The sequence below is a fragment of the Photinus pyralis genome, unplaced genomic scaffold (genome assembly GCF_008802855.1).
Source record: "Photinus pyralis isolate 1611_PpyrPB1 unplaced genomic scaffold, Ppyr1.3 Ppyr1.4_LG5, whole genome shotgun sequence".
Taxonomy (NCBI): Eukaryota; Metazoa; Arthropoda; class Insecta; order Coleoptera; family Lampyridae; genus Photinus; species Photinus pyralis.
In genome coordinates, this window is record NW_022170596.1 from 31,903,392 (window position 1) to 31,975,480 (window position 72,089).

General features: G+C 35.4%; 2 protein-coding genes across 2 annotated transcripts; one reads left to right on the top strand and one right to left on the bottom strand.

Annotated features, from left to right (window-relative positions):
- Positions 1-27,378: 27,378 nt before the first annotated feature.
- Positions 27,379-28,006, top strand: LOC116170685 (cuticle protein 19-like). The gene is made up of 3 exons (XM_031487189.1): positions 27,379-27,442; positions 27,493-27,696; positions 27,743-28,006. The coding sequence occupies exons 1-3, from the start codon at positions 27,434-27,436 to the stop codon at positions 28,004-28,006; spliced, it is 477 nt and encodes a 158-aa protein (XP_031343049.1). The 5' UTR covers positions 27,379-27,433.
- A 12,935-nt stretch (positions 28,007-40,941) lies between these two features.
- On the bottom strand, positions 40,942-41,493 carry LOC116172069 (cuticle protein 19-like). Its single transcript, XM_031489182.1, has 3 exons — positions 41,480-41,493; positions 41,309-41,431; positions 40,942-41,262 (listed from the first exon to the last, which is right to left on the bottom strand). Exons 1-3 carry the CDS (start codon positions 41,486-41,488, stop codon positions 41,008-41,010), a joined length of 387 nt encoding a protein of 128 aa, XP_031345042.1. The 5' UTR covers positions 41,489-41,493; the 3' UTR covers positions 40,942-41,007.
- Between the last annotated feature and the right edge of the window lie 30,596 nt (positions 41,494-72,089).

The following is a 72,089-nucleotide window of genomic DNA, read 5'->3' on the forward strand; positions in this document are numbered from 1 at the left end:
GACGCGAAATTTTGATTTTGAAAGTTGAAAGACATTTTTAGTTATTCTGGATGAAGCTTTGAACTGAAAGTTTAAAAAAATATTAATTTTTTGCACTTTACCCCACAAATGTCAAACAAAATTTCTAATATTAATCGAGATATTAACATTGAAAAACTGAATTTGGAGGTGTCATTTTGAAAATTTTAAATTGAAGAATACAGAAACTTAACAAGTTTGGAAGTTAAGGGTGCACAGAAATATCTTTGATACTTTTAAACATAAACAATTGTAATTTTTTTCTAGTGTCTTTTAATGCATCATATTGACGTAAAGTTAAGGTATATTATTAAAGAATAAATGAATTCCCTAATAAGTTACATTTTTCCAACACGTAAACATTGCACTTTAAAGCTCGAAACTGTGACAGAATTCGAGGAAATGTTAATAAGGTAGGAACGAATCTCCATAAAGCTTTGTGCCAGTAAAACGGATTAACATTTGTACTATAGGAAAGAAAGAAAAGAAAAGGAAGCAAAAACACAAAAGGAATTCCTGATTGCGCTAATAATTAATAAAGTTAAATTTTAAACTAAAACGTTCGCATTTTATAAGCGCACAAGTAGAAATTGTTTCGGGGTCACAATAACAAATCCCCCGAGGAGAGCAAATAAAGAACGAAGAAATTAACTTTTTACATAACAATAGGAGTTTCCGTTTTTATGTCGGATGGAGATAAACAGGAGTATACCGGAATTCTGAAACAAAATTGTATGTGTACGCTTTTTCCTCGTTTATATAAAGTGCAAAGGACATGACGAGAATTTTAATATCATTTAGTTACTTACCGTCGTCAATCGGATCAGAAAAACGGGGGTTTCTAATTTTGCAATTAAAGACTGACTGGACAAACGCGTTTATTTGTAGGAAAATTGGCGGCTATCGGGAATCGAATGCAAACGGTTAGGGGAAAAAATTTCATTTGGTCCCTATCTATTGGGTCACGTTTGTGCTTAATAGGCAGCATCTTGGGATAATTAATTAGGTGTATAATTGGTAAGATGTCAAATCCTATTGGGTGAAATTCAAAATGGAAGCCCTTGCTTCAACACCATTACTCAACACTCCACGAGACAAGACAGAAAATCGTCTACTCAGAAAGTGTTGTGAGCGATGGAGGTTTGTTGAATTCGCTACGACATTTTCAATGCATCTCACGTTTCCAGTATTTTTGTGACGTAGGACGAAAATAAGTATATCTAAATTTCTCATCTGAGTAAGTGAATTGGAAGAGGAAAAATAAAGCAGAATGATGATTGATTATTTATATAAAAAGACGAATGCCTTTTTGGTTAATTAAAATTAATTCGTCACGCTTCGTTGAAAGAGCCAATTGTTAATCGGCTTGATGTACAGTCATTGTTCATCTCGTAATTTAGTCCTCTGTAATTAGTTCAATATAACATTTCACTTTCAGGTACCCTTTTCTCATTTCATATAAATAACTTCCTTCTCGTTACTCCCCATCTAACAGAATGTGGCACGTTTCCTTTCAGATAAACGCCATTAGGTTTGCTCATGATGAATCTTGGTAATTAGGAGATCATGTACTAAGAATGAAATACGAAAAGCGTAAATTGTTCACCTGGGTAACCTAAATCAGAGATACTGTGTTGAAGCCGATCGACACAGGCTTCAACGCGTCTCTTATTTCCCCGGAAACTTGAGAAGGGTCTCCGTTCTATATTTGAAATCGTAAATTTAAATGTAACTGAGGACTTTCATTTTCAAGATCTTTCCATTCAAGCAGAAAACGAGACCTACCTTTCCAAAAAAATTTTGTTCGGTTTCATACACGCACTTTGGGTATCGCAATGACCAAAATCTATAATAAATCCCCCTATATGATGGGTTCACAATTGTTTAACTTGTTGCCGTTACAGTTCACCACCTGCAACAAACAATCATTTAAAAATAAAATTAAAAATTTCCTACAGGATAACACGTTTTATTCTGTCAAGGAATTCACAGAGTTCATGACGTCTAGATTCACTTAAGCAATCCACTTGCTAATTGATTTATTATGTGTTCACTCAATGTTGTTCGTACCTGCACGTAAAGTTTGTTATTTTTTCACTCTGTATGACGTTTCAATGGCTGTGATGTACAGTTTCAAGAATAAAGATCTATTATTATTATTATTATTATTGAAGCTAAAACAAGTTTTAGCCAGATTGAAGTACAACAAATAGTATATTAAATGGTGCCCAATGAGTGGTATTCTTGGCCGCGATTTTACAAACCCTATTCATGACCTCGTGTTAAATTTCTCCTCTTTAAAAGAAGATGATGATTTCTTTAAGATCTAAAAATGGAAGGGATTGATATTCAAAAGAAAAAAGTTGCACACAGAACAATTTTAGACTCCGGCAATTATATTGGGATCTAAAGTTGCCCAACTTCTCCAATCCTAAACCCTGAAACGAGCAATTCCAGATTTCTGCTTAAAATTTTTGTCTTCATTCCGTAAGGTCCAAATTTATTTTGTAATCGAGACCTGAACTATTTTTTGCGTCCGTCGAAACCCCGACTTAAAGTGTGAATGCTTCCCAAACTTTAAACTTGAAATTTTGTGTTTTAAATTAATTTTTGTGCTATCTTCATCTCTCAAAACATAGAATCCTGATTTACTAAATTTGAGGCTACGAATGTCTTCAAACTTTAAAGCCACTTTACTGCATTTTTTTAATGTTAAGGTTTGGAATATGCGACTTTTCATCTATGATGGTAACTCTTTATTTCACTAAAACATGATCCATCAAGGCAAATTCTAATAAAGTAAACCTTACCAAGATGTAATATGCTCTGCGAGTTGAAATTAAATGATCATCCACTCTGCAGTAATTTTTACAAGAAACGTAATCGTAAGTAGTAAAGGAACCAAAATTAATCCATCGGAGGCACTGCGAAAGAAAGGGAATTTCCATATTCAAACGTTATCTCAAGTAAGTCAACAGGAATAAATGCTATGCGATGTCAAGATTACGGTTTTGTTTTATTCTTCAAACGGGAAGGCATCTTAAATAGTCGTGTCAAATGCAAATGTAGGTTACTTTGTAAAGAGTCGGGTAAAAGAGAATTGCAGTCGGTTTTATCGTAAAGATTTGTCAAAGGTACCTCACACACATCAATGGATATCTTGGAAAAGATGCCGTTAACGTGACTTTGTTAGAAATCCCTCTGTTAAGAAAAGGAATATTGTGTTCGTTAATGTATTGTAAAGTAGGCATTATTGTTGTTATTGTTACATTATTCGACGTTACCGAGAACGTGTGTGGATAAAATGTTGTAAAAATATTCATATGGGGTCTTTATATCACGTTGGATAATGAAAAGATAATATTAATAAGCGTGTGGGATGCCGACGATGTAATCTCCTGTTTATTTTTGTAAAATTTTCTCGTTGTCAACGCCACCCTCGACGAATATGAGAATTTCGACACCATTCTGAGGACGTACATTTTCTATGGCACATATACCGGCTAGACAGTAGGCATTTCAATATTTCGCTTGCCTAAATTTACGGGAAGCTGTATTAAAATGGACGGTTTTGTACTGCTATTATAGCTACAGCGGTGTCAAAAAAACGCTTGTTGCAAGTATGTGAAGCGAATACATTGAACAATAAAAGAGACCTCCAAAGAGGTCCACAAAGGTACCAAGCTTGGGTCTCCTCCTTAACTGTTTTCCGTCCATAAGTTTACAAATTATTCAGATCCTGCACTTTATTCCTTCGTTTCTTTCGATGGATCAAACTGTTCCGTTTCTTCAAATCATTTTATTTCTTGGATTTTTTCAATTTGGTCGGTTCGTCGGATTGTTAGAGGTCATCTAATTGTAAATACCTCGAAACAAAACTTGTTTAAATTTTTCTGGACTGTTCAGGTCCCTATTTTAAAAACTTCCATTTTATCAGGCAACTTTATCCCAGGCAACTTCAAAAACTTTTATTTAATTTTTTCAACTCCTCCATTTGTTGCACTTTTGTACCCGACTAGAGGGTTGCGTGTAGACCATTTAAACATAAAGCAAAAAACATTTCAAGTACTTAACAGTGCTGATGCCATCCTTCCAAATGGATATGAATATTATAAGCAAGACCGTATTTTCTTAAAAAGTTATAATTTTATGGTGCGAAGGGGTGACACGTTCGTGTGTGACTGAAGGGTTCCTTGTAGACCATCTAAAAATTTCGTTGCCAAGTTAGAACTTTTGGAGTTTTAAGGTTTAGATTTTTATTTATTTATTTATTTGTTTAATTGTCCCTCTCTTGTTCTGGGCATTCCATATCATAGAAATTATATAGGGATTAAAATATTAGATTCATCTTTTCCCATAAATCAATTGACTAGTGAAATTGAACTTTTAAAACCGGGGTGCAAATGAAGTTTCTCTTCGGTTGCGTCGTTTAATTTCAATAGCGCCCTGTAGTTCACACTCCTCGGATACTAGACGGGATTCATATTCGCTATTTAGGCACTTTAATTAGGGCTATTTAGTTACAAATCCGAACTCGGTGTTATGTTATACAACAGCGTGGAAACTGCAAATTTGGCATATTTTACAAATACATGAGATTTAATAGGGCGCTCCCTAGCTCTTATTTGATTGATATGAGGGAATTTAAGCAACGAAATTACGATTAAATATGCCCGTCTTCGTTAACAATTTGCCATTTTGTATGTAGTCATTAATTAAGTAAGAAATGAGGGGGGTCATTCTGGGAAAGAAGAAGTTGTATAACTTTAAGAAGTCGAATTTTTTAAAAAGGGGGTTCAACCCCTTCTTATTGCAAAAGCCTGCTGCATTTGTCGAAATCCTTCTATTTATATTATTTATTAGATTCACACGATTTTTTCCATTTGTTGTGCTTATTTAAATTCTTCAGATCCATTGAGCTTTTTGATGAGCTATTTTCATCGTTTGTAAGTACACTTGTTTTATTCTTTCACTACTCTCCAGATCCAGATATATATATTGATGGATCGTCACTTGCAAATTCACCGAAGGCTTCGGTTTTTCACTTCCTAATGTCGCGGTAACATTTTCTTGTATCGTTTTTGATACGAGAAATAATTACTTACGTTAGTGTAGGTATTTTTGCATTTCTTTCATCAGTATCGCTTGCAATTACTGGTAGCAGACTTTTATTCTTGACCTGCCAATTACGGCGATAGTGGAATTACTTTTTCTTAAATGAAAGGTTAGCAACTAAGTCGCAAGTGCACAATTTACCGTGACAATTGCGGTAATTCCCACAGAACTTCGCCAATTTTCCGAGAGAACTTAATTCCACAAAGCAAAAGCATTGAGTTAAAGTTAAAAGTTCAAAAAGTCTCTACGTTTAACAAAGTCGGCGAACGTGCATCGCTTATAATGCAAGACGAGCACCTGACCTTTATGTTCGGTATTACAGTCCCATAAATTTGAACCATATTTCAAGCGACGCGCGAAACAATTGAACTCGGTTTATTTGCAATTTTCTAAACTGAACGAGTGATTTTTGTATTCCAGCGGCAAAGATCTAGACGAGAAGTAATTTATTCTAACAATCATTCTCGTTTCCTAATCTACTGTTAAGGAAATTACATTACATTCTTATACATAAATTGCTGTCGAGTTTTCCTTTTCTTCGTTTCCATGCCCGCTTCTGGGCTTAATTGCAGGCACACTTCGAGTGCATTTTTATTGTTTTGTACGGCGAAAAAAACCATCCCTACGCGTATTTAGAAATAATCCACTTAACTTAGCAGCGCGCAAAGTAAGCGTATCACGTGATTAGATTTTCTAGACGGCGTATACATACATCCAGTGATGTCTGTGCTTACACATTTTGGCGTCGTTCCAAGCTAAAAAGCCACGCACGAATATCGGGAGAGGTTTTAAAGCAAAGTAGTCGCGAGCGAGTGTGGAGGAAAAAAAAGCTAGGGGGAGAGGATCTCGCAAAACAGCCACGATTTTGTGAAGGGGGAGCGCGTATATAATGCACCCGAAAACTGTGGAAATTGCTGTTTTCCCACACAGAAACTGAGATTTAATTACGTTCTTAATCTAAAAATCCCTTTAATATACGTTCACATGTGAATAATCCTTTGGAACTCCACCGGCAGATCGTAAATGGTTGAAAACGCCGGATTAAGGTTTATATTCATACTTACGCAGTTGTTTTGTGCCGTATTTACATTTTCAGGCAAGCCGTATATTATCCTGTTTTTTAAAACTAAATAGCGTTTGCGTCAATACACGCACTCGGAAGTCGGCTCTCTCACAAAAAACCTTTTTATAAATCGAATTTTAAAGTGTGTGTTGCAAAAAGTGCTCTGTCTATTCATATTTAAACTACTGATTTTTATTTTCACGCGCTACTTTGAATTATAATGAGGGGAAGAAGTGTGTCAAGTTGAGCTTGTGTACAATTTGTTCATATTTAACACTGATAGGGGAATTTAGTGTTTGATCAGGAGAGAAATTGAACAGCCTGGAGCAAATTTTAAGAGAATAAGTGATTATCAAGCTAACACTCCATCAGAATATCAGCAGATGACTGATGCAGTGATTAAAATAGCCATCAACTGCTATATACTCTGATTTCTGGTAATATCCAGATCAGTAATAATAAATAACACAAAAAAATATACCACAGAAAAAAGACTGCTGGAAACTAGACTCAAACAGTGACTGATTGTCTATAAGGCACCAGCTTAGAGAATCACAGAATTGGCGACACAGTTACCTTGCTTCAGAAGAGGAAAATGATGTTATTTATTCATTGTACCTCTTGTTCTGGGCACTCTACAGGCTTGCACCCAATCACAGAGTGACCCGCATAATTAGGGGTGCCCCTGCAGAAAGTTGTTCTACACTACTACGGTATTTACCATACGAATTAAGAAAACTGCACGAAAACCTAATTAGGAGTAGCCCAACGCTCTACCACTGACCTACATAGTCTCTATCACTTGATCTTTCTTCCCTCTAATTATCGTCTGCTTCAAACAACCCGTAGTAAAAATCTCCGCTCCTCCAGTACTTCTGGTTTTCTTATTAATTTCTTCCAGCTCTGGCTCGGTAATTTTTTTACTTCTTCAATTTCCCGTTCCTGCTTTAATCAGAAGCTATTGTGCTAATTCCACTTCTTTCTAAATATTCATTTCCTTTTCTTCTCTTAACTTCAATTTATCTTCTTTAATGTTTACTTCCTTCGAAGCTAGTTCTCTTCACCAGAAAAAGATAGATAGAGGGTCTCCGAACTCCCCACCTGTTTCAAGAACACCTCCAATTTTCCAATTTAATTCTTGGGTTCGCATGAGACTGAGCGTTGATAAGCTATTCTTAGAAATGTTAACCTCTTCAGCTTGCTCACCTATCCCTCCAACTTCTTAGAAAGGACTGGTTGGCATTTCATTAATTTTTTCTTCATTTTTTGAAATTTATTCTTTAACCTGTTTAGATTTTCAATTAAATTATTTAAATTTTCTTCTTTTTGAAATATAATTTGTTTAATTTCTTGAGTTTTAACTTGTTTTACCATAATTTCTCTATTATCTTCTTCAAATACTTCTGTTGCTGTTTTTCTACTAATTTCTTAATAATAATTTTGAATGAAGTAAATTAAATTATTTTGCTCCTAGCTTTTTTGAATCTTTCGGGGGACTAGTGGAGCTCCTGCTCCTTTCTTCGTAGTTTTCCGAATGCCTATTGTTTGCCTCCTGGTTCCTTTTCGCTTTATATCTTCCTCTCTCTCCTCAATTATTCAGTATTCTCCTTCAATGTAGGTTACCTGTCTTCTATTTTACTGTCTGTCATTGTAGTCTCTTCTTGCTTCATGATTTCTTGAATTTTAATTATTCTCGATCTTTCTCCATCATTCGCAACTTTGAATAAGTTCTCGAATATTCGTTAACTCCTTCATGGGTGGCGGAAGATGGGTTAATTTTGGTGCGTCTATTTTCTGTTTTCTGATACTCCATATCTGTTCTTCCTTTAAAAGCTTCTCTTGGTCTGCTTTGCCTTTTCTTTCTCATTGTATTTGGTTGGATCTGGTACACGTCTCCAAACAAACAAAACACTAAAAGACCGAATTGTCTTAAATACGTCGTTATTCCCAAATGCGAAGGGGTGACTGTTTTGTACGTGACTACAAGGTTACTTGTCCATCCTTTATATAATTGGTCATGGAGATATTCTATGTTCTACTAAGGTGATTTACAAGTATAATCGCTCACTGAAATAAAGACATTCTATGTACTAATTTAGTGTCACCCCTTCAAAATGATGAGCACATTGTAAGACCGAATTTCCAAATGCGGGGGGTAACTATTCTTTACCTAGAGGTTCGTTTTGTAGACCTTTTAAACATAAGAGGGTTGCTTATAGATCCTGTAAACATGATCGACAAAAAAATAACTGAAAGTTCTATTTCGCTATAATGGATCCATGTGGAGAGCCAATTTTTCGTTTAAATAATAGTTAAATGAGGTGAGTGTACTTCGTAAATATCTTGGAAGACTTTACGTGACGATTCCTTAGCATTTTCAGAACGAATAATTTCTATTTACAAGTGTAACAGTAGCAGAAGCAACTGGAAGTCATTTTCCAGAACATAAATTTTGTAGCGTTCTAACTTCGCCGTCGATAATCTAAGATAACCAAATATTTTCAGTAAAAGAAGTGTTTTTTTCGGCGCTCCATTAATTTTTATCTAGTCACCATGTACCCATTCAATTTTTTGTCCCTTACTCCACGTCTCCTTCTCGAAGTTTATTTAACGTCGCCGCTATATTGCTATTTTCTTATAAAATTGTTAAAAGGAACGCGTATCGGGGCATTGTCTCGCTAAAAATGTGAATCAAGCCTCGGCCATTTTGACTATTTTCTTGTTTGTTCTCGCGGGCCCCATTATTTTCCTTTCTTTAAGTGAGGCCAATCCATTTATTTATTTAGGACTCTAATCAATAACCGAATGCTTTTAAGATGGAACGTACCGTCCACCCCTTCGCTGCGCGTTACGTATTCAAATTTAAAACGTAAATAGGGCGATTGTAAACAACATTGATTGCTTGTTTCGTGCGGCCACAAATCAAGTTGTTAATGGGCGATCCCTTGAAAAAAAAAGGTATGCATTGTAGCGCATCAAGTGGTCAATATACGTCCGAAGTGAGAATAAACGGGTCTAATTTTTGCAATAGCCTCGTTTAACATTAACATATATTCTCTTCCGTTCTGTTGAAAGTGAAATTCTTGGAACCCTTTTTAAATTACCATTTTAACGTGTTTTATAAAAAAAAACATCCCCTAATAAGAGTACGCTTTCTGAGGAAATCCACCTAATTTGCAGGTAACGTGCTTCACTTGGCTTTGACGAGTCTCTTGAGGCGACTAATCCTTATTTTCCATTAACCACTTGATAGGTTACTGTCAAAACAATAACTTTAAGTCGCGAATAAAGCCGTCCCCATCTCAAGGAAACATTTTACCTAAAATGCCCGCTTCTGGGAGAACGATTTGAGAACGATTGACGCGACCCATCAGGTGTTTTATAACGATCCGCCTGGCGGAAGGCGACCTGCCAATGACCGACATGAATTGCTGTCCACTCTGGCTGCAGGAACGCGCACAGGCTGCTTCCAACGAGGGTGTTGAGTCCGCTAGACAGAAGCGCACTTCTTCAGGATTCTTGAACGTGCACCTTAATCAATTGCTGCGGTTCACTACCATCACATCCATAGCAGGAAATGATGGTGGAGTGATTGATTGCAGGGTGTCGTCCTTTTTCTTTTTGCGGCACGTCATCCTGCGCGTGGCCTGGGAAGCGTGAATATGAACACCGGGGCCTCTTCTTTGGGCTACTAGTTCAAAAGTTACAGCCCTTTGAATTTTCTTTCGAAATTGGTTTCTAGTCTATAGCTTTTGATTGAGAAGTCTGATCGAAAAAGTACAATTCTTTTGGATTCTACGCACCAAAATTAATAAGAAAAAGTGTTTTCCCGAGAAATTTTGGTGCAGTCGATTTTTGGTAAAAAAGAACGGTATACACTGCCTTTATTTGAGCCCCGAAAAAATAAAATTGTCTCAGATCGACCCGGAAAAAAATTTTTCTTATAAAATGTGGCCTGTAGAATTCATAATTTCAAACAGTTCCAAGATTGGGCTACTAGTTCAAAAGTTACAGCCGTTTGAATTTTCTTTCGAAATTGGTTTCTAGTAGGGAATGCAATCCCGCAGCAAAATCTCAATCCCGGTATTTGCGGGATTGTTAGAAGTTAATCCCGCGGGATCTCGCAAAACTTTTTAAATAAATTGGCAAATAAGCAATTCTGTGCGGTTAACTTGTGTATTAAAATAAATCGCTAATTATCACAATATTTAACAAAAAAGTACCTTCAGCCTAACTTAGAACTCAAAAAAACCTTACCTGTAAAGCATAAAAAGTCTTCTAAAGTGCCTCAAAAATCATAGTACATTTTTAAGGAAAAAAGTTTAACAATTATTTAAAAAATAATTCGCCGTTATCAGTTTCATTAACAAAGTAAACAAGAGTCGTCTCCTTGGTCGACAAATTCCTCAGTCCCGCAAATCCCGCGGGATCCCGCTCCATTTATGTGCGGGATTAATCTCGCAAAATTCGGGATCCCGCAATCCCGGTATTGCATTCTCTTATAGTGCGGACAGTAAAATCGTGACGGAGACCTCTTTTGGCTGCTCTATTGAATATTATACTATTTTTTGAGACATTACAATGCTGAAAGGAAAGTTAACAATATCTACGGCACTAAAATTATTGAGCCCTATCTTGAGAACACTCGCCTCCGCAGGCGGGGGTGGCGGCATAGCAGAAATTGAACCTTAGGGTGTCTAGAACATCTTCTGAAAGTTTCATAAAATTATCACAAAATGCAAAGTTGAAACCTATAACCCCCGCACTACTAATGCGCATTAAAACCTCAAAATATTGACTACACTGCTTCTGATAATTGAGAAAAACATACGAATACCATCAGGATCTATTAAAGGCGTAAATCTGACCACAGCAATCACTTACCTAAGCTCAGAAATGTAAGTAAAGCCACCCTTTCTCACCTGAAACAAAAAGATTTATTTGTGATTCCAATTATAAAGTGTCTCATGCAACATTTATGTACACCATCAAAGTAGTACACTCTATTGAATCATATTAGAGAGATTTTCACATAATTATCAAGCATTTTTTGTGGAAACTGGATCAGACTTTTGTATTGCATTACCTTTACGAAATAATCTGAAATTATTGACTCTCGACTTCCCAGGCAACAAGAAATGTGCGTAAAAATACACATTTAAAATGTCATCAACACACCCTTTTTCATCGCGAGAAGAGGGTGTTATTAAACATAATTCCAAATAACTTCGCATGCCTGTCATTCGTGGGCTTATTTAGATGTCGGAGAGAAATGTATTTAAATCGAAGAAGGCAATTAATAAGTTGGTTTTGAAAGGCAAGATCAAACATGATTATAAACAAGTTATATGCGAGATAAGGTTTACAAAAACTAGTGGAGATTTACGCAAAACCCGCTGTTTTACATTCATTTTAATTCCAAAGTTCGCAAAACGGGGAAAGAGAAACAAACATTTTACAAAAAGAGGATAAAAGACTGAACAGAATTGATGAAATGTAATCCTGCGACTCGCGAATGTATTGGAAATTTTTTTTAAATAAAACTTATTATGGGCTTTATAATTGAAGCTCAGAGCTGTGTTTGAGATTTAATGTAAATGACATAAACATATTATGGCCATATTTGTTGGTTTTGCACTCTTTTAATTTGTAGCTAAAGGCTAGACAATTATATAGTGTGTAACAAGCAATGTATTTCTAGTAAATAGTTTCCTGTACCGACTAGCTAATTGTTATAAATTCATTGATCTCTGGGTACTACATTACCAACTCAAATTTGGATGGAATCATTGAATATAGTGTTTTTATTCAATGATGGAATGTAAGACTCCAAAGTAGGATAAGTGTGGTTAGCTTTCTATATACAAATTTGACGTGCCAAAGTATGTTTCTTTTTTTTGTGCCATACGGTAGTTGCATTCGCAATTTAAAAAAAATGCTACTCAATACAGTATGTACTTTTTTTACGAGCCATATAAAAAGATGAAATTGATGCCGATCTCCCGAAATGAAACGTTGAATCTACTAAAAAACTCCTCAATGCTGTCTTGTAGAGCTCAAATAGTACCAATGAGAAAGTGTATATCCTGCTTAAGAATTAGTGAACTTGTAATACCCCGCTTGAATTATGTTAGGTAGGTTAATTTATTAGACTGAATTTAGCAATAGATTTTTTTTAATGGCCTTTGAGAGGCGCCACAGAAAAAGAATAAATTTTTGATGGCTCTAGAAACGAAACATATTGGATTCTCAGTATACTGGAAACTGTTTTGGTTTTCCTTTCCCTCCTGCAAACTTTATACTCCTTGACCATTAGATGGTTGCGCACTGTACAATTCTTCATGAGAAATCCTGCTCAAAAAATGTATGCCTCCCAAAGGTTACATTATTTTGATACACCTGAAAAAAATTTAGGTTTAGTAGGTTTGAAAAAATTAATACAACAAACCAAAAACTTTGTTTCTGAGCCTTTCAATATATTGTTTCAAGAGAGTTTGTTATTAAACTCCTAGAATGTTGAGTAGATTGTATATTTAAATATTTTATTAAAAGGATTGAACTTAATTTAAAGCTCCTGGTCGCAGTTCGGCCGATTTTAATAGATTTTGGGATGTAGAATCCAAAAAATATATAACTAAGATTTTAAGATTCAATTTTGAAACATTGAAACGCACATTTGACATCTTTATATTATTGTTTGTCGTACAGTGTCCGTGTTCCAAATTTTAAAAACTAAAATCTACGAATTCCTTTAAAACCCCTGCACCTTAGGCGTTCAAATTTAACACTCGAACGTGTACCAGTTTTCGCAAGTATTAATTATTTTTGGTTCACGGTCACTGTATTAATTGTTTGAGATTCGCTGGCATTTCATTGAGCTTACTTGTCACCTGCTGACGGATTTTCCGAGCATTCTTTGCGTTTCAAGTTTCTTTTTCGGCATTCGAGTACAAGAACACCTTAGTTCGGCACGTTAAGCAGAAACCATTGAGGCCCTAATGGTACTTTCCAATTATAATTTTATGTTGGCGATTGAACTTATATTTTTATGGATCCCCGATTTAGTTTTGACGGGTTCCTGCATTTCTCTCCTATAGGGACGCTACATTTTGGGTTTCACTGACGAAGAAAAAATTTAAACTTACAAACTGCGTCCAAATCTTAAATACTTGTTATAATTTTATGTGTAAATGAATCATTTTGTTTTTGTTTTAAGACTTCAGTATGAAAAACAAGCTGAGAAACTTAATCTTAGATCTAGGAATGTCTCGAGCTTGAAATTTTGGTTCAAACAGCTTTCACTACAAATTTTAGACTGCTCCAGAATTCGGAATTTTGGTTATCAACCCCCCAATTTTAGTGTAATCAATGGATACATGAGAACAGTAACCTTTTTCTTTTGCGCTATGAAGTACACCGGTCCAAAAAAGTAGCATTGTTAACAAAACAAAGCGAAAAGGTTCGATAAATGCTCCCAGGAAAATTCGTTACCTTTCTCCACGTTCGAACAATAAAAGGGAATTTAAAAACGAGACGATACAATAAGCTCCATCATTTATAAACGCAATATAATCCGTTGTTACGCAAAATAGGTACAATAAAAAGAGGAAGTTATTTACGAAGCATATTTACAACTTTGTGTACTTGAAAGTTTCCTCGCGAAATATTCCATAAAAAATTCAATTTTCCCCATTCGCGTTTTAAAGCATTAACATTTTATATACAAGGTCATAAGTATTTTTATAGGAACTAAAAGAGATTTATGTACGTCAAATAAGAACCACAACCGTAAATATCAATTTACATAGGAAAGCGACTTTTCTCCTTTAGTATTTTCGATTTAATTTCGGTTAAGTGGATGCTGTAAAAATTTTAAGAAGGATCTTAATTTCACGCAAATATGGGCAAATCTGCGAAGATGGTGGAGGATATAAAAGAACATCTGGAATCTTATAATACGTTTGAGAGTTATTCTCACACACGGAGTCGAACACGATTTTGTTAACGAGATGGAGGTTAAAACGACCCGATTAGGTCGACAATGGGATCATAACCACCCACTATTAAGGAGCTGATATGCGATCTAAGTGTCACATTGATTTTTCCTAATGCATTGTTTCTGGTCGCCCTTCTCCACGTAATGAAAAAATCTTACATTTTGGCAGCGATTGAGTGATGATCGTGTAAAACCAGCTATAAGCTCGTCACCTATGATCGATAGCTGGAGCGTTAAAAATTAAGTCAAAGGTTTTATAAACATGATGGTGGTAACACATCCAAGCCAAAGAGCAACGCTTAATCAATCTTTTCCTAACACCTTATCGCTTTTCCCTTCAAAAGAAAAATTCTTCACAAACGCCATGCTCTTTACGCCCGCATTTTGTTGCTAAACGCTTTTTGATTAATTTTCGAAATTCTATTGCATCGTAAGGGGTAATTAGTCGCCCATTCTTCCTTTGTTGTAGTCAATAGGTTACAAATAAGGGTTCAACGCCGTGTCACAATCTTATCTCTTATCTAGTCGCTCATCGTTTTCAGACTTTATTCAAGGTGAAATTTGACGTTTTGCCCTCGTTTCTCTTATTACGAATGTGGTTGCAAGGCTTCCATACACGGAATTCAGAATTGCAACAATAACTTATTAAAGGGTCAATTGGAGGGATATGGTTTATAATCACTAACTAAGGCATCAGGTGATAATGAACCTTTGCGGTATCGAGATAGTTAATTAATTCTACTATGTTGTGACGGCCTCCTTTTATAAGTCCATAATATTATGTATTTCCTCTCTATTAATTTTCGACACATAATAATTCAGCAGAAAAATGAAGTACGTAGGAAGCCCGTCCACGTCAAGGGGTTAAGGGGTTCCTATTTGCTCCTAAGAAAAAATTTGGAACCTAATCACTAATCGCCCTCTTGAAAAAGGCGTTAATTAATAAATAAAAATGATAGGTAGAGGGTAGTCTGGAGTAGAGGCATTTGTTAGTGGGTCACGGAATCACCAATCATGTAGGTCGCAATCTAGATCAAAGGAAATTGATTCGGGTCTGGGTTGCGAGAGTAAGCAGTGTGTAGTCCGAAAGTAAAAAATTTCTTTTTAAAAAATTTGGGTTTTGGCCATGGAATCAAAATTTCGTTCCGAGAGCGAAGGCTCCTCCTGGAAGATACTGCATAATGATATTATAAAATATTATACTGCTGTGTTAAATTGTAGATCTTGATAAAGACTTGATCTCAGTAGCCTTGATCACTTTAAACACAGCTACTTGATTGAGAAAGAAGCGCCATTACGTTATGATTTCGTAATTAAAGGATCTTCTCTCTACCACCTCAAAAATCTCGTAAACGAACGTAAACGGACAGCCAATCAGAACCAAATTTGAGTAACACACCTGTTGTTTTCTTATCGGCGATTCCACGTGTTTATCTTGAAGCTAATTAAATTTCACCTTGCGCGTAATGGCCACATAAAACCTTTTAATACAACGCCCAAATACAACCAGATGTTCCTACCTTTTAAAACATAATTTCCATTTTACAATTATAAGCCAATCACAATAAACATAACTTAAAAATTCAACGATTATTATACAAAACAGCCTTCAATTTCAAATTCAAATAAAAACAACGAAATCCGTGTCTAATTAAAACGAAATTTTTTCAGGCCTCAAATCCATATTTTGTAATTGAATTAAATTAATATAATTCCAAACACAAAATTTTCGTTTTTGATTGCTCCCTTACCGTTTCACCCTCAACATTAATTGCTGAAAGTGGCTCCAATGGCTCCACATTCAAACCAAGGAGACCCTTCTAACGACGTGTACTTGCTATTATTAAAGGTTTGGATATTACGGCTACAGCACTAAGGGATGATGAAGTTGAGCGTGTTTCGTTTTCAATAACCCACCATGTGTACATTTTACCTTTGTTAAATTTATATCGTCTAGACCCGAACCAATTACACCCTTCCGTATGTAATTTCACTTGCCTTTTTTTGTATAGAAGCTACATCTTCATCAGCTGTTGCAAGACATTAACCCCGGATCACCACCTTTGCATAATCTCGCTATCGCCCCTGTTGCGGAGGTGTCTTCACTAATCTCGTTTAAGTTAAGGGTTAAAGTATTTAATTATTTACCTCCGTTTCGTTACCTACTAAAGTGATTAGTTCGTCCTGGAACGTACGGCTATAAGGGTTCTTTATTTTATAATATATAAAAAGGAATCCAATTTATAAATTCGCCATCAAACTTCTTTAATTGTGATTCTGCCGATTCTGGAAAATGATTTCTGCTAATCAGATGTTGAACAGTTGTTGGATTTTTCAATTTCATTATAATGAGGATCCGTCTGCTCATCAAATTCTTCAGCTGCCTTTGTTCCAGTTAATTCCATTTTCCTCAACAATTTTCGTAGTAATCTCGCGGTACTCGTCAAAAACCTGAAACGTTTGTTTGTTTAAAGCAACTTCATTCGCAATTTTCGCGATTCTGGCTCTGGTTTTCTATTGAGCTGTTCTATCATTATCAAAACTCACGAAAAACTCAATTCCGAATTATCCAACCAATATTAGCACAAATTGCAACTCGTTTCCCATCGAACTCCTCACAAATCGCCCCAAACAGTCAATTAACGATTTTGACTCGTCGTCTTCCTAGGAAAACTTACGATTTTATGATTACCAATATTTAATGGTTGTCCTAAAACTTTCCGGCCAATCCGGCTCGAAGGACCAAATATTTGTAGATGGAATGTACTCAAATTAAATGAAATGACTAATTTCTAATAAATAGAAATTTATTTATTTACGTATGACTATATGATCAAATTTTTATATTATTTAGATTGCCTTTTCAAATATGTAGTTTTCATTGATTGATTGATTTTGTGGCGTCACTTTCACCACAGTAACTTTGCTATTTATGGTCCGATTGACGTGAAAATCAATACATGTCATGTGAAGGTTGGTTCTTTCGAGTTGATATTACTAATGCCATCTCTGAGTTAGTCCCAGGACTTTCTGTCCTTGGCAATGAACATTAGCTGTAATGATTCTTGAGTAAAAATGGTGAACACAAATAAAAACGATAGCACGCGCTTGCCATAATTTGGAATAATTGATTAATAGCCGAAAGCGACTTAATTTTTCAGTAATTATCTATTACGGTGCACATTAGTGTCAAGATTTAATCTACTGATTGTTTCAGCTGATTAAATACCAGTATTGGATGTTAACACACTCGCTGGCACAAAGTTTCCCTGCTGCAGAGAATTACACCGTAATTTCAATTTTGGAAAATTAAGTGGCAAGGTAATTGGAAAGATAATTTCGATTTTACTTTGAACCGTAATGAAACATTTTTGGGAAATCGAATTAAAGAATAAGTAAACGCTTCGTCTTTCCCGCAGTAGGTATACTGTAAGTTAGCTCGTCTTGAGAAACTAAAAATTGGCCATCTCACTATTCCGTTTTCGTGCCATCTACTGTAAGATAAAAGACCGGAATTAGCAACGAGTACAAATCTAAAAAGATTTAATCTTAATCAATCTCTTGAACCGAAATCGTTTACACAACTTCGAGTAGGTAGTTTTCAGTAAATTAGATTTTCTTCAAGGGTCGTTTTTAACGCCTAAAAATGTGTCCGTTTGTACTAATTTACGTGCAAAGCTAAACCGAAATGCGGAACTCCTTTTTTCTCTAATGAAATTTGGCAACGAGAAGATGATTTGATTCTTTTTCAGTAGGTGGTCATAATAGAATTTAATTATATACAATGGGTAGAATGGCAAGATCAAATCGCAGAGCCGAAGTTCGGTTTTAACACATAACTAAAGCCATTATGCAAACAAACGGAATTTTGTAGTAGTGGTTATTGTGCTATCCCACACAACACGCTTTTCTATAGTAATGAACTGCAAATTTCTGCATTCGAACAGAGTTCACTGAGAGCACGGAATTGGATACTTGCACTTCGTGTTAATATTGTATGAAAGCTTGTACCAAAAGCATTCTAAACACAGCATTCGCCCAACATTTTACTGCTCTGCACTGCTTCAACTCCCAAAATTGCTAAGCTAATAAAAAGAAACATTATTAACTACAAGGCAACGTTTCCACAAATACAAGAGGAGTACGACATCAGACGGCGCAGGATCTAGGATTTTCTGGAAAATTTTGTCAAGGAAGGGGAATTGAGCAGGAAGCTGAAACGCCGAGAACCCTATATCACCCCAAAACCTGCTTATTTTCCTACTGGCAGGTCAAGATTTAAAGATACCGCCAAAATTAGGGGAGGTGTGAGCAAACAGAAGCCCTGGAAATCTGTGATATCCTGCAAAACCTTGGCCATTCACAGGGGAAACACAGGCAGTCTGTAGGGGGCTTTTAAAGAATTTACCTACTTATTTTGTGATTGTTATTAGTTTGGTGTTTTTTTAATGTAAAATTTTTGTTTTAGCGTGCTTGATTTTTTTTTATTATTTTGTTTCTAATTCTTATTCTGAATGAATTCATTCGAATCCTGAATTTTAATTTGAATTTGAATTTATTGTATGCATTACGCCTTAGGAGGCATTTACACTTGTCAACAATATAACATAATAACAACGATATAAAACATAACACAATTAATATTAATAACCAACTACATAAATCACAATAATACAATCATATCAGTTCCATCTTATAGCTAGATTCCAGAAACTCCTCATGGGAGTAAAAAGCACTAGACATCAGAAAGTTTTTTACTGTTGTTCTAAATTTTTTTAAACTTGCAGATCTAACATACATCGGAATGCTATTAAACAAACTTTGAGATTGGTAAATTAAACCATTTTGAGTGATGGTGAGTCGACAAAATTTTTTCCTAATATCATTCCGATGTCGAGTGTTGTGATAATGCACGTCAGATTGGTAACGATAATTACAGAGATTTGACCTAGCATAACATACTGCCTCTAATTTGTATACACATGGTAGTGTTAAAATGTTTAGCTCAACAAATGTTTTACGGCAGTCGGCGCGGTAACCTAAGCCTGCTATAATTCTAATACACCTGCCCTGTAGCTTGAACACATGTTTCCAAGATGAGCAATGACCCCATGCGAGAACCGCATAGCTGAGTGTACTATGAACCAGGCCGAAGTAGGCATTTTTTTAAACTCTGATAGATGCAGTGAGTTTTAATTTCCTCAACAAAAATGTGAGTTTGCTAATATGTCTGCAGATGTTTTCACAATGTAGATGAAAATTAAGGCGGTGATCCAGTATACACCCCAAAAAGTAAGTAGAGCGGACACTAGTGGATGCACCATCGTCTGGTTGGCGTAATGAAAAATTGATAATTGTTGTTTTATTAGAATTAAGGTTTAAATTATGCAGAAAACACCACCTTTCGATTTTTTAAGGTTTTCCGTAATGCTGGCGTAAGCTGTGTGAAGGTCCTTGCTACTGCTAGTCAAGGTGACATCATCAGCATATAATATGCAATTTATATTTGGTGATAATATATTTGGCATATCATTGATATACATCAGAAATAGCAAGGGCCCTAGGATGGACCCCTGGGGTACACCACATTTCACGGAGACTTTTGGGGAAGTAGTGTTATTGTACGAAACGCACTGAAACCTTCCCTTCAAATATGATCCAATTAAGGCGCAGCTCAGGTTGTTGAAATTGTATAAATGTTTCAGTTTTTTTACCAAAATATCATGTGACACACAGTCGAAAGCTTTTGATAAATCTAGCAAGGCAGCCACTGTGAATAAACCACTTTCAAAATTCCCTAATGTACCATTAACAAATTTTGTAATGGCATTAGTTGTACTTTTACCTCTCCGGAAGCCAAATTGGTTAGAATAAAATAATAAACTTGTTTCAAAAAAAGTTATTATTTGTTGATAAAGAACTTTTTCAACAACTTTAGAAAAAACCGGTAGGATTGAGATAGGTCTATAGTTCTTTACATCGTGTTTGCTGCCTTTTTTAAACAGGGGTATAACCAATGCGGTTTTCATGTCGCCAGGAAAAATTCCTGTGTTTATAATAGCATTTGTAATAATCGTAAGAGGTTCAACTAATAAACTGATATTACGCTTTAACAGTTTAGTGTTAAAACCAAAAATGTCTCTTGCGTTACTGTTTTTTAAATTTTGGAGTGTGTCACGTACGATAACAGGCGATACCGCGTTAAATTGGAATACTTCTTTTGATATAGCGTCACCCATTATTTCAGTAGGTGATTCACAGTTAGAAGGTTTGTTAAAAATAGAAGCAAAATGGGTGTTGAAATCTTCCGCAGACAAATTCCGAGGTATGGTTATTATTTCAGAATTTCTTTGGGAGTTGATAACACGCCACATTGCCTTGGTAGAATTAGATGAGTTACTGATATATCTATCGCATGCTTCAGTTTTCGCTAGTTTAATAGCGTTTCTATAATTTTGGTAAATATTTCTCTTAATTTTCAACAATTCCGGTGAGCCGTAGTTCGATAGTAATTCGCAAATTAAATGCAGATGATCCCGGAGCTTCCTAACATTATTATTAAACCATCTAAAGTGTTCGCATCTACCGGTGCTTTTGAATTTCCTTATTGGAAAACATGTCTTATATGCCGTGTTAAATACATTTAGAAAATTACAAAACATTTGGTTTGTGTTGGAATTGTTCCTAATTAAAGAACTTTTCCAATCCTGGTCACACAAAAAGTTAAAAAATAAATTCAGTCCGGTCTGTGATAGTGGACGGCAAATGTTTGTGTTTGTGACGGGCGTCTTATCGTTACTATTATCAATAGATACTTCTAACACTTGACCTAGGTGATCAGAGAAACCTGTATCTAAAGTAATTGCATTGTACCTGCCGGTAGAAAAATTTATAAACACGTTATCTAAGCACGCATGCACACGAGTAGGTGAGTAAATAGTTCTGATAAAACCATACGACAAGAGAAGGTTGCAAAGGGTGTCGGCTTTTTTATCTGCACCGAAGTGTACATTGAAGTCCCCAGCTAAAAAAATGTTACCTTTAGGTATCTTACTTAAAACTAATTCTAAGTTGTCACAAAATATGCTAAAATCTCCAGACGGAGATCTGTAAATCGTAATGATAATAGTTTGGGATTTTAGTTGAATACAACAAACCTCACAGTGAGTTTCTATCGACAAGTTGTTTATAACAGCGATAGTATTATGCTTACATAAAATAGCTACACCACCATGCTTCAACGTAGGCCTAAGGAATGACGATACTATTTTCCAGGGGCCGATGTTTACACATAGAAGCATGTCGGGATCTGTAATCCAATGCTCACTAACACAAATGACATCTATTTGTTTGTCAAGAATAAATGAGTCTAGCACGTTTAGCTTATTCCATAAACTTTGAATATTTAGGTGTAAGATCCTTAGAGTGGAGTTAACTGATTTTGTGTTCGGTTGGTCTGCTTCCCCGTCTGCTACTTTTTTATTGGACTTGACGATTTTCGTAGAAAAAACCGGTTTATGCAAGTGCCTTTCGGCCAAATTGATGCGTCCATAATTCCGTCTAAATTTTCGAAGTCAACGGTGAGCTGAAAGCCTTTCCTTTTTTCGGATGCTTTCCATCAGTTTCAATCGAACTTTATACGTTAAGATGTATCTAAGCAAAAATACAGCATCCACCTATCATCATGTACTGCTGTTGACGTACAAACGCTCTTTACGTATACAAAGCATGCAACAAACAAACAGCAAAATTGAAATGATTATGACGGTGTAATGCCAGCAAGCAACAGATCCTTTGAATTTGTTGGCAACAGTCAAGGTGAGTTAACTTACCCGAGTTTATACAACTCGAAACAGAAGTTTCGTGAATTACTTCTTTAGAAACAACCTTCATAATAATCAGAACGAGTTCAGCAACAAACTTGGATCGCATCACATTTTCATTACTTAAGGAAAAAGATGGAACGTCGTCCCAAACCAGTAGATCACAGCTTAGCGTTAGTTTCCTTTTCGATGAGCGACTTTCGAACTAAAAGATGACCGAAGAACTTTCAAAGAACAAACATATTTCACTGCCATAATTTCCTCCAGAAATCGACAACATCGCGGTGATCGATGGATTAAAAACTTTAAATAGCGACGCGATGAGACATAAATCCTTCAGGCGAACCCTCAAAGGAACTTCATGTTATAAACGTGAAATTAGTGATTTTATACATTTTTAAATTGAAAACGGTAAACTGACGTCCACCCTCAAAGGTCTTTTTAAGATAATTTAAAATATAGATCAAAAGCGTGTAGAATTTCTTGTAATATATAGGGCCCAAAAAAAGTTCTTTTACTTTTCAAAATGTTAGATAAGCTACTTTGTTTCGTTTAATAAAAAAAGTTGCCCTGAGTTATTATATTTATAAGATGAAGTATGAGACCACTCTCGGTTGAAAGATTGTTAGTTTAACAACCCATATAATAATTTTTAACATATGATGTAATTGTAATGATGCTGAATCTGCAAGATAAGCATAAGCTTATTTTGAGAACAACCGTTGCAAAGGTTGCATTATAGTATTTTACATTATTAGCCAGGTAAGTGAGTTTTTACTGGCGATAGGAGAAGTTGACTGGCGCGCCGTCAGGCGAGCCTGTCATCTCCTAGAGCCAGTAAAAACTATTACCTGGCGTATAATGTACAATATTTTATTTGTTACTAATTTGTAAACGTAAATAATTAGTTCTTAAATTGATCTTGAAGAAATGTCTAAAATATCATGTGATCCATGTAACAGAGACTTCGCATTAATTCTGGCCAATGAAATTACTAGATTACTAACTTGTAAAATTTTTACAGGTCTGCTGTCAGTTTTACAAGTCTGCTGTCAGTTTTACAAGTCTGCTGTCAGTTTTACAAGTCAGTAGCGTTTAAACATGACGTTTACCCGTTTGCGTTTTGTCTTGTTAATCAACGTTTACAACTGAGTAACAAATAAAATTATTAAAAGCTCTGTATTGTATGTTGTATGCGGTTTTTGTTCAGTCGACAGTCAGTTCAGTGCGTATGTGTATGTGGCTCGCAATTTTGGTGAAGTTTATAGATGAATTCTATACCACTTATAATCATGAGTGATGTTCCATAGATTTTGAGGGTTGGGCCAATACAATATGGCAGTATAAGTACAATAAAACTGTATTATATTGATTATTATACCTTATTGTTGCAAATATATCATGGTTTTTGAACTTATAATTTTATATATTCGAAACCAATATGTGTGTATCCTGATTTTTCTTAAAAAAGGAAGGTTTTACACTGCCTTTTTTTGAGCCCGGAAAAAAATTGTCTCAGATCGACCCGGAAAAAAAATTTTCTTATAGAATGTGGCCTGTAGAATCCATAATTTCAAACAGTTCCAAGATTGGGCTACTAATTCAAAAGTTACAGCCCTTTGAATTTTCTTTCGAAATTGGTTTCTAGTCTATAACTTTTGATTGAGAAGTCTGATAATAATAATAATAATAATAATCTTTAATTCTAAAAATTGTAAATAACAATTACAGAAACGTCAAATCACAAACAAAACATGTATGGACAACAGTAAATTTGTGAACTAACAATTCAGGTGCATCCAGTCATTATGTTTTTATTACCTAGAGATATATAATCAACAGATTCATTTACTTAATAGAAAGAATTATTTTGTAATATCTGTTTCGTTCTATTTTTGAAAAGGGAGTGGTTCATTTTTTTTAGAGTTTCAGGCAGATTATTAAATAATACTGAACCGGTGTAAAACGGAGATTTTTTATAAAATGAATGTTGGTGTTTTGGAATCAAGATTTTATTTTTACCTCTGGTGTTGTGATCGTGAATTTGACTTATTTTGTTAAATTTGTGTCGGTTTTTATGAAGATAAATAAGTAATTTAAAGATATATATACAAGGCAGTGGCATTATTTTATGATTTTTGAAAGTGTCCCGACATGGTTGAGCGTAATTAAGTTTGTACATCAAGCGTATTATACGTTTTTGTAATATAAATACTCTGTGAGTATGTGCACTTGCTCCCCAACATGTAATGATATAGCTTAAATATGGATACACAACCGCGTAGTAAACTTTAAGTAACAAATTTTCATCGAATTGTTGTTTCAGTCGTGATAACAGATAATACGATGAGTTAAGCTTACTTATAACGTATTCAGTTTGAGGAAGCCACGACAAACTGGAATCAATTATAGTACGTACCAAGATACGTGCTATGTGGTTTACAAGAGATCAGTGAATCCTCAATGAAAATCTCATAGGGGTGATCCTGTGTAGATGTGGTCATATTCATGACTATTGTTTTGTCGGAGTTTATCTTCAGTTTATTAGTGCTGCACCAAGTTAAAAATTCGTGAACAACCCTTTTTAATTTTTGCAAAGCTAAGTCGGAGTTCTCAGCGCTTACAACTACTGCTGTGTCGTCAGCGTACATGAATGTAAACCCATTAATAATGGCTGGTGGTAGATCGTTAATGTAAAGTAGAAAGAGAACTGGACCAAGGGTGCTCCCTTGGGGAGTTCCATTTTGCAAAGTATACTCCTTTGAAGTTGTATTATTGTATTTAACATAGTATTTCCTACTTGTTAAAAACGATATAAGGAAGTCATGTATTTCGTTCCTGATCCCTACAGCGCCAAGCTTTCGAGACATTAAGTCAATGTTGATGCTATCAAAAGCTTTACTAGTATCAAAATAAACAACGAAGCAGGCTTTATTTAGGTCCATTTCATTCATTATGTGTTGTATTAGATGAACTCGGTTGACAATGAGGGGCGAAAACCAAATTGTTTTTCGGATAGAATGTTGTATTTTTCCAAATAAAGATTTGATCTCTTATAGATGCATTTTTCAATGATTTTTGAAAAGGAACTTAAGAGAGAAATAGCCCTGTAGTTACCCACATCACTTCGATTTCCCTTTTTGTGGATTGGGATGACACATGCGGATTTCAGAGCATCTGGAAACACGCCATTAATCACACAAGCCTTAATTATGTCAGATAGGTCTGAAATGATGTAAGGAGAACATGCCTTTAATAAGCTGTTGGGTATTTCGTCGAATCCAGGAGAACTGTTATTTTTTAGAGACTGAATGATATTATAAATTTCATTCGGTGTGCAGGGATTGTAAAAAAAGGAGTTAGAGGTGCACGATGAGTTGCAGACGAATTTCTTATCGGTCAAAGTGTCTTGGTAAGGAGATGGTATCATTGCACCAAAATATGTGGCAAAATCATTTGCCTCTATGTTGATGGTTTGAGTTGTCGTGGTAGTCGATGGTTTGGTTTTTATTAAACTCCAGGAGTACTTAGGGTTTTTGTTGTGAGTAGCAATTTGTTGCGAGAAATGTTTTTTCTTTTCGGCAATTATTTCTTTAGACAATGATCTGTACATATCTTTTCAGATCCTACTGATGTTATCGTTTTTTGACACTTTACTGATTAATGCGAGGCTCTTGTAGATATTATATTTGGTTTGGAGATCCGAAGAAAATACGATTTTTTGTTTCCTAAAGCCAATTGTAGGTATAATTCGCTTATGAATTTTTGGGAATGACCTATCCATACACCAAGTAAAGCTGTCATAAAATGTATTAAATTTTCGATTAGGATTATTCTCGAGATTATTCTTCCTACTGTGTTTGCCTAAACTAGAACCTTTAAGTAGATACAAGAACTCGTTTAATTTTGAACTGTCGTGAAGTGACCTGGATAATTTATATTCATTTTTTGTTTTTACTAGTTTAATGTGTTCGATATTTATTTTTACATATTGCGCAAAGTGGCCAGACAGACCAGTTACTTCTCTGATAATAGCCGTTAGACCATGTAAGTTTAGCACGTCTCTTAGAGCTACAAATGATTTGTCATTTTTTAACTGGTTTATATTCAGATCGCCACAGACATAAATATGTTTGTAACGATTTCGTACGGTTGACATTAAATAATAAAAGGTGTGTAAAAATGAATTTATGCTGTCAACATTATTGTTGGGAGGGCGGTATATTGTAACAATGCAAACGTCGTAAGAGATCGATCGAAAAAGTAAGAATTGTTTTGGATTCTACGCACCAAAATTAACAAGAAAATGTGTTTTCCCGAGAAATTTTGGTGCAGTCGATTTTTGGTAAAAAAGGAAGGTTATACACTGCCTTTTTTGAGCCCCGAAAAAAAAATTGTCTCAGATCGCCCCGGAAAAAAATTTTTCTTATAGAATGTGGCCTGTAGAATCCATAATTTCAAACAGTTCCAAGATTGGGCTACTAGTTCAAAAGTTAGAGCCCTTTGAATTTTCTTTCGAAATTGGTTTCTAGTCTATAACCTTTGATTGAGAAGTCTGATCGAAAAGGTACGGATTGTTTTGGATTCTACGCCCCAAAATTAATAAGAAAAAGTGTTTTCCCGAGAAATTTTGGTGCAGTCGATTTTTGGCAGGGTGTGTAATGTGTATATTAGTTGCAATAATCTAAGTTATTAATACTTATTAATACAAAGCGGAGATGTTAATTCAACTACTTCCGTAGTACAAAAGCATGCATATGAGATGGTTGCCGTTACATACAGTTTTTTTTTGTATGAGTTAAAACAATATATAGTGAAACTAGCTATACACTTGCAACAATATGTATATGATAAATTTTATAATTCTTCATAATAGCTATCCCTATACGTATTATATTTTTTGATAGCTATTATTATATTTTTAATTACCTTTAACATACATTTTTCTCCGTGAAGTAACACTCCAGTTACAGCAAGAAGAAATGTTGGCAGTGTTTCTATGGCACTACCAACTATATTTGTTATTTTTTTCGCACAAACTAAAAGAAACGTGCAGTGACGAAACAATAATAGGTTATTTCCTGCTTGCACAATTCTAGCAAGCTTCTGAAACTGCCAATTGAAGAAATATTCTAATTCGAATGACATTGGGTTATAAACTCTTAAACGCTCGCATGCTAAAAATGAGAAAGTTTCGCTCAACTGTCGTTCGGTTTACGCAATTTTGTTACAGATACGAATTCATTAAAATTTCAAGTTCACGATTGGAATTTTCTCTAAATATAATTCGGATTACTTATTAGTTGTTATATGCAATAAGAACGAAAGTAAATGTAACTGCCTGGTATAAATAGGTGCAAATGTGTAGCACTAATCAGTGTAGTTCGGTGTCTCACAAATACCTACCAATAAACAAATATGTTCTTCGTAAGTTTGTTAAAAATCAATTTGTGTAGAACTATGTCTTGGTTTTGCAGAAACTCGCTTTGATTGCGTGTGCCTTTGTGGCCTCGTACGCCCAACACCACCATGGAGCGTCGTCCTATGCCTCCCTCAACTTGGGACATGGTCATCACTCAGCCCCAGTTTATCACCACGCCGCACCGGTAGCCTACCACCATGCAGCTCCCCTCGTTCACCATGCCGCTCCCCTCCACGCCGCGCACCATGTGGACTACCACGTAAGTCACCCCTTAAATCTACAAATTTACCGACAGCAATCTTTAGGCGCATCCAAAATACGAATTTAGCTACGGCGTAGCTGACGCCCACACACACGACCACCACAGCCAGCACGAATCTCGCGATGGAGACGTCATCCACGGTGAATACTCCCTGCACGAAGCCGACGGTACCATTCGTACCGTTAAGTACACGGCCGATGACAAAAATGGTTTCAACGCGGTCGTCGAGCGATCCGGGCACGCTGCCCATCCTGATACCCACGCCAAAGTTGCCATTGTGGGACACCATAGCGGATATCATTACTAATTAATTGTTAATGTGCCATGATCTAAGTCATCGTTGTTAAATTTGTTCTCCATTTCATATCACCAATAAATTAATCTTCGTAGATATGCCTAGTATTGTCCTTAACATGAGTGAGAATTGCACAAACTAATCAGGATATTACTTTCCTTGGAAAATCGCGTTACAGCTTCTTATTTTGGCAATTTTTCCAACAACGCTTACCTATCCCATTTGTTGCAATAAAGGGTTGACGGATCCCTTCGTTTAACAAAGTTTTGGGACTCCCAACTAAAACTGTACCAAAATAAAATTAATTATAGTTTGCATGGTCACATTTTTAGTGGTTTTGGTTACTGTGTAGTTTTCCCTCTGCTTCTATGAAACGTACTATATCAGTTTCCAAGGCTTTTCCACCTCGCCATAAAAAAAACGCCACTAAATGGCCATATAAATGTAATGTAATTTAGTTTCCAAATAGTTCCACATACACGTCCTAGTACCGGGTGATTCATTAGAAGTGAGGTACAATGAATTTTTACAATCACTTTTCACGTAATCACAATTGAAATGACCACTTCTTATTAAATAATAAATAACGTAAATCCACAAATTTTACACGATACATTACATACATAGGTACCCCCTAAACCAATTTTTCTATTTACATTCTTATAAAACAAGCTCAGCAATAAATGAACCCTTGAATTTGGGTACGTGAAATGCAGAAATTACGAGATAAGTTCTTGGACGCAAACAAAACCAAAATCCTTCGGAACCTTGCCATTTTTACAGCTTTGAAAATTGTTTATTTGATTCTGCGAGAAAATCCATTAAATTAATGCGCCCGTTACACATTCAATTTTCTTTCTTTAGATGTTTTCCAGAAGAGAAACTCACTTTCTGTCCCGCGTCACGTTTCTCTCTCGTATAGTATTTTTAGCGGAATTTCAAACGAAGTTGTGTGCACTATTTCAACCACTTTCTCAGTCAGTCTGTTCGTCCGAGGCCTTAATGACTCATACACTTTTAAATATATTCAGGTCGTTCTTTTTCAATTTGGTAGCTTATAGCTCTGAAGCCTGAGGGTAGAAAGATCTGAACGATTAGTGTGCGCATGCGCAGACTCCCCAACGGCAACTTTTTTATTTATTGAGTTATTTTTTCGAAATATTAACCACAGATGTTTGTAAAGCAAACATATCGCATATTGTATGCCAAACATTTCTTTAAAATTTTAACCATAGATGGCTCTAGTAAAGAAAAACACCGCGAAAATAGTTATGGCTTTTTGGGTACACACAAGCACCGATCAATGCATGGAAAATGCGCTTATGAGCGCTAATGAGCTTATAATTGTGACATTAAAAGTCACGACCCATGTAAAACGTATCAGGTTTTAATACAAATAACTCGGCCAAAGTACTCAGAAATTAATCTTTTCCCGTGTCCAATGAGCTATATTTCGTTTATATTAGAATTAGTAACCGAAACCGCCACAATAAACAAATTACTACACTTCTCCTCAGCAAATCGGTTTTAATATATAAAATTACATTTTGGTAGATTTCCCATCAATAACCATAATATAATATATACGTCACGGACTGGAAGGCGATATTTCATATTCCCACATTTTTCCAAACTCGAAACTGAATTAAATCACGTACGATGTTCAAACGGAATATCTCAGAAATTATAGTCGTATTGATTCGAGAGGGGATAGATATTGCTTATTGAATTTCAATTAAGAATCTTGTGCTTGTTCAGTTTGTAAGAGAATTTAGATGAGAATTTCGATCGAACCGTCCATATATTAAAACCATAATAAGGAAAAAGATTTACGTAATTGATGTTTACTGTTGCTGCAGGTATATTAAATTCCCAAACCACAAAAGTCACTGACTTATTATTATTTCACGAATTTTCCACCTTCATTTTTTTAATTATGCTCTACTTTTGTGTAATACCCGTCGGTTTACATGTGAGTTTATTTAATTCATTCTCCATTAACGCTCTCTTCTGGCTACTTTTGACAGTGGAAACACAACTAAGAGCAACAATTCTAAACAAAAAACTAAATGAAGCGTTCATCCCAGGCGAAGTCGTGTTATAAATTCAAGCAGAGTCTTTTTCTACTTATTTCCGAACGCTCGAGACTTAACAATAAGCGCCATCAAGTTAGCAAAAGTTTACGAAACATTGGCACTTCTCTGAGAAGCTTTAAGTCGCCCCATGTCGCTTAATGGTTTGGTGGCCTAAATCAATGATGAACATTTGCATATAGTCGGCAGTATACGACATCTTACAATATTGTGAAAAGAGCGTTGAGGGTAATCAAATATTTGAGGTAACCGCGGCTCGGGGAGGTTTTCTTTTATTTATTGCTTATTTGCGTTTGAATGTGCCACGCTGTCGCACTTAAACTTACTTCATTACTGTAATTAAAAGTTGTAAAGTTGCCGCAATAATGGAATCGTTTCATGGGCATGCTCTGTTGGTAACACTGACGATCTTATTAATTTTGCGAACTTATGGGAAATGAACATTGACATATATTGGAAACCTTTAATTTGAAATTATGGGATATGAAAACTGTACAAAAAATCAATCGAGATCTTCAAATGAAATGACGAGTGGAAGGTGTTCGCAACTTAAATTTAAATTTGAAAGCCGCCCTACACTTGACCCTTTAGGACAGTTATGTAAAAATGTGCATACCATCATTATGGGCCCCCCCATACGAAGAAGATTATGAATCATTTTCTGATATCCCACCTCGTTTCTGCAATAATCAACTGTCTTAAGATAACTGGGACATCCTGTACTTATATAAATTAATTATGTTTTGGGAACATTGCCGCGAAGCATTGGAATGGGAGAAATGCTTTATTTACTAAGATAATATATGTTTAATTATTTATTTGATAATTCTGAAATTTTTTAAATTATTCTATTATTAGTTAATTATTATCCGCAAACCGGTTTAGTAGGATGTGCAAATTTAGAGGTTAGAGGTACTGAAAATCATGGGGGCCATCGTTTCAACAGTTTCTTCTTAATTCAAACTCAGGTTAAATTTGTTGGTCAAATGACCCATTCCGTTAAGTGAAGACAGATTCTGAAAAACAGGAGAACTCCTAACGATATTATATGCTACAATTAAGAGTATTTAAACTACCTTAGAAATTAAGTCGGCGATAAAGCGGAATAAATTTTCCCTAAAAACCGAGAGATAATAAAACACTTTGTATACACGCGCTGAAAAAGTAAGTCTAAAATTTTCTGGTTTTTATTAAAATATTCTCTGGTGTTTTATTAAAACATTGCATCGTATGGGAGACATAGTTTTCCCAGATTAAATTTAAGAGAATGATGGATGGTTTTATTGTTGAAACTTGTCGCTTTTGTGGAGCAAAACATCGTAAATGACACTTTTTATTTGTTTACTTGATAGCAAGGTCCCCGAAATTTTCCTCGGAGGCAATAAGTTTGCGTTATGTCTTTTTAAAGTAGGATATTAACCATGCAATTTTCGTCAAGAGCCTTTTTGTATGAATAATTGAAACTTGCCGGAACCGTAGTAAGGGCCAATTGTGCATGAAATGGAAATTAACGCTAAATGTCAATGTATGCATACCGAACGAAACGTACTTCGAGACTTCGGTTTTTGGGGTATGTTTTATTAATGAGCGTTTTCCGTATTGCCTTGCTAATTTCTTCATAATGAATCTAGTTCGTTGTCAGTTTCAATAATTCAGGTTGGGGAAAATGGAATCTCTGCGGCGAGATCGATTTCAAATTTATTTATTTGTCATTTGTATTTCAGTAGGCACTTCTAATTCAATTCCTAAAAGGGTCCAAAAGTCTTATCCGCTGATCAAGATCAGCCCTCCCTCGCTAAATATTTGATGTTAATGTAGTGATAAAACATGCAAACGAGCACTCAATTTAATTACTTATGCGTGCCAGCTTGGCGACGTATTTTAAAACTTCTTACACACCTCATCCAGAGACGTTCTGGTAGGTACTTTTGCAGTAAACTGCCGTCTCCTTTTTATTCCATGCCTAAAATTTGCATTTATAATTAAGTAATATTTGCCAACAAACGTCGTAAATATTTTCCTAAAGTAATTTGCATACATTTTATACACTCCATCGAGTCCCACGCAGATTCGCCGATTGAGTTAGAAAAGCTTTTATTCAATCCCCCAAACATCACTAATTATTTATACAGATTCATTTCAAATACTTTACCCGAAAATTAAATTATTAAATGGCAACGCTCACAAAAACGTCTCATTTCAGTTGGGTCAGTGAATAACAAATGTGACATTAAAATGATCCATAAAAGCGTAACTGCAAACAATTAAAAGCTAATAAGTGAAATTGTACATTAAAACCAATGCCTAATATAAATTAAAATATTAAATCGCGACCCTTGTTAAACCATCTTGCAGATATAATCCAACGCAGAAGCCGGCATAAGCTTTAGGGAGGCGAACTAACCCTTAACGCAAACAGAGAGAATGGAGTTGCAATTAAGTGTACTGTATTGGCTAATCAATTTCGCCGGGTTATCTCCTTGGTCTCCCCCGCTAACGTTTTATATTTTCAAATTTCCTCAATTAAACACTTTTCCTTCATTCTCTCCAATGTAACAAAATACTTCCCTTAACGTAATTAAGATGGGCTCCCTCTCGTCTGCGATGACACTCTTTTTAATTAGCAAAGAGCCATCTCGTTGTGAATAAAATTGGCACATAAACGCGGAGAGTACGTGCCGTTATGAAAATTGAAGGATGAAGTAATAAGGAAAATGATGTATGTAATTACGAAAGTTTGGAGCATTCTTTGCGATAGGCTCACGTTTTCCCGAGCCTACTTGTAAAGGTCGCCGTGCAACGTCTCGTACCTTTGGGTTGGGATTATTCTAATGGAATTACTGAAACCCTCTCCTATGGATAAACTCATCGCAAACACTGAAACCATTTTTTACTTTCGTGCGTATAATTTAATGGTACTGACAGAATCACGGAACGCAAATTTTGAATGTTACTCCTGTTACAATTTAAAGGTGTGAAACTTTGTATCAAGTTTTCAGTTTAAAATTACTTTCGCGCATCAAATATTGGAAATTTGTCTTTCAAATTCAAGCTTAAAGTTACGAATCTCCCCCAAGCTTCATGTTGATGTGTAGATTTCAGCTTGAAACTGATACCTGTGCGTACCCTATACCTTCATATAAACGTACGTATGTTTCCCAAAATTTCTACAGCCTTTATGACCAAATTAATGTTAAGTTTTAACCTTCCACCTGGACTTAAAAGGTGAATTTTTTTTTCAAAATATTTCTTTGTACGGATTTCATCACCATGTCCAAATATTTTTATGGGCGATTCCGCCCTTTTATGTTTAAAAATATGTGTACCAGTTCAGCCATTTAGCCGGAAATTAGAGTACAGACGCATCGACAGACAGACCGACATAATCGAGATGTTGTTTGATTCGGATCCCTTATAGAAATCCCACCACTTCAAATAAAGTGCCAACCACGATAAGGTTAGAAAAACTCCAGCCACGACGAAACGCGCCCAACGTCCCCACATGTCCAACATAAACGTGCAATTCTTCGAAAGACCTACGTCTGCGTTATCAGCACCAGACATGCCTTTCCTTGAAATTAATGAACTTTTCTGTTCTATTGTTTACCTTCATAATTGAAATTGTACCCTACAGCTTCCACAGGTGTTTCAGACCAAGCTATATTCGGGGATGGGTCAAAATACGATTTGAATTGAAGAAAATGTCAAATTTTCTGCTTAGAACTGAAGAACTGAGTACTTAAGTTACTTACTAGGAAACCCAAGGGTCTGTCACTGGATGACTAAGAACAGCTAAAAGCACTGGAGTTAGAAAAAAGAAATGTCCAATATACAGAGCAGCTTAGAGGATGTTTGCTTCAAAACCAGGGCACGTTTCTCATTAATTCTAAAGTAGTTATGCATGTTAACTTGTCTTTGCTTGGAAATTGTGTCTACATAGGATGTTATCTATGAAATGAGCCCTAAACCTAAAGCTTTTTTCACTGAGCAGTTGTGCCACGTAATTGGGGAGTTTGTATGTATTTCAGCACAGATTTTAGACCAACATAATCGTAACTTATAAAACAACTGTGGTCATTAAACCGTTTTCAAAATTAGTTGACACACGATTTAGCTACGATTAAAAGGATTTATGCTGAATGTATTCCGTGAATTGTGAAGCATTAACATTTCGCTACCAACTGAAACGTTTTTATCAAAAACGAGAGATTAATGTAAGAGATTAGGTAGCGATGCCTCCCACTTTAAAATTAGGGTTTTCGACAAAGTTTGCAATATTGTAGTTTGTGTTTATGTTGGAATTTTAGATTATGGCAACAACAAAACTTCGCGAAGCTTTAATTAACGATTAATAATGAACGTTAGTTTCCTGAAAGATAACTAATACCCTCAACTCGTTTACTTCTGTTCGGGGTTGCGAATCCATATACTGGTGTAGGTTTCATAAAATTTGAAACTCCGACCCTATTAGCGTCAGTGTTGAAAGAAAGATGCATTTACTGATGAGTACTACAACAGACTTTTAAGTTAATCAACCAACGAAGGTGAGATAGAGAAAGGTCCAATTTATATAGACAGAATAAAGCGGCGGCAAAAAAAGTTGCTCATTCGAACGGGCAGGCAATTGTTTGCCACAATTACATTTTAGACAGGATCAATGAAACTCGTTTATTTGAATCGTGCTGAATCTATTTCAACATTTTTCTATTGTTGACGCTTGTTTTACCTGGCATTTGCTCTATTAAAGTCTTGCATTAGGTACCTGGCACGCTACCCTTGTAAAAATCAAACAGCTAAATTATGATAAAATTCATTTGTAGGCCTACGTGTATAAACTATAAAATAAAAAGGCTACAACAAAAATAGAAAAACAACTGTGAGAAAGTCGGATGTTTTATCTTCGTCAAAAGATCAAGGAAAATGCCTAGGAATTCTCAAAAACCTCCAAAATCTTTAGTCTAAAGTTGCAGACGAATAGAAAATCAGGATTGATTCGCGATATCAGGGATTAAATATTGTAGTGAATATTCCACAAATCCCGATAGACATCGAGTCGCCAAGGCCATCGGCGATAAAGAACGAAGAATATCTGAAGTACCCTTGAGTACTCGAGGACATTCTAGAAAGAATGTTGTTTGCTATAAAAGCAAATCGAGTGTGTCAGTTCCAACTGCGAAGCGCTTGTGTTAAGTTCAAAATTGTAAGTGATAAATAACAATTATTACTGTTATAAATTATTGTTAGTTAATTGTAAATATATAAAACTCTGTAATTTCATTGACGTTACAATATCGATGAAATTGCTCATTTGTCTCTAGAAGGATTTATACAGGGTGCAACATATAAGTATATAAGATAAAGCAGTGGTCCCCAATGTTTTTTTAGGAGCTATATCTCTATTACATAATTCTCGGCTTCATGGATGCAGCATGCCAAATGCCTTTGACTTTCATTGGTTCACGTTTTCTCCCTTCACACTTTCTCTAGACGTCCTTGCTTCGTGCTCTTATATGCCTTCTTTTTTTTTGATATTTATTTTCTTATTTATTTTATTTTTGGTTTTTATTTTTAAGCAAGCGGGGTTTCAGCCAAGGGTACTCTACCAACAGAACCCACTATACATTTATAAATAACCATCCTCGAACCGTGTTTATTTAGAACACACGTTCTACCTTTCATATGGTATTCTAATAAAGGTCTCATGCGTGACTCTTTTCCGAGATCAGTAGATGGACGGGGGTGGAGGGAGAGGGTAGAAATTAATTTTATCTTTCATACTCCAATTAAAGGTCTCAACTAAAGGAATTAATTTCTACTATTACCCCCTCCTTGACAGCCCCTTATCGTGATCGGATATAAATAATTGGTTATATCTTAAGAACAGACTGTCGTGGGATGGTACTCACAAAGGGCGATTGGGTCTGGAAGAAATATACCTATCTATCGGAAATATTTAGAACAAATTTAGTTTCAAATAGTTTCGTAATAATTTTGAGACCACCCTTACGAAATAGTTTTCGCTTACCATCTTTAGAATTAGACCTTTAACCCCTTTAATATACCGCACTTCGTGACATTACTCCAGTTTGAAACCTTTGAAAAGACGTACACGCATAAATATTTTAAGCACGCAAGAGCTACGCATTAGTAATTAAAGACAACGTTCAATTTGGGAGATCGGTGGATTTTTAAACCGTATACGTACAAGTTTTCTACAAGAAGACGCCCTTTGTCTACAATAACGAAAAACCGTGGCTATCTTTTCCCGTTGTTTCTCAGTGTACGATTTTAAGTCCCAACGGTGTCGTTCCTATCGCAGTACAATTTATATCATTTTAAATGATATCAAAGGCACGTCGTGTGTTTTGCGGAACAATTCGAAAAAAGCAATAAAAACTTGTTTTGGAATTGCTTTGATTTTATACCTTATAGGGATTTAGTGATTACTTTTTATCGCAAAAAGACGTCCAATTATTGGATTTACTATATCCTATTCAGGAATTTGTGCGTGCGGATCAATTCCTTTTTTTGTTTGAAAATAATGACGAATTGCTACCGTGGCAGTTATGTAATATAAATTCGCATAAAGACGGACGTTTGCATAAATCTAAAAATTCAAAGCCAGTTCTTATTAAATTTGCTGTTTGTCTTAAATTTATATCGTCTTTGAAAGTCTTTCAGTAGATCTCTTAATTGAGATTCTCACAATGTTGGGGCAAATATTTACTTTTATAGAAGCAACTGATGCTTATCAAGTACTTTTTGAAGGCAGTTATTTCAAATTTCATTTGCATGAGGTGCTGTTGACCGACTGTGATGAACGAATGTTCAATAAACCAAAACAAAAATTCGCTCTCAACTTCTCTGTTTTGACTTGGGTGCATGTGTAGATGCGTGATGTCCGGGTTTCAACGAAACTGGTATCGAAGGTTAGTGATGGTGCAAGAAAAGGGACGCAACCGCTTGCTCACAAAAAAAAATTGAAAACCGCATATTTGGCAACCCTCATCAGATGATTCGGTCGCATTAAATCCAAAGAGCACCTTAAACTCGAATTGACTGATATAAAACGGCGGTAGGTAACGTGAATTGGTAATGACAAAATCCTCCCCAACGGTAATTGTAGGTAATAAACTATTAGCTCCTTCCAACCAACTAAACATATACAGTTGAAACCTGGAATATATTAACATAAATTAATGTAAGTTACTACGCACAGAGAATGCATTAAAATAAACTAGCAGAAGGCGCCTCCTGAGTGTTGTTTTCAGTTCACCTAGTCCCACTTTTTCCTACGCAAATTTTCACACAGCGTAATCTTTGACCTGTATATTTTCAAATAAATTCCTTTCGGCAGATTTGAGTGCAACTACACTGGCACCACGTAAACATTCAATCGACATCAAAGCGTTTGTGTAAGTAGATTTGTTGTCGCTTTCCAAAATACACGCTTTATGTTAAACTATATCCGTTAACGTTAAAGGGTCGGAGTGTGTCACCAATCTTTTTTGTTACATTGAAAAAAATCGTATACATCTGCGGTATGATACAAATTAAATTAAACGATCCAATTTAAAGGTTAAAAATCCGTTAATATAATTTAGGTAGGCATAACAATGCCCATCAATAAATTTAGGGGTGGCGCGCACAATCAATTGTAGTTTAAACCGATTGGAAATTACAGAGTAGGTATCTGTTTCTGGTTCACTACGCATTAATCTTTCCTAACTTTACAAGCTCTTTAATATTCATGAAATGTTTCTTTTTCAAGGCAGAGTCACTGGCATATTACAGTAAATAATGGAATATACTGTTCGCCAGGAGAACACTAAAGACACGAGGTTTCCACTACTATTATTTCAATAGGAGGTGAATTTGCTTTACATATTTGATTTTGATGTATTTTTAAATAGTAATTGAATTGTTGTCCAATTGTCAATAAAAATTTACGAAAGAACTTCAACAGAATTTATTAGCAATACCTCATCTTAATACCTAGATAGAAAACACAGTCAATGGTTTCTACAATTTTTGGCGACCGTAAGTACCTGTTTTGATGATGGAGAGAGCCCAGAAACTGCTTGAACTTCATCGAACATCGTTTGACAAATTCTACAATTTGATTTTGAAATCCTTGGAAAGTTCCAGTCCTGATGTTAACTTCATTCAAGGTAATTTTACTGTATTTGCTTCTAAGCAAAATAGAGTATGATCGATTCAGACTGTTCTGCCTAGGAGATTGATTCTGAAAAAGAGCGATGTTGTTGATCTAGATTTAATATCATCAAATGTAAGATTGATAATTTCACTGTTAGTGGTGGTATTAATAATTTAAGTGTGAAATCTGGGTCCAACAGCTCAAAATCTAATTTGAAATACCTTAAAATTGAATTTAAGGGATTCGGAGATGATCTCAAGGATTGGTTGCCCTTCTGGAGCCAATTCAAAAGAATTCACGATGATCAAACAATTGATACTGAAGATGAATATCAATTTTTGATACAAGCAACAATCCCGAAATCTAAAGTAAGACAAACAGTAGAAAGCTACCCATAAATTGGGGATAACTACAGTAAAACTTTAGACAGTTTGAAGAGTAGATGTGGGAAAGATGAATTACTTGTTGAGTATGTTGACAATTACTCAAAATAGTCCTGAGAAATTCTAATATCCTATATAAACAAGTTCCTGACTGAAGAATTGAAGTTAACACCAATTGGAGAAGAAAAACTTGTACATCCCTTATTTGGAGGCACTGAAACAAAAGCCTAATACACAAAACGTACAAAATTCAACTTGATAACCTTATTAGTAATTTTAAATGCACTTTTGATAAATAAATAAACAGCTGTTTCCAATGGACCATGGATGAAAGAATTGGAAAATCTTGGTATGACCATCACCGACAGGAACACCTGGACTTCTTGATGTTCTAATTGGTGCTAATGTAGCAGCCAAACTATTAACTGGTGGAAGAGATCTATTAAACTGTGGATTAATTCCAGTGGAATTGGATGGACACTTGCAGATGCAGCTAAAGATTCTTCAAATTTAAATTCAACAATGCTTTCCACTACTTTTTTCTACATTTAGAACGATATTTCCAATTTATGGAAATTAGATGTCCTTGGTATTACGGATTCTGTTGAAGCAAAATCCCAAATAGAGAAGGAGTTAGCCGTCATGGCCCACTTTAAAGCCACCGTTAGAATAATTTAATTGAAAAATATAAAAATGGACATTACAAACGTTGCGATCTAGTATTTCAATACTGGATTAAAGAAGATATAATAGAACTGAACTAGAGCTTACGTCTATTCTGCTGTTGTATTTTTGAGATCTGAAATCAATATCTAATTGATTCAAGCAAAATCCAGAGTTGCACCCTAAAGAAAATGAGCATTCCGAGATTAGAGCTAATGGCGGCTACCATTGGAGCTAGATTCCTTTCTACTGTTTTAGAAATCGTGGATTTTCGTAATGTTCTGGCTTGTGCTGGTCAGATTCCAGTACTGTGTTGTCTTGGATACGAAAGGAAAACCAATGGAAAACTTCAACAAAAATTGACAGTTGAAATTTCGTCCCCGGAGAGTGCAATCCTGCAGACTTACCTTCGAAATGTTGCTCTCCAAAACAACTGTTGGAGTCAAAATGGTGACAGGGTCTATTTTGGCTGTATGGAGATCCATTGAAATGGCCTAAGCAATGTTATGAAGTAGATGAAAACAGCATTGCAGAAGAAAGAAAAAAACATGTATCAACACTAGTAAACTGCGACAAGATTTCCGATTGGTATTACATATATTTTTTGAAATACCAACAAATACTTAACTCGGTGGCATGGATCAGAAGATTTACTTCGAATTGTAAAAAAAACTTAGAAATGGTAACACTAATATCGTAAAATCCAAATATTTGTAGTATGTGAGAAATAAGTAAAATTCAGGATCTCCCCATAGCATATCCTGAATTTGAGCTATTTCCGTTTACTCCATTCGGCGTTGGAATTATTACCGTGTAAAGTATGTGAGATTCAGAATTCAGAAGAATGTGTTGTCAGAATGAAACAAGAGGAATCTTTTTCTAATTTAGAAGATCAAGTTCTACAATCTATTAATACAAAAATCGACCCTGATGGTATTTTGAGAGTATAGAAACAAAAATCCTAGAAAGAGAAGATACCGAAAACTTTAGATACTCTTTGATTCTTCCATCCAATCACCGCGTAGTCGCTCGATTGATCATTATAACGTTAAAAATTGCTATACTGGTACTTAAGGTTTAATTTCATGTTGGAGAGAAAACTTTTGGATCATCAAAGGAAGGAAAACAATCAAAAATGTTATTTCTAAATGTACTGTATACAGAAGGTACGAATCGAAGAATTACATACGAGACACCTGTATTACCATTACCAAAGAATAGAGTAGCGGATGCAGCAATATTTGAATTAATAATTGGATTGGAACTTGCTGGTCCCCTTTATATTAGAACAGAAAAAGTGTCGGTTTGCACCTTTTTAAAGCAATTCATTGGAATAAAGTTATGGAGTTCAATAATATCGAACATATTACCTACTGGAGCATGGCGGGGAGGATATGGTGGGAACGGTTGAAGAAATAGTAAAAATTAGAAGAAATCTTGGAGAAGATAAGGAAATTTTTAAAAATAAGAGAGTACACCCACTAAGTTAGAAAATATAGTTAAACTAACGGAAACACTTTAATAAAATAATCCTGTAGGGCTGATGACATTTTGGAGTTTTAAAACTACAGATGGTTTTCTGGCATTCGTGCTCCATTGCTTAGAACTATACAATTTTGCATACGTTTTGAAGTCAAAATACTTCAAGCAAACAGTTAAAAAATCTTTATTTAGCTATATACAATTGAAATTGATCTAGGATTTCTTTACAAGAAATTAGTAGTGGCCATAGTGTCCATGTCCATGAGTGGCGTAGTGTTGTGGGTGACTGGCGTGACCAGATCTGATAACCTGTGCGTTAAAACCGTTCTTGTGGTCAGCTGTGTACTTCACAGTGCGAATGGTACCATCGGCCTCGTGTAAGGAGTACTCCCCATGGACTGCGTCTCCATCGCGTACCTCGTACTGGCTCTTGTGGTCACCGGTGTGAGCATCGTCCACGCCGTATTTGAATTCATATTTGGGATGTGCCTGCAGATGCCATTACTAGAGCGATATCAAAAGCGGGAGTACTTACATAGTAGTCGACAGCGTGACCGCCATGACCACCATCATGTCCGGACCAGGACGACGCTTCCTGTCCATAGCCATAGTGCTGGGCACTGCATCCCAAAACCACTGCGCTGATTACCACCAAGCTCTAAAATTAAATGCTGAATAACGGTAATTTCACCAGGTGTACACTCACAATGTACATTTTGCTGCCTGGAATGGGTGTTAACGTTAACTGACTATTGATAAACAATATCCGTTTATTTATACCAAATTCGCGATATACTCACTTTCATTCTTCATTATTTGTTATGCATTCCACCTTACAGTATTTGAATAAAAAGAAATCTACATCTTAGGTAAAGAAATGCAAATGTAACCTTGACTTTAATTCGCTCGCATTTAGTTACGCCATTGCGAATAACAATTTTTGTTACATTTTTTTAAAAATTGAATAATTGTTTATGTAAGCTATTTCAAATAAACTTACAACATGTTGTATTAGTTCCGATATAATGATTACAAACAGGAGCGGGGAGCGTTCCGTGTAATTTTAATGGGCATCCGCGTTACGTGCATAAATCAAGTCAATGGTCATCTGAAAAATTTCTAACTTTTATACTTACATCATAACAAGGGAACCGTAGTGGCACCCATTTTGGATATAATGTCACTGTATATTTGGACAATGATGTTTGTTATTAACCGAAACCCAAAAACCTTTACAGATCCTTGCAAGCCTTTTCAGTGTTGAGATGTTAAATTTGCTGTTAAATACCTTAAGAAGTCTTACAGGCCTGTTGGAGACTTAGAAACCACTAAAGAGCTGTTGATTGAACGAATGAAATTAAGGTGGTTTAAGGCAATACAAGAAGATTTGGAAAAATAAAGTGTAGAACATTTTTAGGGAGCAAAGAAGATTTTAGTTCCATTAAAAGTTTCGTAACTAACCTAATGGGCTCATCACGGGGGAAAATCTTGTCTTTTATAGTCATGGTACCTAAATGCGTGACAATCAGACATGATGTGATGTTTATCTACATAAAAACGCTATTTTGCGTTACTTATAGTATGGGCATTTTGTACAGATAACCTGCAGTTTAAATTTTCCGTTAACACTACATTAAAGAGCAGATTATGTAACGGCGAAATAAATGGAAAAAATTCTCATAGAAAGAAATTGTGAAAACAAAATGGGGAGGAAAAGAAAATTCAAAATAATTACTGTTAATGAAATAGGGTAAATTTAAAGAAATCCAAAGAGTTTGCGGAAATTAAAGGAATAAGTAGAGCAAAAAGCGTAGTAACCAACCCCCCAGTTTAACAACCGGGGAAATTCTTGTCCCTCACAGTCGCATAGAACAAAATTAGACGAAATTCCCGTGCAATAAAGAAAATTTTGGAGAAATTAGTAAGGTATAGGAAGACTAAGCGACGACTTTTAAAGGAAAAGTTATAATAAGATTGGGGAAATTGAAGGCAGCACAAAAAGAATTAGTTTCACGCTTCTCACAATTTATTAGTTTCAATTTAATTTATTTATGCATTATTTGCAGCTACCGAAAACACAAATTTATCCGGTTGGCGTTTTATTTGTAATGTTATTAGCACCTTAGGCCTTCCTATCATTGGTTTTTTGTTCGAAAGGGCAGCTATCACTGAATATATAAGGTACGCAGGTCCAAATAGTGGCACAAATCTCTAGTTGCACGGTAAGACGGTAGTTATACGGCTTTCGGTTCAAGCTTTTAATTTACCATAAGAACTTGGCGATCTCCAAAATGGCGTACACAACTCGCAATATTCGCCTTGAAAGGTTGACAAAGAATTTCATAGGTTCGCATAGGTTCCCTTCGAAGGTTTGAATAAGAATCCCTCTCTACCACCACATTTTTACTTAAGTACTCGCCAAATACAAAATTACGAAACAGACCTGAGACCCCACCACAAACCAAGAGGTTATTCTGTTTTTAATGCATGCGAAGGTATAGTAGAAAATACTCCTCTCATTCTCCGTCGTAACGGTTTTTAGAACCCGCAACACTGTAACGTTTCTTTTTGTCACTTAAAATGTGTCGTAACCGACCCCATTTATTAATCACGAGGCATTTTTGTCATAGCGCATAGCAAAATCCGAGAAAATAACTGGTATTTATACAGTAGGTAAGAGAAAATTGGGAGGAATTCCCATTTTACATAAGTAAATGTCAAAGAATTTGGGAGAAAAGAACAAATTAAAAAATCTATACTCCGATCGTGCCTAACTGTGAAAAAAAGTTCTAAAAATTAGAACAAATGTTCGGGTAATATAAGAAAATTTTATGGAATAAGATGAAATTTCAGGGAAATGAATACACAAGATTCAGATTACCAAACTGATTGATCACGGACAAAATACTTCTCTCTCACATTCGCATAGGAAACTGCGAAATGTACCTAATAAATATTAGAAAATCAACAAGTAATTCTTGACAAGGGAATTTTGAAGAAAATCGGAAAATTTCGGGGTAATTAAACAACAATTTCAAATTTTAAAACAGTATTTCAGAACATTTAAAGCAATAAAAGGTTTGGCAAAACGTAAAGGGGAAATGGTAAATGTCAATTAAAATTTTTTATGTACAAACCCGAAGAAATTGTTGTCTCTCACAGTTATAAACAACACTGTGAATACATAGCTGATATTTATTGGTAGTAAATAAAAATAATTTCGTGAGATTAAAAGAAATTCTCCACTAATATAAGACGAATTGAGGAATGATATGAAATTTCGGGAGGAATGAGAAAATCTTACTAAAATTTGTTTGCCTAAAATTTTTCGTGACCCACTCCAATGTTTAGTCACGGAGAAAACTCTTGTCGGTCAAAAATAAATCGGATCCATATAGTGAATAAAAGAATATTAACGAACCTAGAAGAAATTCTCGGGTAATATAGAAAATTTTGAGGAATAGGAGGAGGATGTTGGGAAATGTTTACTTTTCTTAATGAAACACTATTGACGAAATTGAGGAAAGTTAAGACAATACAAGGTTTGTGGAAAGATAGAAAAATGTGGAAAAGTAATTAAGATATGTGTAGTTAATCAATTTAAAAAAATCTACAGAAATTTTGAGAAACAAAGGAAAGTTTCGGGAAAGTACCCGGGATTTAAGTAAATAAATAAGTAAAAAGTATTAAATAAACTAGCAAAATTAGAAGAAATTGTCGGGTAATTTAAGGTCTTGAGGACAAAGAGAAAATTTCGTGGAAAAGAGACAAATTAAAAACTACTGTTATTAGAATTAGGGAAAATTAAGGCACTCCAATAAGCGGAGACAATGAAAATGTCTGTCAGGGAAAATGTTATAAAAAAAGGAACAATTTTTGCCCATAATCTGCAACCAAATAAAAAGTGCGAGAAAAATCTAACGTTTGTCACGTCGGGTAAACTAAATAACATCGATAAAATTGATCTAACCACAAGGAACTTGCATTAGAAATACACAGATGGCGCAACGAGTAGCAAACGAGATTTAAATTGAAAACTTGAGGAAATACGGGAAGTGGTAAAATTTTAGGAAAATCAAAGGACAATAATAACTTTCTGTTAATAACATTGGAGGGCTTTAAGATAATACAAGAAGGTTTTGGAAAATTAAAGGAGGTTCCCTAAAATATGTCGTAACCATTCCCAAGAAAAATTTTAGTATCTACAGTCGCATAAGCAAATAATTCGAGAAAGTAAATGCGAAATGTGTAGCAGAGATCAGAAGACACTCTAAATCGACCTTTTCCCACGGCGACGTGGGAAATGGGTAATTATACCTCGTATGTTAAATAATTGGTTTCTCATGCTTCCGACAAAGAACAAACTCGACAGATACAAACTTATGTACCTGCTACACCTGGGATACAACACCGAAGGCATTTAGTACGATGTACGAAATTATATGTTCTGTTTGTTTTTCGTTTGTTGACTGTTATTGTACCTCTGAATTTAATAAACATTTAAGGAATATTTTTTCAAAAGGATTCATTGTGTAGCAGTTGGTACTTTTGGTTCTGAAAGGGTTTTTTGGTGGTCTTATGCTTCTTGGAAGTTTTTAATTTAGTGTCGTTTTTTAATGGTATGTCCGTTTCAAGCAGATTATCTTAAGCTTCTATTGGCCCTTGTGAAATTTATGACAAACAGTGTTAAATTGATATTTACGTTGTAGTGCATTTCGGTGTCAGAAAGTATATTACTTTTGGAGAAGACACAATCACTTTTAAAACGTTAAGGATATCCCAAGGGATTCTACTCCACAGCGGGAATTGCAGCTTAATATAACTTATTTGGAGCACTCGAGTGACGCATTTAGTCTTAAAAAGACGAAAGTAGAAAAGATTTAGGGGAGAGCAGCTCGGGAAATTTAAAATTCCTGACGATATTAAATTCGGGATTATTCGTGGCGGAAGTGCTTGTTATTTTTCACTGGGTGTGTGTGTGTGTTCCTATATATTTAGAGACACGGGATAGATTGTCAAGCAAACAAATTGATGTGACCTGTGCGTTGACTTACATAATGCATGTTGGGATCAAGGCTTTTTTTCGCGTGTTAGTCACCGATAAATTGATGTATCGAAGGGCCAGCTCGTTGTTACAATTTTTACAAATACACCACAGGCTTAACTTTTCAGATGTAATTTCGTCGAGCCCGTTCTAAATGTGTGTTTTATTAAAAAATAAAGGCGAAGTGAAAGCAAAAATACAGTCTCTTGCGTTTTAGCCGTTTTAATCCGATTTTGTCGCGTGCTTCTTTATTTTGGTTTGGAAACTCATTTAAATATATTCGTAACGAACGGATAAAGTGCCACCCACCGTGCGCTTTTTTTAGTGGACTAAGTAAATCCAGGATTTGCTCCAGTCGAAACAAAGGGGAACTCATTATAAAAGCTTCCGGAATTCGCCGCTTTCACTTTTACCCCGGTCAAAGCTTTTTTTTTAATGAAACACCGAGTACCAACACATCTTGAGAACGATGCCTAATCAGCTGGTCAAAACCCATTTTTCTGAATTGTAGGTATACACCAGTAACGCTGAAGACAATTTTGAAAAAATGAACGGATCCAACTCGTGGAAAAATGCGTTCCAATAGCTGTTCATTTCCTATTTGCGGGGGGAATCCACTTGCAAAATAAACCCATCGAAAAACGGGATAATTGTGGCTTTTGTGAGTGCGACAGAGCGCTGTGGGTTAATTAATTAGCAGCGCCACAACAATACAACGTAAATTATACAAAACGTACCCCGTTAATCATCGTCAAATGAAAACGCCGAGCGCAATTAACACAAAGGTAGATTTCGGTCGATTTATCGCTATTAGGCCGCCATGGAAACGCTATTTTTTAAGACGGCATCTCGAGGAAAAACAGAAAATACCCTATGAATGGTGATATTTGCGCGGATTTCAATAAAGCACGGATCGCATATTCCAATCGGAAAGAAGCGCGACGTTATGTCCAGAGGGTTTTAGTTACACCTGCAGAGTTTCCGCTTTCAGGGCATTACCTACGTTGCTAGGCGACCAAGCTGAAAAGGGTCACTGAATTTCTTGCTCGCTATTAGAAATAAAACTACCAGCAATAATAAGCATCGAGGGAGAAGAATCATTCAATTTTTAAATGCGTAAGCAAGAAAATTTATTATAACAAGGATTTATATGGGGAGTTGTGTAACGTGAGTTATGGTCGTGAAAAACGTTTATAGGACATCTATTGATATTTATAGTAGCTACTAGATCTTGATTGTTGATCGCAATGCCTTTCTTTTCCAGAAAATTTCGGCCAAAGCCTACACGTACATCTTTTCTGTTAAGGTTGCGCTAGTTAGAGGCACGGTATTTAATTCTCTTTGTCACGTTGCTCTTTTGAAGGGATGCAATTGGGCGGAATTCATGCGAACCTTTCGAAATTAAACCTTCCATTGATTTACGCCGATTTAACAACTATAGATACCTACATTTCTATTCCCATTATTTCTTGTGCTTCGAACAATTTTACCTATAATAACAATTAGCTGTTATGTATGCCTATTGATATCGATCGGTTAAAAGCTTCTATCCTAAAAAAATTGCAACATACTTCCATCCCCAATGTCATCGTTTGGAGAGGTATTCTTACCATTACTTATTCCAAAGAAGGTCCTTCCAATAATGCATATCTTGCGGGGTTTGTACGATAGTTATCGAGAAGTTGCCTCCAAGCTTTCTGGTGTTATGTTAGAGCGAGGCTGCCACGGCCGTACCAAGGTTGAACGAAAAGTTAACGTTTCGCCCATTTTAGTAAGCGGTTTCATCAGGGCAGGAAAAGAAACAAAATAAAAATAAAATATATAAAAACTTATCAATGAGCTAACGGGAACCACACGAACTGCTACACTAAACTACACACGCTGGAACATTGAAAAGAGAAGGATAAACCTGGCTATTTAAACTTATTCCGACAAAAGAAATTTGAGGTTTGACACATCAGCCAATGAACAGATTTCCGAAGCGGAGAAAGTGACCATCCCTCGTCAATCATGATGAAATTAAATTGACTTCACTGGAAAAATATACTTGAAGACTATTTTATTCAATTCAGTCGAGCATTGGGCTTTGAACATTATCGATTTGAATGGATTACAGCTTCATGTAGTAATTAGCTTAAATTTATTTAAATTATATTTTTTTTAGTGTCCAGGCTGCATTAATTAAGTTCCATGTACAGTTTTATCTTAGTCGCGAACTGTATGGAAAACTAATGCGAAAGGATTTCTCTGTAAGTAAGTGCGACCTTCACTTAGAGAGAGTTGCGAAAGTTGTGAATAAGACATCCTATAGGACGCCTGCAAAAAAACATTTGATTTTAGACGTGTACGCAAAATCAAGTTACCGGTTCAAACCGGCTTTTTAATGGAGGTGAAAGTATTAGAAATTGGGGAAAAATAATTAAAAGAGCTGAATTTTTCCGCGAACGAAATCCTGGGGTTGAAAGGGGTAGAAAGTGGTATTTTGCAATTTGTGACAAAACTATTAATTTTAGGCGAAAATGTTGAATGTAAAAGTTATCGAGAATAAAAAATGAACAACTATTTGTATTTTTCCGAAAAAAAGAACAAGTTATAAAAAAGTTAAATCGTGAAATTTTGACTAGGACATTGGCAGGGGACGATGTTGATACAAAATTAGGCTGGAGACAATCTTAGAGCGATAATGACAATAGACAACGAAACTGCAACTATATATTTTTTGAATTCAAACGTTTTTTATTATCCCAAATAAGTAGGAGAAATCTTTTATACGACTACGCAATACTCTCTTTCGTCTCATGGGCAGGAAACAATCTATAGCTATCTATTGTAATGTAAATATACTGGCGCGCTTAAATAGTTTGTCCTTGACTGACACGTTAGAATTAATTCACTTCAAAGTTTTTCCTCCTTTAGCTGTATCTAACGGAATGCACGAAGATAAATTTTACTTTCCAATAGAAACCAAAATACTCGTAACCACCACTGGCTTATTTTTTATGTCCGACCTCTCTGAACATGACTTTACTTTTGTCCTATTATTTACTGGTCCAAAACCTAGACTAATCTCGCGTGTATTACTCAAAGTAAAACCAACGTGGACCAAGAATTAGCTATAGCGTTGCGCAAGACCGAATGCATCTCAAAAATATTTACTTAAAGTTCCCTACTATCCCTTTTTATTAGCTACCACAAAAAAATAGCTTCTTATCAATTAAACACGGCTATGTTTTTGATTAATTTGGACTACCAATTAAAATAAAAGCTAAGGTAAAAAATCAATACCCACGTACTCGCCTACTTGAAGCTTATTCAGTTCTTTGAGATACCAAGTCTGGCCCTAGTCTTCTGTCATTCGAAACCCATTACGAAAACAATGTTTTACGGAAATTAAACGACTCAGAAAGGACGTTATTCAGTTCCACCTAATACTTACACAATTATTCTTGAAATTACATTGGCCACATAATGATACCCCGTAAATTTTCTATGATATGTAATACCTAACCTGCTCTAGCCCTTGAAATTCAAAACCTTATTCAACGAGGAATTACAACAAATCTGGACGATCTGGATGATACGTTAGGTGTATGCTATGTATGTATGTATTGGAAAAAGGCACGTTCGCCTACTAAACAGAAAGAATGGCATGTAAGATGGATAAAGTGAAGTATACGGCCCTTCCTCAAATATTAATTCCAAAAGCGTATTCATTCTTTAATCAAAACTTATTTAAAATGCCGTTTTCTGTTTAAGAATAACTCTAAAGGATTTATTCCCTTTATGTATAAACTTTATGTGATCTTTGCTTTGGCAATAAAACTAACTCGGCCGTCCCAGTAATTGGGGAGATTCAATTTGCATATTGTAATAACGGCTTTTGTTATCTCCCTTTCCATCGCAATTCTGCATTAGTCTTCTTTTCTGAGGGTATGTTTGTCATTTACTGTCTTCGTCATTTTAAATTAAATTCATTTGTTTGGCCCGACGCTATCTAATATTTTTATTCTTTTCATTTCATCCCCTTTCTTTAGGTAGTATGTCGTTGAAAATTATCTTGTCGGATTTTCTTTCATGGGGAAAACCTAAGGGAGGAATGATGTTTATAATAACTCTAATTGCCTTTAGCTAGAGGTAATGGCGCGTTTAAATGCTTATAAGCGGACAAGATACAAATCGATAGCCTAATGAAGCTGTACTACGCGCAAGAAGAAAAAAGAGAGCAAAGTTTTATTCTGCACCGTACTCTATAGCAAATTTAATATTTCATTCACAAACGGCCATTAAGTTTAATGGCCGTGGTGTTGCTAACAAGCTGTTGTCTTTATACATATAATATTCTTGACCCTTTCTCGTAACATCAAACTTTAAATAAAGCGAGATTTGGGTTGGGCTCTATTTAATATTACACTACTTCTCTGGAGTTCTTTATTAGCGTAGTGGTTTTAAAGGACCATTTGGGATACTGTTCCAGCCAACTTACTAACCAATTTTTTTCCCAAAGGTTACATCCTTAAATCAAACAGGTTTGCGTGCTTCACGTTCAAAACTGATTAACGGAAAACATTAAATGGCAAATAATGGATTTCGAAGATCATAGAGTAAGCACCTTTATCTTTTAGAGGAGTGACATGTACATGACCCCATTGAAATCGACTAGCCACATTTGTATGAAATGTCTTTACTTTAAAATCGCACACAAAAGTGTATATCGACCAGAAAATAAGGGTTTTTGAATAGATTTCGACTTAACAAAATATAAACAAATTAACATCTTTGCTATTATATGGCTTCAAATAGACCGAAAGTGACCCAGCCATAGACCGACAGTGGAAACCAAAATCTCCGAATATTACTTACACGGAAAATTTCTGATGCAAGACGAAAATCTCCAACAAAAATAGCTGTATTAACGGAAAACTTACCAAATACATTTTTTCCGGTACAAATTGTTACTTCCGCTTACCTGAAAGTAAAAGAGAAAAATATGTTAGAAGGAAAGTTAATAAATACACAAAAGAACGTCAGCTTTATCGATCGAACTAATCCTACGGCCAAGAAATAGGTTTAATTTATATATTTTTTCTGAGCACGTGTAAGGACTTATGTATTGGAAGTATACATCTAAATTTGTGCTAATAAATAAACAGAAACGCGTGGCGTAGGCTTCACTGCTTTCGGACGCGTGGGTTTCGTTGTTTTTCTAATAATTTATTTATTATTTAACCGCAATTAGCGGGATTTACAAATGTGTGCGTGGTAAGTCATTTGCTCCTTATTTCGTTAGCTATGCCTTCTTCAAAAGTAAGTTTTGTCTTCAAAATAGTGTGTACTTTTGGTTTTTACGTCGTCAATGGCTGCTGTTAACTCAAGAAATCAAAGATAATCAGGGTCAAGTGGATGTAATATATACTGACTTCTCCAAAGCATTTGACAAAGTAGATCACAGCTTGGTGCTGAGCAAATTGGACAAAATTGGTTTCTCTACTTCGCTTCTCCGACTGTTTGAATCATACCTTAGTGGTAGACTACAACGTGTGCAATACAAGAATTACATATCTGACTCTGCTGTGGTTACGTCAGGAGTTCCGCAAGGATCTAACCTCGGTCCTCTACTGTTCTTAATCTTCATAAATGATTTGCCTTCTCTACTTTCCTGTAACACCTTATTATTCGCTGACGATTTAAAGATTTTTACATCCATTTATAGTAATGATGATTGCGTTTACCTCCAAACACAAATAAATAAACTTGGTCAATGGTGTTCAAAAAACAACCTTCACTTAAACATGTCTAAATGCAAAGTAGTTTCGTTTTCAAGAAAATCTCAACCTCTTTTACATCCTTATCAATTTAATGATATTCAGTTTAAACGGTGTACATCGGTCACGGATTTGGGTATTATATTTGATCTTAAACTTTCCTTTTCGGAACATATATCGGTGACTATTGCTTCTGCTTTAAAAATGCTTGGCTTTATTATCAGAAATTGTCGTGATTTTTCCAATATTTTTGCTATCAAATCTCTATATGCTGCTTATGTGCGATCCAAACTAGAGTATGGTTCTCTTATTTGGTATCCTTACTATGACTGCCATAAAACAACCCTGGAAGCAGTGCAGCGTAAGTTTCTGAAGTTTTTATCGTTTAAATTGGACAGAGTTTATCCCGCAATTGGTACTGATCATCAACTACTGTTATCTCGATTTCAGGTACATTCCTTAGAAGTTCGCAGAACTCTGTCAAGCCTTAACTTTCTCTTCAATTTGTTACACAATAACCTAGATTGTCCATCTCTTCTTTCCCTTATTCGGTTTCATGTGCCACGTTCTTCGGCTCGTAATGTATATACTTTCAATTGTGCTAAGGCCAATACAAACTTACTTTGTAAATCACCTATATTTGTTATGGTAAGCAACTTTAACAAAATTGCTAATATGTGTGACATTAACATTTGCTCAGTATCTGATCTTAAAAGATTGATGGAATATTTTTAATCTTATTTTTAATCTTTAAGTTTAATATCATTTAATTTGGTTTTTATTAGGTTAGCGGTTAAGATATTAGTATATTTAGTTATTGTGCTTTCTTAGATTAGTAATTGTCCTATAATTGGAATTTGATTCTGTTGGGCAATAAATCATATTATTATTATTATTATTATTATTAAAGAAAAGAATTTCGCCTCATCCAGATAAGAACTTGTGGAGCATTCTAAATGGCAACAAGAGCCTTTCCTGTACCTGAGTCGCTTCCATTTGAAATTCTGCATATTTTCTACCGGGTGATTCATTAGAACTGATGACAGTTTGAATTTCCCACAAAACAAAAATTTTTAAAGGTTGGTAATAATAGATTATCATTTGCCTAATTCCAGTGGTGTATGTAGAATCAGTCTCCAAGGAGTAATAATTTATTTTTAATTTACAAATAAGTCGTTATTATTTAAATCGTTATTAAATCAATCAGAATAATTACGTCGATTCTCATAATCAAGAGCGTGCAGTTGCTGTAGAACAGAAACCCGGTACGAGTGTATGTATACGTAGATCTTTATGCAAAATTCGTTGGCATGTTGCATAGACACTCCTGTAATTCGAAAATAAAGTTAGTAGGTATAATATTCATTCTACGTGTACCGCTTATCAGCTTGGGCACTTAACTGACGGATTGATTTTCTGGAACTCGCTTCCATTCTTTGTCTTTGACCACTTCATCGTTTCTTAGTAATGGATGACCTGTTTTTTCTTCTTTGCAAATGCAATTCTTGTTTTCAAATCGATCAACGATTCGTTTCTTATGATTGGCAAATGCTTTATAAGAAATAATAAGATCGGGACACTCTTCCTTCCATAAACTGCTCTCGACAGGACTGGAGGATCCTCAAGAAGGGGATTTTTAACCTACAAATGCACATTAGTCTAATTTAACCGTTATTTAATTACTTACTTCAACAAATTCTTGAATTTACAGCGTAGTTTTGGAAAGAACTGTTTGATAATACAGATTGGAAAAGTAAATTAAAAACAACAACAAATTAACGAAATAACGACGGCACTGGTGACTAATAAGAATTAGTAAAATAACTAAAAATATATCATCGTCAATTCAATCACGTAAAAAACACTAGAATTGTACGCGCGAAATTCAAACTGTCCTCAGTTCTAATGATTCACCCGGTATATATTCGTATTTATTCATTCCTTTTGTCGCTTAATTAATATTTAAAGATGTCAGGGCGGTTGGATTGGTTCATTTTTCTATGTTGGAAAGGAGGGGAGGTGGAAGACGCTGCCGTATTAGTAAGCGACGCCATAACAGCGTCATATGAAGACAGCTGTAAACTGCAGACATTTCAAAGAAAGAAGAGAACAAATTGGTGGAATTCATAGTTTGAAGAGGTTCGTAAGGAGGTTCGCAGGCTCTTTAATAGGGCCATGCCAACTACGGTGCCTACAGATCGGGAAGATCTCAAGATCGCTCAGCACAGGTATAAGGGCCACACTCGAAGATCATGGAGTGTCTTCCTGAAGTTCAAAAACTGTATAAGACCTTTTCAAAAAACTCGGGGTAAAAAGGGGGGGGGCTTCCATGCGGCAGTTATACGTCTACCGCAGGTAAGGCTCTCACATGTCTCCCGGAAACCCACTTTCCAGGCTCTGGGGACTACGTAACTTCGGATCCACCAAAAAGAGCCATCTAAGAGTGCCGGACGGGATTCTACAGAAGCACTTGGAACCGCTACTCTTACATTTGTTGCACCTCTTTAGAGCGTCCTTTATTTTAGGGTCTCCGAAACCTGGAGAAAGGTAAGAATTTGTACCTACATAACGATTACAGGCCCATCGGCCTATCATCGTTGGCCTCTCCATTAACCCGGAAATGACCGAGCTTGTTCCATTTATGAATAGACGGAGAGCGGACCTTGGTGGGTTCACTCTCCGAGGACGTTAACTAGGTCTGACCAGGTCAGTGAAATAGTTGGGAGTCCGATCTGCAGGCAGGCAGCAGCTAAGTAAGGTATAGAGACTCGCCTGTCTCGGAGTCACTGGAGCCATGAACGAGTCAAACGAATAGAATGAATAGATATTTAAAGATACTTCAGCATCATTTACCACAGATGACAAGAACAAAGCGTTCATCCAGTGATCACGTGTACTAATTTTCTTCCGCGTGTTCTGGAATTGGAGGTGGTAAAAGCCCATCAAAATCATTTAGGTAATAGGTACCAGTGGCGCCATTGATCGTACCAAACCATCGAACCACTTGTTCTGAACTTCCAATATCGTCTACATTTTGGGCTCAGCCAAAATAATCAATTACCACTTTTAAAATTGTCTGCACTTTTGCCTTTTGGCCCTTTCGAACGTAAATGTTCAACATTTTTCACTGTTTACATTATTATTGGAGAAAATCTCCATTAAAACGACACCATCAGACAATATAATTCCCAATACTGTATATCTCGTACGGTTTTGTGACGATTATATTTCGCGCTCGACAAAGAGGTCATAATAAAGGCATAGAATTTATAGATTTTCAATTTTCTCTAACACTTTCGGGCTTTATAACGGATGTAACATGTTATCTGTACTGGAAGTAGCAAACCGGAAGTGAATTCCACTTAATAGAGGTCACTTCCCCTTTAACCATTTCTATTCGTCAATAAACGTTATCAAACTCGGAGATCCCTTTCATTTATTCTCCGTTAATTGACGCAGTTTCGCCATTTGGGTAGGTTAGCTAAAAAAAAGAGGGGGAAAATGTGGGGCTGTTTAGATTAGTGGCCGTCGCATGTCGATGAGTCGTGTTTAATCCTAAATAAACCACTCAGCTTGGATTACAGTGACGGCGCGACGCCTGACGTCACATTCGTTTCACGCACCTGTCACCGTTTACTACAACCGTCCCCATCTTTATAACGTGCACCCGGAAATCATTATCCTTATTTCGCTTGGTGCGAGCTTTCATAGGGTCTTTGACAATATTTTTGTGCCGTTCATGTGTTATAATTATCTCTTTATGTGCACTTGACGAGAACCCTTTGCAAATTTTATGACATCACTTCGGCACATGTTTTTGAGATAGAAAACGTATTGGTTGCTGAAATGGAGAGCAGATAGAGATAAGCGGACAACAAAAACATACCAGCGCGTCTTTAAAACAACGTAAAATTTCCATATTTTTGTATATAATTTTCGCTGCGGTGGCATGTGCTGTGAATTGCAGTCGTTTTGTGGTCTATATCGCTTTATGTATTGAATTTTCAAACAAATATTCACAGATTACTACGACAGCAAAAATAATTTCATAACGTACATATGTACTTCAATCTGACTCTATTGCGCCACTTTCTATTAGTAAATATAGGTGCCCCTTAACTGACTAGTACACTAACACTTTCTTGACTTGAAACCAAAACGCCCAGAAAATTGAAAACCGTACTCTCTTAGAAAATATTTCGAACTTTTTGTGTAATTCTTTCTTTATAATACGGTTTTTGACTTACAACTGTTCACGTGCTGCAGGGAACTTAACGTATATCGGCAATTCTTTTAGTTTTTGACCCGTAGAATCCGCCGAGAAGATAGAAAATCGTACTCTTCTAGTAAAAATTGTAACCCTTTTTGCGATTTTTTTTTCATTATAATACGGTTTTTCCCCTATAGCTTTTCACGTACGGAAGCGATCCTAAAGTGGCGATGTCCATAAACTTTCGTAAATATTGGCGCGGAGTTTTGGAGATATAGTCTTGCGATTTTATTTCCACGCTTCTTTTAAAGTTTCTTCCCATCGATATTTTAGGTATGTATCTTTTAAATCCAAAATATACAGGGAATATCCTGCACATCTTATGTATATTCTATGAACATCCATTATTAATGTAAGGATATTCTATAGGTAAATATACACTTTGTATGTGATATGGACGCTTATAGCTACACAAAGATATGCATTTTAAATCTAAAATATACCAGGAGTATCACGTACATTGTATGTATGTATCTTCTGATCATATTATATCTCATATCTCCTCTCGATGATATTCCATGTATACATGGTAATGACAATGATAATAATAATATTTATTGTGAGAAGGTGTGAATTACACTTACACTCGTCAAAAGAAACGGGAAATTACATTACATATTAAAAATAATAGTATATAAAAAACAATATAACAAACAAACTAAAAACAGTAAAATCGCAATAAAAACGCTAACTAATTACATAATCTACCACTAGCCACAAACTCGTTAAAAGAATAAAATGCGCTACATAGAAGAAAATTCTTTATACGTCTCTTAAATATGGGGTAGTCTAAAATCCTTATATCTAAGGGAAGGCATGGGATTACAAGGTATGTATATGAGTTTTGTATTAGATAGATGTGGTGTTTTCTGTATTACCGACGTACATATCGTTAGCGCCGCGTTTTCTATGAATTACAGCGCTGTTGCTTATAAATGGCCTGCATATTACTTCGTTAACCCCCAGTGTTTCATTTCCAATAAAATTTAAGGATTTTGTGAAAACAGATACCTCTGTGTGGCGTTGCGGCGTGGAAGCGGGGCAAAAGAAAAGGCAGTGTATAACCTTCATTTTTTACCAAAAATCGACTGCACCAAAATTTCTCGGGAAAAAACTTTTTCTTATTAATTTGGGTGCCTAGAATCCAAAACGATTCGTACTTTTTCGATTAGACGTCACAATCAAAACTTATGGCCAAAAAAAAAACAATTTCGACAAAAAATTCAAAGGGCTGTAACTTTTGGTCTAGTAGCCCGATCTTGGAACTGTTTGAAATTATGGATTCTACAGGCCACATTCTATAAGGAATCCGGTCGATCTGAGACAATTTTTTTTTCGGGGCATAAAAGAAGGCAGTGTATAATAACCTTCCTTTTTTACCAAAAATCGACTGCATCAAAATTTCTCGGGAAAAAACTTTTTCTTATTAATTTGAGTGCGTAGAATCCAAAACGCTTCGTACTTTTTCGATTAGACGTCTCAGTCAAAACTTAAGTTGGAAGATCAGCCGTGGCTGAAACCCCGCCCACTCAAATATACAGTCCAAAAATAAATAATTAGGTATATTTACTTATACAGGGGCGTAATAAAGAGACAACTTTGCTCAGTAAAAATAATTTATTTATGTATGGATGAATAACATGCGAGGAATTCCTTCCCAACGATTAGAGGAACCTCTACCGAACATTCATTGTGAATGCACAAACACATGGAGTATCCTTGCATGCAATAGGAATATTCGTGGTATATTCACTATTTTAAAACAACTCAAAAGCCGGAACATTTAATTGAAAAACCGTTTCATCCTGGGGATACTGCGCACTGGGATGAATCATCAATGAGTCACATTATTAAAATTGCATTATAGAGACAACTCTTTCAGAAGATTACAAATCCATAAAGCTCAGAATATGATGTGAAGAAGAAAGTCAAAATATACTTTTATCACAGGAATAATAATCTTTCGCCTTTGTTGTCATTGTCAAGAACAGTAATTGGGAAGAGGCGCAGCAATTTAAAACGTCGACTTATTCCATTTCGAATTGTGTATAAAGCGCGTGCTAATAAGAAAAGTTAGATCGAATGAGCATTAATAGCGCCAATTAATAGCTATCGAAATGCGTTCTCGAATAATGATACTACAAAGGCAGAAGTTAGAGTGTCGCTATTGGACGACGATATACATTTAGAGCTGATGTAGTAATCTGTTTTCTAAAGCCGTAGTCATTCGTTACCCCGAAATTCTCACCGCTATAACTTTATCTAAAATTGCACATCCTTTCTGTTTTTTCAAGAGCTTAATTAAAATTACTACTACACTTCCTTATCTGTTTTACGGCAGGTACGAAGTAATGCTTTTACGCCCTCGTCGTAAATACTGGGAACTTTTTGATAAACGTAATTATTCACGCTTAATAAACATTGTTTTATTATACAAAATGGCTGGGAATTTCAAGAATTTTACTCAAATTTATAGAGCAAGTGTGTAAGTCTCATCTGTCTCATCTTACCACGTAGTTATAACTCATTTTAAAGTAATTTCGCTTGGCGGCCTACAAACAATGTAGAGTTTACAATTTAAATTCAAGCTGGTAGCACTAAAAGCTAAAAACCCACGTATTCGTGTGTTTACTTTTGTCGGTTATGTGTAATTTGGTTGCGTTACTAAAACCTCTTAAGTGTAATTATTCTCGCGCCAAACGTTTGTCCTTACAATTCTGTGAATCAAAGGCTTAAACATGTTAATGCCTTTTAAGTAAGGTGTCGTATGAAAAACAGCATTAAACGCACCGTAGTTTAGCTCTATTGGGTGATAAGATGATGAAAACAAAATTGCCTTCTTGTAGTACTACCTTAGTTTAAATATACTTTCCCTTCTTTCTCATTTGGCTCGCTTGGGCGTATGTCATTCATACACCTACAGTTTAGCGATTAAATCGAAATTGTGTTTATACCAAATTAGTTACGCTTGGGCAATTTCGAATTCGATAACGTACTTTGGTTGTCAATCATATTACAAACACTCAAACTTCGAAAGGCTCGAGGCCCCTTTTCCCACATTCTTGTAAGCTGTAGTTGATGTCAGAACGTTTTCGTTTGAAATTAAACCGCATTTCGTATAAGTTATGTTGATTTAGTTCAAATCAAAAGTTAATATTTACGTCGAAATTAAATCTTTTCGAATATTCATTAAATTTAAGTAAATTTGCCAACCAATACCCGAGCAGCCCGCGAAATTATTCGACGGATAAAGTTCGTCGCCTACAAATTTGTTGTGGATACTAAATATTAGATTGAGCGATTATCTTTATGTAATTTAATTTCGTCTGATGCGAAACTAAGTTAAACATTAAGATCTACACGTTAAGTTAGTACATATAGTGGAAAATTATGCTAAAAGTCTTCAATCTTTAGCAGCGCGGAGGATGTGATTAACGCAATTCATCATCTTAAACTGCAAATCTATTTTCTCAAAACACAATGTAGCAAGGCGAGAAGTGTCACGTTGATTTAACCTAATTTCCATTCAACTAAAAGAATTCACGAATGTCATATGATAATTTTCGATTTTTAACCAATCCTCTTTCAGGATTCTGTCAATTCTCTCATCATAACTGTCTGTGTTTCGAGTTCCGCTCAAGAAGAACGAAAAGTTAATTTGTTGTGGGATGCAATGGTTGCACGTGTAAAAGACAATGGAATAATTGCGCAGGAACTTACGCTAAAACCCCATCATCGTATTTTTAACTAATTGTAATTGTTCTTAGCGTCGTCGCTAGTTTATTCTTCTCTCTGGTTATCTTCTGTTTCAAAAATCCCGTAGTATAAGTTTTCACTTCTTCATCTCTTTTATTTTTCTGACTAATTGTTTCATTTCTTCAATAATTGTGTAATTTTTCTATTTCTTCAACTTCTACTTCGTTTTCGTCAAATTCTTCCTCACTCAATAACTTGGAATACTGAGTTAATTCAACTTCTTCTTGAATATTTGTTTTCTTTTCTTCTTTTAACCTCAATGTATCTTCATTAATACCCTTCACTTCTTGTTCATATCTTTTCATACTTTTCATAATAATTTTGATTAATAATATTCAATACCTTTAATCTTTTAATTTCATTATTTCTTGTTCTTCCTTGAAATATTCCTGCTCTGGCTATTTGCTTTTCACCCTATCTGCTCTCAACTGCTAGTATTTTTTCTCGTTGCTTACATATGTTCACTTCTTCTAGCTCTCCTACCCCCTCCAACTTCCCTAAACTGACTGGTTGCCTTTAACTTGTTTGAAGTCTTGAAAAAGTTATTTAAATTTTCTTCTTTATTATGATTAACTTTTTTAATTTTTTGAATTTTGATTTGATATACTATTATTTCTTGTTTATTTCTTCGAATACTTTTGCTTCTGGTTTTCTTATAATGTCTTCACAATAATTTTGAATGTAATAAATTAAATTAATTTGCTACTTACTTCTTCGGAACATTAGAGAGACGAGTGGAACTCCTTGTCGTCTTCCTCGTAGCTTTCCGAATTTCTGTTAATATTTGAATTCGACCCCTGCAATCTTCTAGGTTTCGATTCGATTCGTATCTCCCTCTCCCTCATATCCCTTCCCTTCTGTCAGCATCTCTTCCTGCGTCTTGATTTCTTGAATTCGAATTTATTCTTGGTCTTTCTTCTTGGGTGGCTACTTAAATCTGGTATAGAACTTTGCTATTGTATTTATTCCGGAAGATCCTATTAGAATTTTTTTTGAGATTCTTTCATATTATGTAAACTTGGTTTTGACAGTGAAATTCATGAAATCCCTTTGATTCCGTAAAGGAAAAATTTGATTAGAATGGACAACAAATTCAGGAGGTCCTTTTGAACTCTCTTTGAACCATTTGTATGCATCGGGGATTTCTCTGCATTCTTTTAGAGAGCACATTTTCTAAACAGTTTTTGAATTTTAGCACCCTTTTTGGAGAGCATACATTGTTTCGGATATAGAACCATCATTGACGATATTACCCACTTTAAAAAAGAATAGTTTTATGATCCGAAATACATTTCTATATTATAAGGTCCTATATGATGCAACGCCCTCAATATTTACATACAAATGGTCAAATGTTCGATTTTCGCTTGTACTTTCATTGATAACTAAACAAATTACAAATCGCCTCTCATACTCACAGAAGTCCAAGCAGAAGTTTCTTATCGGATCCAAATTAAAGTCACCCGTTATTATTATATTATGACCACGTGTATATTTTTGATGTAGAAAATCACTCAATTTTTCAATGGATTTTGAAATGTCGCCAATCGTTCCAGGTCACATTTTTCAAAGTGTTTTTCTGCACAGTATCCAGATAAATTTCTTGGCTTGACAGATAAACCATGTCTGTACCAAATTCCCAAACCTCCACCTTTGGAGAGATGGCTAGAGAAGCTAGTAGGTACTTAAAACAAAATTTTCCTAATTCGTAAGGGAAAGACAGGACTATAATAGTTTAACTTAAGGCCTTCTACAGGGGTACCTCTAAAAAGCAAATTACGGGCCACTTTGTAATTGGGTGAAAGCTTGTTGACTGTTGAAGGCCCAGAACAAGAGGGCCAATAAATAAATAAATTATTTGCCAATTAATTGATGTAATTTAATTAATACATGAAACACGTTCGGTTGTAGCTTTATAATGTAGGTACCTATCCCATTAGATTTTTGCTAATAAATTAAACACACGCTTCTCTGCGTAGCTTTGTACCGAATTATATGCCTTTTCAAGCACGTAAAGATATAAAGCATTACAAATGATTTTATTCGAGATGGAGAAGATGGAATACACTTTATTTTTACATAAAAGCCACAACACAATTTTAGACTAATTAATTCTCGACTTGTAATCCAAAATATGTTATTTAATACAAACGGGTAGCTATTAACCATGCGTAAACGGTAATACGTTTACTGAATATTAAACATATTGAGTAGGAGGAATTACCACTTCGACAATTAATTCGGGAAACGTATTTTATTTGGGAATATTATGTAAATTTGAAAATAAAAATGGAGTTAGGAGTGGGATCAGGTTATTGGAGCATTTCACTTAGAAATAAAGGCAAAAATAAAAAGATTAGAATGGGCAATGAGCATTTTTGCTATATTTCCTTCAGCGTTTGGATCCCTGAAAATGTTTAGTCTAAAGATTCTGCAGATGATCGTAATATTCCTCTAGGATTCATTTCACATGAATCCTTATGAAATTCCCATAGCAAAAATCTCATTTGGAAACGAGGCTCAGTGAATGATTTTAATTCCTCTAAAAAATGTTGTTTTTGAGCGAATTGTTGCAAAGACGGAAGAAGCAATTGATAGCCTTCTGGTTCTGGCCGAAAGTTTGTATCTGTTTAATGGGAACGGAACGACAAAGTTTCCCTTTCGTAATTGTAGTGAGTTAAAGTATCTTTGCAGAAGTTATTGATGTAATTATGTCGTCTTTATAAAGTTCTTGGTAAATTTAAACAAGAATTAGAGCAAAAGTACGCGCTTCAACAGAATAATTGGCCTCACTCCCCTTCTTCGGTTTTGGTGGCGTGTTTTATCACCAGAACTAGCGCTTGACTTAATATTTGCCCGAGTTCTTGTTAACTAACTGTTTTAATTATTTTATATAATGTATGTACGAGTGTTCTGTAAATAACGTCATATTTGGGAAGGCAGAAGTTTTGTTTGCACATTTTATTGTGTTTCCATTCCTTTTCTGCCCATTTGCTTAATTATGTGACTCTGATTTTAGCCGGTCCGTAAAATGAGGTTATACGCGTGTGGGAGGGATTCGTGCGTTTTAATTAACCTAATTGCCGTTTAACGATAAAACCTAAATAAAGCGTGCAAGTTTTTAAATCTCGCCAATATAAAAACGAATTTTCGGTGACTTAGCGTCCAAGTTTTTAGCATTATTCACCAAACTTGTGTAATTGAAACAGTTAGAATGTCAGTAGCAGTGCAATTAGTGGTTAAATTAACGCTTGTAAACCTGACTCCAGCTGTTTTTTAGTCACCAAGTTTGCCAGTTTGCGTCAGCATGCCATTAAACGGCGGAACGCCATTTCGTGCACTCCATGAAACGACGAGCTTGATAAACAGCTGAATTTTGATTAAAATTCCCCAATATCCGGAAAAATGAAACAAGAATTGCAACTTTTCAATAATCAATGTTTGCGTTAACACCCTCAAATAGTAAATTTCGCGTTGATTCAGCATAAACTGACACTTGCTTTTTTCCGCCAAGTACGTAAGTAAATTGACACGCGAATATCGAAGTTTTTGCTGATTTGACAAGGGATTTCCACTGAAATCTCTTATATTATTTGTAATATTGCAAATTTTTCTGTCGCAATGCTCCGCTATACTCGCGAAACCTCTGGGAAAACCAAAATCTTTTGAAATAATAATTTTCTCTGCACGTTTCCGAGATATAGAATCAGAACGGTAAGTCACGTAGATAATTAAATAAAAGAATCATATCGAATCGAATAGTAACCCTTAACATTGCTGCAGTTTAAACGTACAATACAATCTATATTGATTTTGTACTAACTCGCATTTTGAGATGCAATTTTCTTTCTATAGGGAGCGCAATTGGATAACCTTTGAGAACATTAGCCGGAGTGCAGTCTCTTTGCCTGTAGTTCCTCCATGGCGAAAAAGAAACACGATTTTGTATACTTAATTGAGACTCTAGAGCAAAATGAAATCAACCCGCCTCCAGAGGCTTACTTTGACATTTAAAACGTTTCTCCAAAAACGCTACTTTATGGAAAAACAACATTTTTAGTATTCCTTCAGCATGATACAATATTACGAAAACAGAAAGTAATGTCAAGCTCACCTTGTAGATCACGAAGCGGCAGAAAAACTGGTGATAGAAATTAAAGCGCTATTTAAGAAAAATGCAAAGCAAAAGATCTCAATACGTTACGGTGGCAAAAGCAAATTCAAAAATTCGGTACGGTACAAAACTTGACGATGAAAAATGCAGAAGCAGAAAAGATCTAACTACGGTACCGTTTCGGAAAAATTTACTTAACAAATTAAGTTATTTACGGCAAGGATCAGAAATGGCAAAAGATGCCCACAAAATATTTTACCTTATATCGAAAGTTGCATTTTTAGGAAGTGAAATAGGGAAATTCCAACTCCTCGCTGTATTCAGTACTGGATTAATTCGGTTTTTAATTAATTACTCGGCCTGTAGTTATCGGAAAAATATAAGATGGACATCGGACTTCACGCCTTTTAAGCGCGCTCTTGTGAATATAACTCTGCCGGTTTTTCTACAATCCATTAAAACGTCATTCATTAACAATGGTTACCCAATTAAGCGCACTCAAACTTCATTACTCATTAATCCAATCAACACCTAGTTCAATTGGAATTTTCCGTTGCAACAACTGTTGTCGTTATCTACTCCCCGGCATGTCTGCAAGATTGATAACTTGTAAACAATTCGATTTCGAACTCGTTTCTTTCCTGGTTTTTGCTTATTATGGGAATCTAATGCTTAATAATGAATTAACGGCGCTAAAATACCAAAATATTAATCGACTCCCTTGTTCCTGGCAAGAGGGCGTCCGGCGGCTGTAAGAATAATTTAAACATTCCCACCGGAACTGATACATTCATTAAATCTTACGTGTTAGCGGCGATAAAATAAACCATTATACAAAGTAAACACAGAAAACTCACTCCTCGAGCAAATAGCTCAATTTTGGGTACTTTTGAATGGCTGCTATTTTCTTTTTATTCGATCTGTTTCCCTGTACAGAACTACTTATCCTAAGAATCCTATACTACTTACTTCCCACTATAACATCATCCATGAATACCATGCACATTTTATTGTGTACATCCTTTTGAACTTCATCGATCAATCAGAAAGTAGATGGGGCATTTTTGAGGCCAAACGGCATGCTGTTATATTTGTAATGGCCGTTTTCCACTGCGAATGCTGTTTTTTCCACCGAATCTTTGTACAATTATTCTACTTGTGAAAACCACTCCACTCCATCAGAAATTGGCATCTCATTGATCTTCCGATAATCAACATGAACTCTGTCGTTTATGTACAGGGTGTCCATTTTTTCGAATGCCACTATGGGGATCTCGCTTATCTTAAGAGATAATTAAAAAAAACCTCAACAGTTTCGAAAAAAATTCTGATTTTCATTTTTTTTTCATGATAAACTAATCATACTAATCTTAGCGAGCTCTGGGTTAGATATTTCTCTTAACAATGATGATTTAAGGTACCTAATTGACAGATTTCTAGTTAGATTTCGAGGATTCAACGTCAACGTCCGAATTAATCTTTCTCATATCCCAGTTCCGTGCACCATCACATTTATCGATGTGGAACAAGAATAGAATTTGTGCTCCGCTCAGCAATACCGAAAAAGCTCCTCTTTTCTTTTAATTTTTTGGATAATTTCTTATTCAATATTTGTAAATCGGTCGAGCGTAAAAAGGAAACGCAGGGAAACTAATAAACCGAAAAGGCTTACTCACTTCGCCCTCGAAGAATAAGTAGTAATTTGAATGCAAAATGTTTCTCAATACCCTTAATTGAATTTTAAGGATTCTTTGCGCGGGATAATCGATTTCGTCCTATATATGAACAGGCGAAATTAAATTTCCAAACATATAGCCCAATCTTTTCCGTGGTCAGCATGGATTCGCCTTTTTTCCGGGCCCCTCCGCCGTGCCTTTCGTTTAATTTTTTACGCTTTAACGGAATGCAATAATTGCAATTCTAGTCAAGTGCACAACCAGAACTAGCGCTGAATATGAAATGTAAATAGAAACCACGAAGCGGAACCGGTATAGGGACGAACCGGGAAAACGAATGTAATTCCAGTGTTATCGGGACGCGAACTACGGGCCAGAATCACAATTAGGCCACTTAGTCTGTCGCTGAATTTACATAAAAATGCAAGCCGCGTAATAAAGAAAAAACAAACTGTCGATTTCAATTCTCCCCCGTTTTTTATCTGCATTTTTAGCTTGGGAACGCTAACCGTTCCAATTTCGAGTGTAACTTTTAACATCAGCTTGCGTATGAATATTCATCCATTTTTCGAATTTGATTTTATACGCGATAGCTATGCAAAATAATACAATCTTTTCGTCTCGATCATTAAAAGTTCAATTAACACCAATGGGCTGCAACTTTGACCTTTTGTTATTGTAATGTTGTTAATTTGGCGTGTAATGCTTTGTTTTAATTTAAAATTATGCTCTGGGCTACCGTTATTTATTTTATCTCATTTTCGAGCACGTTTTGATTTTTACAACATTTTTCGAAGGAAAATTCCTCCCCGCAATCAAGAGAAAGACTCGAAACAAACGCAAAAGCGCAATGTTCATTTTAGTACTGAATTTCGTGACTTATTGAGTACTTAGAGGGACTGACAGTCCAGCCGTGTTTCTCGTAAAAGCCCTTAGTGTCTTTTGAGAGACAGTACGTGTTAATACAATGTTATAGTTGAATGTGCCTACAAGGCGTTCGCCCCAGTATCGTCCGAAACCCACTTTATTGATTACATCAACACGAGATTAAGAAAAGTGAGTAATTAATACCTGTGGGGTAACAGAACGAAGACAGCAGCTAGATTAATCAAAATTATTCCGACACGCAATTAGTGTAAACTTTGAATCATCAAGATGAAAAACGACCAAGTGAAAAACACAATTAAAATTAAACTAACGTTAAAAATGATATAGACGTCAAGTACAGATTACACTAGCCACATTTTGTCCCTACCATCTGTATTAATTAAACGTTTAATACTGTCTTCATAATCGTCCAGAGCTTAATTTTCTGCAGCTGATACCTAGCATGCAATAATTTGACATTTACGCTAAAGTTCGTCTTATTTGTGTAGGTACGTCACGACCTAAATTAATTTAAGATTTAGCCTTTTTAGCTCGTGCCAGATTAAAAGACGTTCCATTCTGCTCGGTTACGAATGAAAATTTGATTCCGTAATGACAAACGGGATTTAAGGATATACAAAGTGCTTTATTCGAAATTCCTGAAGGAAAGGTTTGGGATATTAATAAATTACCCTTTGAGGCGTGCAAGAATATTGCGACGCTTGTATTCTTAAAGTGAAAATGGCGTTTTGTAAATTATTACCTACATGCAGTCACTCTAAATATTCAAAGTATTTTTCAGACTTGGATATCTTTACAAACAAAGCATTCCGCACTATTTGCGACATGATGCAAGATATTATTATTATTGAATACAGTGCTTTCCATTCTGTATTTATTTTCAAATATTTTACCTTTGATCTATTGCACAATAACAAATTTCATAATCACTCAATTTGGCACCACTCGAGCACAAATGCCATTCCGTTTATATTACTCTAACAGGCTCGTGGACTGGAACGATGCGTCTCCTCTGGAAATAACATTTCTTTGCTTTGTGAATACCCTTAATAAAAATTTCTCAAAAGTTACTTCAATGGGAAAAATGAATAAACCGTAGCACCCCTCTCGAAGAACACTGAACGAAATAGGTTTAAAAATAAAATGATATTTTCTTTCAAGCTTTGACTCGTTAAAAATATTGATCGATAAATACCAGAAATTGACTTATAATTTTGAGTTCTTCCGATCGTAATTTAATTCTCTCTCTACGAATTTTGTTAAAATCCCTACTCAGGATCGACGAAGGATCTTTTGTAGGCCCATAGTTAGCACGTTTATCCACGTTCGATGAATTTTGTTTAATTCTCCATTCTAGATACACGAAAGATTTGTTTAACACCCTTAGCTTCCATTTTTACATAATTCTTATTTATTACACTAACTAATTCTCAACAAATTCGATTTACTTTTAACTTTGGTAAAATACTCAAAAAATTTGATTTTACGAGTTTTTTGAGTCATAAACTTTATTTTTTACTTGTTTTATTAATCAACTTTATAAAGCCATTCATCAAATTTTGAATTTTTGAGGCAGCCTTCGCTCTGAATAGACAAATGTCTTGTTGACATCCACTGCAACTGCCTATCTTGTATAAAGGGTTAAAACTGCGCTTCGATTAACAACCCAGCAAACACACTTTACGTTAAAAAACGGTTTGAATTAAAGGATAAATTCGGTATTGGTATACGTTTTTGTGTAGACCGTTTTTATATCAACGTTTAAAATACGATTTCTATTCATATACATAAACAATGGAGTTCACTTTCTACGTTGATAATACCTATATAAATAACCGTTTTTTTCAATCGTTTTATAAACGTATGTAACACCACTTTAATATACGCATATAAATCGTATATCAATGGAAAATAATAATCGCATAATATTCCTACAAGAATACAGCAACATCCTCCGGACATTTATGCGTATTATATACGTAGGGTTTTAATCAACAATAAACGCTTTTTATACGTGCTCTGTATTGCTAGGGAAGTGTTGTAATCCTGAGCTAAAAGTGTAATCTTTATACAAAAATGAAACTGTCATTTGCCGTTGGCTAGCCCAAATCTTTCCAAAATTTTAATTTTTTTATGGTTTTGTTCACTGTAGACTTTTCCTCTTAACTTTTTGAAATGGGCTACAAAACATTTTTTACTACATTTTCTCGGCAAAAAGAAACAACTAAATCGCCATGTGACTGGGTCGATTCCTTTTAAACAATTCTTTCAACTGAATTATTAAGGACATTCAGAGAATTTTGAGGAAATGTTACCAGTGAGTGGAATTCTAAAAAAAATCATTGAAAAAAGAGCCCTTGATCGGACTCTTTGTTTAATTTTTCGTAACATTTAGGACCGTTTTCACGAGGTTTTAACAGATTCTTTAGGACATTCTTCCATATTCGAAGTGAATTTTTTAAAATACTTTTCAGTTATTCTTCGAAATGTTCTTTAAAACGTTTCTTAGAAAAACCTGAGTGATTTTGTGAAAGATCATCCAAGCCGTTTCTAAAGAAACTCAAGATATTTCCCAAGAATTGCTTGAGAGGTTCGAGTAACTTCTAGTAAAAATACTTGAAGGATTTCTGGTACGAAAAATCCCTTGAAAAAATTCAATAGGCTTTGATCAAATCCTGTTTGATCCCATGAAAAGTTTGAATAGAGATTTTTCAGAATTTCTTCCAGAAATGTGTCGAAAAATTCATTTACATATTTTTTGAGTACCATAGTAGCAGCATGACGCAAGTTGATCCATCATCCTCAATCGAAATCTTTGGATTCAAAGAATTAAGCTAGCACTCCCCTTTAAAATGAAACGATTTAGCGAGGTGTAAAGCAAGGTTTCAAGATTCGGTGGGAAAATGATCTTGGAAATAAAGAACAAGGTTTTGAAGAAGAAATCCACAATCTGGAGAAGGTTGCGGTTTTGAAGCGAGCATAAAAATTAAAATGAGCTTGAACCCCACAGTTACCCCCAAGCTGGCCGATTGGCATCCCTATTTTTTGTAAATTAATGCGTAAGGACATATGTATTGATTAACATACCTCCGCACGAATCTAATTTTATCCTGAGAATGTCATTATATTATTATTGGCATGGGAATGTTTACCCCATCTCTCTAACGTTTTCAATTTAATTTTCGATGGCGTGGTGAAAAATTTTATTATTTATATATACCTTCACGAAATGGAATCTGTTTCAAAATTGTGCGTTAACACTCGATTGCCGGGGACGCTACTAGATTCTTTACCAACCACCTTTTAAACCCACCAGCAATCAATGCGACAGATGGATATAAAAAAGTTATTGATAGAGATCCTGAGTAAAAAATTCCGAAAAGAAGGAAGTGTGAAGCGAACGTCAATATTGAGCGCCCAATGTAAATAAATTAATTCAAAATGCGAAAGAGAATCTCACGTAGATATGATTTAATTTCTGTACCGGAATAAATTTAAGTTTGATTTTTATGCATTATAAACGCATTTCGAATATATGAAAACTGGGGAAATGTACTGGAAGTGGAAGGCGTTGACGCACGTATATACCCAACTTCGTGGTTCTTTGATATTGATAAGTTTATCGGTTTTCTCTCCCAGAACCCTTTCACGCTACGCCAAACTCTTTTTTTTGTACGCGAGATTGAACTTTTTTTTTCTTATTCATACGGCCATGAATATTGAACAGGGAAGAATTAGGCTAATTTGGGTAAGTGTGGAATAATTGACGCGGATGAATTATACATTCAATAACTGCGCACGATTTAGATGATTTCGGGCACGATTACACGGGTTGGGAATTAATGCGTTTTAACGTCGAACGAAATGAAATAATAAATTTTCCGATGGGAAAAAAAGTGTGTACAAAAGCGAAGGGGTAATCGAGCAAAGAAAACATTCTCCAACAAATTCTTTTGTTGAAACATATATAAATGAAAAGTGTCAGATATTATCAAATCTATCGGGCTTTGGTATATTGGTTTCACGTCCCGAGGGTATGAGAGATATAACAATAAAATGAAGTAGGTTATTAAAACGTCATACCGCGCTATAAGCTCATCAGCGCTTTCAAATTTCAACTTTTTCGTACTCGACTCAATTGGAAGGCAGTGCAATACGGCTTTGAAGCTCATAAACTTGCAGTTGCCTTTGATGATTAAGTTAACTATTTGTTTTTGTCAGGCAAAATGTTTCGATCCAAAAAGGTCAGATTAAGTGAGGCGAAATTTTCGATATGGTACCCAAATTCAATGCAGTGCATTAGCAGTTAATAATGTAATCGCTTTGATCGCAAGCTGTACGCATTTGAATTGCAGCGTGGCATGTTACACAATTGCAGAGAATAGTAATAATTCAAAAGAGCGTGCGAGATATTTAATCGAACATTGATCTAACAGTGACACGTCACATCGTTTCCATTTTGAATTTGTTTTTTTTTAATAATTATTCTGTTGAATGGATTACTTTTTACTCCTATTAATTGTTTTAAGTTTCAGGGGTCAAATATTTATTAAGCTCGAAGATGCACAACATTTCTGTGCTATAGAAAATTGATCATGTTGACACCTCCTGCTGTATCTACACATCCTTTAACTCGATGTTGTGCTTTAACTGCAGAAAAGAGTGGCATTTGGCGAAGGCTTGGCCCGAAACCACCAAACAACAAGTAGATACAGGCAGGGGAGTCGGGCGCACTCAACCGCCCCGAAATGAATGTTGTTATAATACCTGCGTCTTCTCCACTGCCAGGCGAATCAGTGAGCAATGATTTAGTCAAGATAGCCAGCCAGCAGTCATTAAACGACCGAGCTCAGAGAGATCCTCGCAAGCCTCTGTACCGACCCAACATCACCTTTTTGCAAAACCCTCCAATGTAGATCAGAGCAAATACACTGGTCCTACACACATATTTGTTGGATGTAAAGGGAGAGCCGGCCGTCTTTTCTATCTTAGAAAGACCAGTCAGTCTTGGTGACTGTAAAGTTGTTATCTAAGAAAGCTTACATAGTGTTGTAAGAGAGTTTATTACGTCGTCATATAAGTGAATGCTATAATTCGGGTTTTTCCCTAAGGATTTTCCCAGAACACAATAAAGTGCAGTTTATCCACCACCAAAAACCCACTATTACATTCTGTAATTACAACGAAGCCAGTTTGCGTAAATCGATAATCAAGAGAAGTTAAAGAAGTGAAACAACCTTAGTTGGTGTTTGTATTTTTTTATGCCAGCTAGGATCAGATATTAAGGATTATTAACTTCAAGGTAATCAAAACTTTATTTGTTCCAATCGATCGCATGTGCGTGGTATTTGTCCTCAGGCCCTAAGTGCCTTATTATCTTTTATTATTTGATTGTTGTCGCATAAATTTGTTGAGTTCTTTTTATATGCGTACCTATTTGACCTGTTTGTCATTGCACAATACATTTATGGTATAAAGAGAGGCGGCGAATGCGTGGCCAAAAAACGATTTCAATTTTGTCGCGTACATTTTATCAATGAACAATAGAAATCCCATTACCCTTTTTCTACCTCATTTTATGTTACCCTCGAAATATTGCTATGTTGGCGTTGTGCATCGTAAAACGAATCTAGCAAGGAATCTGCGATAAATTTGTACACTATTTACAGCAATAAAGCTCTCTCTCTCGGAAGATTTAAACTGAAATGCCTTCAGAAGTCTTAAAATATTCGATTTTTTGCTAAGCTTGCCCTTAGTGCAGGCGATTCTATAATGCCAAACAAACCAATAAGTTTAGGCACTGCGG

Coding starts and splice junctions, on each gene's coding strand:
- LOC116170685 (XM_031487189.1), top strand. Junction 27,697..27,742: donor CGCACCATGTGGACTACCAC/GTAAGTCACCCC, acceptor AGCAATCTTTAG/GCGCATCCAAAATACGAATT.
- LOC116172069 (XM_031489182.1), bottom strand. Junction 41,263..41,308: donor GTCACGCTGTCGACTACTAT/GTAAGTACTCCC, acceptor TGGCATCTGCAG/GCACATCCCAAATATGAATT.